At 45.4% G+C, this 72,089-nt stretch overlaps 1 long non-coding RNA gene across 1 annotated transcript; it reads right to left on the reverse strand.

Moving 5' to 3' along the window:
* Nucleotides 1-12,856: 12,856 nt before the first annotated feature.
* On the reverse strand, nt 12,857-24,527 carry LOC116449620. Its single transcript, XR_004242467.1, has 2 exons — nt 24,142-24,527; nt 12,857-15,473 (listed from the first exon to the last, which is right to left on the reverse strand). It is a non-coding gene; the product is annotated as an uncharacterized LOC116449620 (long non-coding RNA).
* Between the last annotated feature and the right edge of the window lie 47,562 nt (nt 24,528-72,089).

A 72,089-nucleotide genomic window follows, 5' to 3' on the forward strand; every position in this document is an offset into this window, starting at 1 on the left:
TTCTTTTTTTTTTTTTGTGCTATGAAAAGCTAACTAATAATGATACTGAAAACCACTTTCAATAGGAACTATACCTTCACTTTGCACCAGTGGAGAACAACCATTAGCACACTTTGTCAAGGAAAGGGATGCATTTGTCATCACCTGGAGTCTTTTCATAGAGGCTGGATATGCTCTAAAAGATATGCTCTTAGTCAACAAGACGTTATTGAACTCAATAACACTCACCTGTGTGGCGGGAAAAATTCATTCCTGTCACTGCAAGAACTTCTGGGAAGGCATAAAATGGTCTGTTTTACACATATTTTATACAAATAGTCTCTTCTGGCTTTAAAATATGCTACATGTGAGACTGGACACTAAATTTATTCTCTCAAATGTTTATTCATGTAAACAATCAAATCTTCATTAAAGTCAAAATTATACACACAAATCAGAGTGAGGCAGACAGCTGATTAGCATGTGAAATGAAGGTGACATTAAATATTTGGAGATTTGCATAGCAAATAATTATAAATCCAAAGTTAGTGGTGAGTTATGAAATGGACTGTTAAGATCTAATGAAGTCCACTTAAATAAGAAAAATTCACAGAAGCAGCCTGGTATCTTAGATCCCTGAAACATTATTCAAGATCCTATCTGAACCTTAATTAACTGATCCTCAGAATTCCCATGAGGCAACAGCAAGCACTGGAATGGAGAATATAATTAATAAGTAATCATTTATTCAATGAATTTTTCTTCTTGTTTGTGATTGTCTACAGAGATCATTAAATCTATTTATAATACACGACTCACAATTTTGTCAATAATGCTTGCTTGCAAATAGTTAAAAATTTGCAACTAGAAGGAAGAACAGAGGAATCCTGCATGTTTACTGCTGTTTCCTGACTAATTACAAAAGCCATGAGATCAGCAAGGGATGATGGTGAATTCGGAATCAAATATTTAACAACCAAATATGTAATTTTAAATTCTCTTCAGTAAAAAAAATTAAGACCTGCTATCTAAGGAAGAAGGTGCTTTATCCTAATGTGAGAGGAAATGACAAAATGTAGTTCAGGCAGTACCAGTGTGTGGTCACACACCCCTCAGAGTGCCCAGGGTGGGTGACATGTGGAGTGGCTGCAGCCATATGGGAGAAGGGGATAAGGCTGGAGTCTTCCCGAACCTTTACATCTTAGGGAGCCTAAAACTTAAAGCCTCTCCTGCTACATCAATCCTACCTTGTTCAAAGAGATCTGATCAAACCTCACTCTGATGTAATCTGCTGTTTCCTTCCTCCAAGCACTCATGCTGCTGAAGTCTGAGAAATGAATTGTGCCAGGAGAGTAAAGGGAAATAGATCAAGAACATGTCCAATTGCTGCTCCCTATCAAAATGGAATGAGTTTTTGGGAGCCAAAAATATAATGTGGAAAATGCAGTTTAGGTAACCAAATTTTTGATGACTGGGGAGATGGAGGCACAGGCCAGCAATGAGAAGCCAGGAATAGCAACCAGGACTTTCCTGTCAAAAGATCCAAAGTTTGTAAGACTTCATCCCCTGCGAGGAGGTCAAGGCTATGCCCTTCTCTGCACAACAAAGCCTCAGCAGTATCACTGGTATTTTCCCAGGATACTCTTCACAGATAGCAGACCCCTTTCTACTGCAGAAGTGCATTTCTGCATTGACTTTTGCAGCACATTAACACAGCAGAATGGCTGTAAGCACATACAGAGCCTGTGATACTGGATATTGGAGTTTGGATAACATCTCTCTCCCCCTCTTTGCTGTAGCATTCAGCCTCATTTCTCCTCTCTCCACATCTGCAGCCCCAACTGCAAGGAATAATTTCAGTCTGGGTGAGTGGTCTTGTCTCAGACTGCCAGAACTGTGAGCAGGGCTGTGTGTACTTGTGTAAGGATAGCAACCCCTATCCCTAATTTGTGCCTTGCCGTTCTTAAAAGGTTTTCTCATGACAGTAGAGGGAATGAGGCTAGAACAGCTGTTCTGAAGCATTTCTTTTCAGTATATCATTTTTCTTCTGCTGCTTTTTCTTTTGCCCCTGAGCTGATGTCAAAGGTCTCATCTGTAAGTGCAGTCAAAAAGTCTACATCAGTCCCAACCAGGCTCAGGGGCAAGTGGACACCCACATGAGAGGATGTGCATGAGTAAAACCTGGGGTGAATCCTCCAAGCCCATGGGTCCTGGTGCCTTAATCTTATTTCCCTGGTTTTTTTAGTACTGTCAAGGCACTGCCTCAATCACACTTGGGGTTTTTCACCCAGTTTCTTTAGCTAATTAAGTGTTGTAAGATGCCACAATGAAAATTATATAGACACAAGCAATTTTTATGAATCAGTGACATTAATTTAAACTTGATTCCAGCAGAGCATGCTGTGATGTTTCAGGCTATTAGCCCATCACTAATACAGACTATAGAATAGTTAATATCAGTCCATTCAAATCCAAGACATATTTTGATTTGCTGAATAGCTTTAATTCTCCCAAAGCTGATCAAATAATAATAACAACAGTAACAATAACAATAAAGGCAATTCCAGTGTGATTGGCTAATCTGATGGTTTTGCTCCCAGTTTATTTTTAATTTCTGGCAGCAGTGATATTGGAAATTAAAAAGCTCTCTTGACACTCGAGTGACTCGAATCTCAGACCAGATGAAATGAGGTGACTGAAGCAGCTCTGGGCCTTTTATTCTCTCCCATCATTATCACGGCTAATAAGATGAAACTGTGAGGCTGCCCAGCAGTGAAGGCTGAGGACTTCCTCCCCCCACCCTTTCTTTCCTTTTTGTGCCATCCAAGATAAAGTACTAATTATCAGGACAGCTCAAGCTCATTTGTAGGAGGAAGGGAATGAATGCTGCTTCAGTGAAAAGGCTTAGCTCCTGTGTGCCCTCGGGCAGGAATTGTGGTACTTTGGTGATTTAAGCAATCCAAATTAAAACACCTTGAAGTGACAGGCAGACATCCCAATGGGCCTGCTCCTAGGACCTCTGTTCTAGCTCTTGTTGCAAGGTGCAACAGAAAAAAAAAAAACAAAACTATTTCACCCAGACCACTGTGTAGGGACAGGTCTTCCAGATGTGATAAAAACTCAGGCCCTTCTCTGATTTGGACAGCCAAGGTGGGAACCTCTGAAGCATAAGTTTACCCTAGGACACAGGGAGGTGTGGACTGGAAATTCACACACTATTTGATAGCAAGTGAATTGTGTGGAAGAGCACTTGGATGAAAGTCTGGGGACGAATAAGACTTTGGCCTGGTTCTGTCTGGAAAGGGCACACTTTTGCTCGTGCACAGTGTGACGGCACCATCACTGCTGTTACAACGCAGGAAGCACAAAGTGGTGCAGGCTGACTCAGTCTACATCACTCTTAATGGATGTTCATCACACCTTTTAGAAGACCCCCAGCGATGGGGACTCTGCAGAGTGCCTGGCATTTTCTTCCTTTTCTAAGTCACCTACACTGTGATAGGGAGGGCAATGCCAGAAGGAGGACTGTGGTTTTGCAATGGGCTCAGCATCGAGCAATGATTACCCCCAGATCACTGATGCGCTCCCTCTGGAGCTGCTGAGGGAGGCCACAGGGGGAAAATAGGAGGAGGGGTTATGAGAGGGGTCCCAAAGCCCTCCCTGGTGCAAGGATGATCCAACACCCCCTCTGCTTTAGGGATGAAGGTCCTGCTGTGTTCTGCTTATCCAGGCAGCAGGCACTGAGTGTACAGGAGTGTTTGGGCCACAGGTCTGTCAAATCCAGGAACCAATTATTTTGAAATAAAACACAGTGTTTTCATTGCTGGTGTTAAAGTGCTTTATCAGCAGGAATCTGTGTCTGCCATGCTCCAGATAAATGCTGGGAGAGGAGCAGAGCACTGTGCTCACAGGCTGCCCCATCATCTGTTTTGTTAATGGCTCCATCGCTTGCCTGCCTGGAGAAGATGATTCTCACCATGCATCATGAGGATGGCTGAACGTGCCTTAAAGGCTTGGGTGCCAGAGGAGAGCCATTCCTCCTTCCCACTCCTGCACCAGTGCCCCAGGAGATAAAAAATTCAGCTCTGCCACTTCTACCCATGGGTGGAAAAAGGAAGGAGGGATACTTTTGCAGAGCATCCTCCCCACCGGGTTGCCTGGGAATCTCCAGGACAGTGGCACATTTTTTCTTGTCTTCTAGGCATTTAACACTTCCTTTTCCATTAGATGTCCATTAGCATGCTTCACCCTCGCTAATCCCACGAGTGTTTTGAAGTAGTGGTTCACACTGGCAGACATTTGCTGTCTTTTATCCCAAGCAAAACTAAAGCAGGAGATGAGGAGAGCGTTTCCCTTGCCAGGGCTGTCTGGGAGCCCTCTCGTGTCTGAGGGGTTGGAAATCCCAGGCAAGGCTTGCTGGCTGTGGCAGTAGCTCCCGTGTCTGCCAGAGGACAAGGTGGTAAATAAATTTCAGGCTAATGGAGGTGGGTGTTAAATATTTGCTGTACTTGAGCAGGAGGGCCTTTGTCACTAATTAGTGGGAGATGTTAAAGGAGATGGGATGTATTTAAACCTCATTGTTTGCCATTAAAGCACAGATTCTTTTACCTCTCTTCTGGGCTTAGCAGCTAATACCTTTCAAGCAATAGCAGAAGGGCTTGGTGGATTAATCGCTGTCCTTGGAAATAAAAAATGATTTAATTTAATGCACGCGAATGTTAGGCAAGAGATAGAAGCAAGCGGTCACTGGCTTGTGAGGCAGATCAGAGTTTGGGGTTGGGTCTCTGCGTACAGACAGGCTCTTCAGGCTCAGCTCTGACCTGAGGGAGAGCAGAGGCTGGAGGACGTGCCAGGCAGGGGTGTTTTGGGCACCTTCACTGGTGCCTTCCTGGCAGCTGCAAGTCCTCCCAGCGCCTGCCATCCATCCTCGGGGTGTCCAGCACCGGGAAAAACATCAGGTCCTTCAGGCTTAAAGAAAAGCTTGGTGGCTGCAGTGATTTCTCCACCCATTTCTCACCACCTCAATCCTTTCAACACGTGTGATTTGTATGGCCCATGGCAGCTGAGTAGATGGGTGAGCAGACAATACTAACTGTACTATTAACTACAGCTCAGTGACTATAAGGATTCCTTGGCCCTTTCCCTGCTGCTAAAAGTACAGCACAGAAAGGCACAAAGCACTGCAGAGGATTTCTTCCCAGCTCGGATGCCTATGGTGCCATCCAGCCTGGCACCCGGAGCAGCACAGGGCACCCGTCTACATCAAACCCCATCTGCAAGAGCCTTGTGGCTGTGACTCAACGAGCCCCTTGCCCAGGGAATGGGGCAGGCTCTGGGAATGCAGACAGGCTGTCAGCCTTCCCTGTGCCACACTCCTCTCTTCAGGCTCCACAAGGAAACATTGTGCAGTGACACCCTTATTTGCCCTGGATGAATCAGATTAATTACTCCAATGAGAAATTTCCCCTAGCAAGTCATTTTCCCGTTCAGTGCACTTTGTAAATATGAAGTGCCTCTTCCAAAATCTTCCTGTGAATGAATGGAAAATCTTGTTTTTCCAGAAAGGAAAGTGAGGCATAGGAGAAGGTAAATGACATGCCCAGAGCACGGGAAAGTATGTATAAATGAAACAAGTACAATTTCATCAACACTTTTATGGGAATTTGAAAATTATAATTACAGTAGGTGGTGGGGCATATTTTTCCAATGCAGTGTGTGAAAGAGCAATTTTAAACTTTCTCTACCTCAAGTGTTTTCTGGCAGGGGAGGGAAGCCCTGAACAGCACATCTAACTGTCTGCACAACAAACCTGTTTTTCTCAGTTGTGTTTTGCAGATCCATTAGAAATAGTCCATGAACTCCCATAGATTCCTGCTGCAGAAATTAGGAAACACTGTAGATAGTACATTTACATCATAGTGAAAAAGATGTTAGAAAAATTGGTTTTAATCCAATGCAGAACCGGAAAACATCTGATTTCCTAGCTGTCCACCAAGCAGAATGCCTAGCCAACTTTTTTTTAATTTAAATTTTATATTACAATATTAAGAGGAAACATTGTGCCAAAAAAGTAAAGGCATATTTCTGTTAGTGCTAAGCAGCAACTACTCCTGGGATTTTACTGATGGGATGCAAAAAAGAATGGCAGAACATTTCCAGCAGCACATCTGTGGGAACAGGGTCTGTTGGCATAGGTTATTAGTCTAGTTTTTCTTTATGCATTTCTATATGGGAATATAGAAGGCATGCAGATATGAAATTTACAGGAAAACAAAATTAAAAACCAATAGAAATAAAAACTTCCACGTCTGTTACAAGGACCAAAAACTTCAAAACTTAAAAATTTCCCAAACAGAAGTTTTTCTTTCACCACAATTCAGATTTTGCCTGGAAGAAGATTCTGAATTTTCATGGAAACCAAGAAATTTTGGTTTTGACTGAATAGTAGTTTTTGATAGAAAACAATTTTGGTTTTGACTGAATAGTGGTTTTTGATAGAAAACAATACTGGTATAGAGGTTCTAAGCAGCTCCAATACCAAATCAATATTTGCAGCCCATAGTGACAGGCAGCCTACAATGGCTCAAATAAAGACATGAATTTTCTAGAAGTTTAACTATAGAAAGGTTGGAGAAGGCATCACAAATCCTGGTATGGCCTTGTTTGCCTACGAGAAGCACAGATGGGTTAGAAGAAAGCACCAGGTCAGGGATTCAGGAGGGTCAGCTCCGCAGTGCCAGCATCCCACCAGGGTTTGATATTCAACCAGGCTCAAACTGTGAAAAACAGACGGTGTGAAGGTCAAGGCAGTCAGGATCAGCAGGACCAGGATCAGCATGAGTAAACCACCTTCTTGCAGGCAACCTTACCCCAGGACAAGCCTGCCCTGCCCTCAGGGCTAATTCCCAATGTCCCTGCAACAGCAGATATCAGGGCTCTGAGTGTTCACAGAGGATCGGCTGGGAGGGGATGGGGTGGGATGAAGAGCCGGTCCAGCACTCACACATGTCAGGGGAGGTAAAATCCTGGGCTGTAATCCCCAGTGGATGGCAAAAGTGTAACTGGGGAGTAGACTGAGTTGCTAAAGATACCTGGGTTTTGTATTGCAAACCCAAGGAAGGACTAGGAGGAACACATCTCCTCAGTTTTATGGTTTCATAGAATCATAGACTCATTTAGACTGGAAAAGACCATTTAAGGTCATGGAGTCCAAACATTAACCCAGCACTGCCCAGTCCAGCACTAACCCATGACCCTCAGTGCCACATCTACATGGCTTTTAAATCTCTCCAGAGATGGTGACTCCACCACTTCCCTGGGCAGGCTTTTCCAACATTTGACAACCTTTTTTTCCTAATATCCAGTGTAAACCTCCCCTCCCATCAGTATTTATTTCTCCTTTCCAAGGACTTTGATCTTGCCTCTTATCCCTAAGATAAACACAGGAAATTTTATATCAGGCTTGTACCCACTATTTTCCCTGGATTTAGGAGTCATTGCTGTGCTCTTCACCCTTGGGAGCCCTCCATTTTCAGGAGAGCTGGGAGAACTTGTTTCCCAAGGCAGTGCTGAAATGAGGATCTTCTGTATGAGCCACAAAGCAGCTTACTGCCGATGAGCCAGGAGGAGCTGAGCAGAAGCGTCTCCCAGCTGGAAATCTCTCTTAGCAACTATTACAACAGCAGGGTTATCTTTTCTGCTGAAAGGAGATGTTACTGTGAGCTATGACAAACTCATTGAGTTTTGCAACAACACTGGCAAACTAATGGCAATGAATTTAGAAAGGATGCTTGGGGAATGCTAAGCCAGTCCCTTCCTCTGCCTTTGGCTTTGGACCACTCATTAAGCCTTGCTCTAAGGCATGAAGCAGGAGCTGGGATTGAGGACCTATGCACACACAAGCACATCTTTTATCTTTGTAGGGTTGCTCACAAGGGTATGGCCATGGGGAGGTTCTTTATTTTAGTGAAGAATACGGAATACTGAGTTGATTGGAATTGAAAGATGGGACAAGAGGCTCCACTAGCATTTTCCTGAATTCATCAGAGAACAATATCAACAGACATGTGAAATCCTCAGCATTTTGCAGCAAATCAGCCCACTAACAAGAAAACACACACGTGGCCAAAGGAGTGATTGTAGCTCAGGTTTCTTGGCTTTAAAACTGCCTTTCAAGCTACGTGAAGAAAGAATTGTGGTTAGCAGAAATTCTACAGCTACTTCACCAACACTCTCCCAAAGCTCCAAGCCAGAGACAAGCCCTTTACCTGACCAAAAGTCACTAGAGTGGTGTCACCACCTGTTTAGGGCAGTTAAAGAGTAAATTTATGCTCAGAGATTTTAGAGGAGACCTGGCATGGGCACTGCCAGGCTCAAGAGCTATTCAGGTGCCTATACACAGATATCATGGACAACAGATGGGGTCCGAGATGCCTGGCAGGGGTGGGTAGAAGTGATGTTGAGAGCCCTTGGCAGCTGGAGGCAAGGTGGGATGCCTGAAGGTCTTTGAAATGTGGCTGTGTTTCACAACCTACCTTGTTCACCAGATAACTCAAAAATTCTGTGTGGAGCTCTATGCCCTCAGCAGGCAGTGCTGTGGGTTGCTGGAAAGCACCCACAAGGTACATGTTTTGCTCCTGGCACATCCCCTTCAACAGGACTCCCAAGAGGAGAAGGCAGGCCAAAGCCTAGCTGTAACTGGTACCATCCAGAAAAATAACAAAAAAAAATTTAAAATAAAAGCAAATCCACAATGGCAAAGTGAACAGTAGGGGCTGGAGAATCAACTGAGCATCTCCATTGCTGTAAATCTTGCAATAGCTGCAACTGCCCCAGAAATTTATTTCGTTCCTTTCACGATGACTTTTTCAGAGGAAAATTGAGGACCTTATTGTTATTTATTATGATCACAGCTAGTTCTTCAGAGATTTCCTTAATTAGTATCATTAGACACACAGCTTAATCTTAAAATCCTGGGCTTGTCAGCATGGCAAATTAAAACTTCGGGTTTTTGCTCCCTTCTATACGCCAGGTTGGAGAGTGTGTGAAGGAGAACTGGGGGTCTCCTGACAGTTTCAGAGAGTGTGGGAATCTGTCTTTAATCTTTGATGACTAAAGCAGCATATGCAGAGTGGACGAGTGAGAGGAGTCAGTTCTGTGGCAGAATGGGAAACCGAGGGTCATTGCATTTAAAAGTAGACCTCTCCTTTTTCACACCAGATGAGCTGAGCCTACAGCCTGCTGGCTCCCCCCCAGCAAGAGATTTCTCAAACCCTGCAGGAATAATGGGGAAAAAAACCTGCTGCAGCTAATGAACACCGAATCCTAGCAGAAAGAAACCCTACAGAAGTATCTGTGACATCCACATTAATAGCAAAGGAGTTAGTTGTGATTGATGCTATTCCAGTGAACACTAAAGGAATTAATAATGATTAGGGCCATTATTTTAAAGCATTACCCCCCCCAAAAAACCCAAAGGGAAAACAATTAGATGTCTTCAGTGGTTATCTTTCACAGTATACTTACTGCAGTGATCAGACACGATATTATGCCTATTAATCAGCAAAATGATGGAAAAGGATGTAACTCGTGTATATCCATGAGACAGTCCTTTGCAGCACATACCTTATTTGCTAGTCTGCTTATGAGTCTGCTGCTGGCACAGAGAAATATGTTTTTTGTTTTCATAGCAGTAGAAGGTGTCTCATGAGCTTGGAAATAGGTGGAAGTGTTGTTCATTAAAATGAAGAAAACAAATAAAACCGCCCACTCTTAGGGATTTTGCATTCATAGATCGATCATATGACCCTGCTTATCCCCACTGGGTCTGAGGGAGGGTTTTGGCTTGTGTGTTCCAAGCCCTGTAAGATCAGTTCTTTTTCAGCAGTGAAAAGTTGTGATGAGCCTTATCACTACATTGCAGGTGAGGAAACTGAGGCTCCGAGACATCACGAGATTTTCCTGAGGTCACACGCTAATCAGTACAGAGACAGAGGGAAATCCTGATTTTTGGCACTCTGCATCAAGCACTGAGTTAATCATCTCTCTTTTGTCCATCTGTGGTGCATTGATTCACTTCTATCATCAATGGGTCATGACCCAGCGTCATTGCTCATCTGTGTCATGGTCTTGCAATGCAAAGTGAGCTTTTAGTAATTCATCTGAGCCTAATGGGTGGGTTGAAACACAGATGCCAGCTGGGAGAGGGCTATGGGGTGCAATCCCTGTCCCAGACTCCCCACCCCTGCAGAAGATTCCTGCACTGAGAGCAGGCCAGCCCCCAGCTGCTGTGGAAGGCAGGCAGTGCCTTCTCATGCCTGGCAGCACCAGCGGGTGTGGGATCATGCCCAGCTCAGGCCTGGCTGAAGCTAATGGTTCATATGGTTTATATTCCTTCTGTGGGTTGACCAGGGCAGTTTGGGAGGAAAGATGGTGGAAAAGTGGGGTTAGCTAGTAATGTGATGTATCTGCATTTTCTCAGGTGGGGCAGATGAGATTTTGCTATATCTAAAGCCACAACATGCCAGAAGCTGAATAATCACACCAGCATCTCTATTCTCTTCCAGGGGCCAGTTATGGCCACTGCACCCGTATCATAGCTGAAGAGAGGAGAGGAGGCAAGCTTGAACACAAGTCAATGACAAAACAGCATCAACCCTTGGGATAATTTTCCTTTCCAAGTTAAATTTCAGCTGCTATTAAACTCTACCAGACCACATAGACTTGGCTTCCATTTTCCTTTTGAAAAGTGATCTAAATTTTCCAGCCAATTCTCTGTACCCCTCAGTCCCAACTTTGATGATTAACGTCCCCAAGAGGGGCTGAGAATCCAAATAGGAGCCTGTAATCAAATTCCTCATTGATTCCTGTGATACAGGATCAGAAGCACAATGATGAAGCAATCCTAATTTTGCAGCCAGAGCCAAACGCCAATTAGATCCTCAGTGGGTGTAAACTGAGCTGGCATTGTTCTCCCTGGAAGAGATAAAGCTGATTTACACCCGGGTGAAGATCTGCCTTGCCAGCCCTTCCTGTCCTGTAACACTGAGCTCCTGCTCCCACAGTGGCCCAGAGGCCCAGAGGGATGTGGGCAAAAGTGTTTTTCCATGACTATGGACGTCCATGTGTCTGGAGTAATGGGAAATAATCCACTTTCCCTGTGCCTGTCAGTGGGAGTGAGCATAGTGCTTGTTTTAAAGGTCATTTTAGGCTGCCTGGAAGCACTAAAATTCAGCAGTGGAAATAATCTGTCCATACCTACCCTTATTTCCAGGCTGGCAACCCCCCCGGCCTGGAGCTCTTTAGGAGATGGAAAGAGTCAGGCGTCCACACCCTTCTCCCTTGGGGAACTCTCTCCTGGCTCATGGCAGCAACTCTGGCTCTTCACAGCTTCCAGAGCATCACAGCACAGCCCTGCGATGCAGGACATCCCCCCTGCCTTTCCCAGCCGCTCATCAGTTGTCACCTAGCCCTTTCTTTCCATATCTGGGCTTAGCATTGCTTTCAGAGAAAAATCCTTGTGATTCAACTACCAGAGAAATCGAAGTGGGCAAGAAAAATAAAACCTTAAAATCTGTCTTCAGAAAAGGATCTGTGGCTGCACCAAGCTGTGCAGAGCCACCCACCCATCCTGAGCATCCTCACTGAGCTCCTCCACGGTGGTGGGTGCCTGGATCTGGAGTGTTGCTCCAAGAGGGGTTATCCTGCACTCGTAGAGGAACAACGCATGCTAAAAATTGCAGAAGCAAAACAGAATATATTCAAGGAATTAATTGTATGGAAAATTATCCAGGCTATTAAAAGCCACATGAACAGGCTGAATATCATGCATTTTGAGCGTACACAGAAAAACATCATTTTGAAGGGGATTATTGTTTAAATAGGCAATAGGGGTTCTAGCAGATAAGCTTCCCGTTCCTGTCTTCTCTTATTGTCTGGAGTACATTATCTCCACCATAATATTCTCAGCTCTCTCCAGGAGTATCGTCAGAGTGAAATGCTATTTTAAAAGTATATGTTTATGTTTCAATAGACTTTATAATAGCAAAGGCATCCACCCAAGACACGTAAGTGAGAGTGAAAAAAAGGAGAAGGAAAATCAAGAGACAGAGGTGGTAGCTTTCCTGGCGTTGAGTGCAAGAGGAATAAATGTACTAAAGGTACTCTCGGGCTTTTCCTCCCTGCTGAACGCAGGCATCCAGAGGAGGCTTAGCTAATGTGCATTTGTCCATGGGGCAAGGAGCCAGCAGCACACACCACCTGGACAAGGACAGGTCTGCACAGAACCCCGGCCCCTCTGTGGGGCTCCCCATCAACAATCACTTCATTGCATTTTCAAGCCTAAGTTTAAAAGGTGGAAAACCAGGCCAGGTTGGATGGAGCTCTGAGCAACCTGGTCTAGAGTAAGGTGCCCCTGCCCTGGGCAGGGGGTTGGAACTGGATAATCTTTAGGGTTCCTTCCAACCCAAACTGACCTATGATTCAATAGAAACGGCCCGATGCAAGGCTGAGCTACCAAAGGCTCCCAGCAATCTGCTCTGAATCAGGGAAAAGCTTGAGTGACCCTGATCCTGCATCTTGCATTTGCCCAGAGGCCTGGAGGCACCCTGTTGGAATGCCTCTGAGCATGTCTGTGCACACGTGTGGGTGGACCTGGCTGAGTTGTGGGATTTGTACATGGGAGGAGGTAGAAGTAACCCCCGAGTCTGTAATTCATTTTTGAAGCTGTCAGACATCATTACAATGTATTTCTGAAAGATATACTGTATAGAGTGAATTTCTAACAAGCTTCCATGTGATTTTAATCTCTCGAGTGAGAGAAACCTGATAAAGATATAGATCCATTCTCACATCTTGGCATAAAATCATATCTTATTGGTTTAGATCATTCTGTGTTTTATTTTTTTATGGTACTAGTGTTTTCTAGTTGCAGCAGAAAATACAAACACTCAAGAGATCTCATTTTTCTGCTAAATGGATTTTCATTCCACATGAGTTATCTCTCTCTAGATATAAACATACACACACAGATATACCACGTACACCCCCTCACATTAAATGCCAAAGACACCATTAAATGTAATGTTAAAATAAAAAATCCCCAGGCTTGCGCTCAAAAATCCCCTCTTTTAAACATTCACAATTTAAAAGATACTTAAATAGACATTCTTCAAACTTGAGTCAATTTTAGCCTCTGTAGCGTAGCCCATAAAACAAGCTGAGAGTAGTAATTATTGGGGGGAGCTATTCTGGGAACAGTGCACATGGAACATCTCCATTGTTATACAGGGGGTGAACGTGGTCTCCAATCAAGCTCACCTACCTTAAATAGGTCAGCTGAATGACACCTAACCCCCAGTAACCATAAGAAAATATTACAGAAAGGAACTGAATCTGAAAAGTGAGAATCGCTTGCTTCCTCCCTGAGAAAAGGGAGAAACTACAAAGGATAGTCTGAATACTGAATTTATGGCAAGCTTTTTCTTACAGACTCAGAGCCAAAAATCTGCTGTCAGTTACATTAGTATAAATCTGGAGCAGCTCCACTATCATCATTAGAGTTACAGGCCAATTATGTAATGAAAAGAAGTATTTTGGGCTTGCCAAAAATCTTAAATGTAGGTCCTGCTTCAGGCCGTGCTGAAAGCCTAGATAAGTGGCCTGAATTTCAGTGCACCCTTCACCAGCATTTCCTGTCACCTACCAATTATTATTATGCCTATCAAGAACGTGTGTATAGATTTATATTGTTATCAAGCATGATTTGACCTCTAATTCTGGGAATATAAAGGAAGTCAACCCATTGACTTTCCATGTCTTTGATGTTAAACTCTGCAGACAAAATACTATTCAGGGGATCCTGATAGATGGCTGGATAAAATATCCAGGGAGATCTTAATGCATTCATTTGCCTTTCCTTTAGGATGTGGCTGTCAAAGGAGATCGGATCACCAACAGTGCTGGCAAGATTCAGGTTGACCTGGGATGTTTCAGGTGGCACAGTCCAGAGGAGGATTTTCTCTGACTTTGGGAAAGTACATTGTGCTACTGAACTCTTGCTTCTCACTCTTTTCCATGGCAACCCAAGAAGAGGTTTGGGGTATCAGCCACTGCTCAATTTACTGGGCATTGGCACTTTCTGGTTTAGCTAAAAAACCCAATATTGGACTAGAAATGCATTTCCCTTCGAAAGCCTTACCACCTCTTACCAACTCTTCCTCTTTCCCTGTCTTACAAATTCCCAGTACCAAAGCTGGTGAACTTCCACAAAAAAAGAGGAAAAAGGTAATTTTTCTGAACTGGAATTTACCCAAGAAAAATATCCTCCAACCATTTCTGCCAAACTCTGAGCCCCTGCAGAGCTGCCACACGGGCACACACATGTTCACACATGCATACAGTGCACGCAGATGGGTAGATATCCATGCAGGATTCACAAAAAGCTGGTATTAATCTCCAGCCGTGGCTGCAGAGCAGGAACACTGATCCATTCGTATTCACAGCATTGTTGAAAGGTAGAGTTCACAGAGTGCCCGGTGTGATCTCTTCCTCCTTTTCCTGAAGATGCAGAGTATGTAGAAATGTGAAGGGAAAAAAAGGCAGGCTATTCCCGGTGGTGTAATTGGCCAGCAGTGCCTGGATGGGAGCCAGAAGATCAGAGGAAGAGAGGAGAGCACTGAGTAATGAACTGCATGCTTTTAATTTCACTTAAGAACTCAAAGCAGGAAAACCTGAGCTGTATCCATGGGGATTGGAATCAACAGTCAAGCAGATAACAAAGAATTGGTGCTCAGGATAGAAAACTGCCTGGGCCCATTAGTTTATTGCCCAGCCTTTCTTTGGGAATTTGGTCTTTCTTGCCTGAGTTTTTGGCTCCAGCTCTGAATCCTGCAAACACTAGGGAGCAGCAGCTTCCTTTGAAAGCGTCCTGGCTGCACGATGGGGCTGGTGCTGTCAACTTTTGCCGTGTGCCAGCCCTTAAAATAAAGAGAGAGAAGCGGGGGAAAGGGAGGGGTGGCTGGTGGGAAAGCATTCTTGATGATAATTTGATTGCATGCATTAATGATCAAAGTGTTGCAGACTAATTACCAACACTTACCTCTCAAATATTAAATTATCATTTATTCCCCACCACCACCCCAGCTTTAGCTTTGCATCTACCCCCTGCATTCAGGGTGATCTCCTGCTCACTGACACCTCACAGTATCAGTGCCCTGACACCCGACAGCCTCACAAGCTCCAACCCAGGCATGCAGAGAGCATCCCCTCCCCAGCACCACCACCACGTGTTCCCTTTGGTGGATACCCTCCCATTCCAGGGGTCTTGGGGAAACAGGTCAGCCTGAAAGAGGGAAGCAGAGCATGTTTTTCCATGATCTAGAGGGGTTCTTGGAAAATCAGCCTTCTCCTCTTCTTCATCTCATATCTAAAGACTGATCCCTCCATGTGGGTACCTCAGTGCAAGGTGCCTGTGTCAGATTGGTCCAACTGGGTACCTGCCAAGCCAGAAATGCAAATAATGACAGTATCAAACAATGTGTTTTTCGATGCTGCTTCCAGCATCCATTTTAACTAGACAAATGCCAGCCTGCTGCCATCTGGTAACAAGAGGTACTAAAAGCCTCAGTGAGGAGCAGAGGGAATCTGGGGATATTACCAGTTGCAAACAGGTTGCAGAGGAGGAGATTTCTTTTTAACCTGGGCTTTTCATACTCAAAAATGAACACAAAGGACTCTGGTAGTGATGGGGACTGAGGAAATACTCATTCAAATGTCCCCTCTGCCTCTATCCACAGAGACAGCAGGAAAAGCATCCTTGCCTCTTTCAGTGCCTCCTTTCTCTGGGGGAAGAGCAGGCAAGAGCAAATGCTGGGTTGGATTTTATGTTATGTTTTTAATTAGGTTATCTTTAATTGACTAACACCTTCCTGTGAGCCATCTTGCTCTGCTCAGAGACAAAATATCATGGAATTGGCCCATTTTCCATGAGCACTGTGGTATTTCCTCTCTTCGTGCTGCTAAATAGCCTCCATACGGACTTGGCTACCTCCTTGCAACTACTAGAAATAACCAAAATACAAGGACTAGGTTCAGAACCAGTGGCAATCAGCTCAACCTGAGCACAGTCAGAAGAGTTGCATCTCTTCTGACTGCTGCTAAAGAGCACTCTCAATGCTTGCAAGGGATTGGCTATTCCTGGGGGGTCTTTGGGTTTTTTCACCCCACTCCTTTCACAGGATGAGACTGGAATTACTGCTAAATAAAATCTCAAAAGCTGCTCATTCTGATGTGGTGCCTGGGATACAAGTGAGTGCACAGGACCTGACAGTTCCTTCATCCAGAGCCTGGCAGTATCTGGGCAGGTTCCCAGGTGGGTAGGTCGATGCTCCACATGCCAGTGACTTTTTTCGGCAGCGGCAGCAGTGGCCAAAAGCTCCGAGAGCCCAGCGAGGCTTTGCTGGAGCGCACACACAGCAGATGAGATGTCACTCTGTTTACTCACACGTACTGTGCACAAACCGCCCATTACTGCCACTGCAAAGTTCCTGGCTGCAGGAGGCACAGCAGCGTCTTTTAAAGGACTGTAATGAAAGTGGGTCAGACGTTTTCCCTTCCCGGGGCAATCCTTTAGCATAAGCAGGGATTTAAGTGTGCACAATTCCCATTATCTGTGATTGTTATACTCTTTCTCACAAAGAAAGGGCTTCATAATTCGACCAGATCTGTCAAATGCACACAGTGATGAAAATGGCCTGTTAGATGATAGGGGGTTGCCCTTTCAGTGTTGAGGAAGGGCATAGCCCTCCTGGGAGAGGATGATTCCAATGCTGAACCAATAAACTGTGCTTGATCTTAGAAGAAATGTTTGCAGAGGAGTCTTTTCATGCAGCTGTGGTGCTTATTTTGCCACAGGGTCTAGAGCCCTGTGTCTTCTCTACAGCCGAGAGGGTGGGTTCAGGCATGATTTAGCTGTTCCTAAGCTTCACAGAAGAGTGAGGCCAGCCACAAACAGGCCCTCCACCCATCGAGAAGCTGATGCCAGTGTGGTGCATCTTCCATGCAGAGCAGAGCGGCAGGTCCAGTGCATGCAGGCAGGACCTGCACAACCAGGGAATATCTGAACCCTCTCCAGGCCACTGGCATTGGACCTGCAGACATTCAGAAGCTGGTATAACATGACCCAAAGCACGGAGGGGGGAGCTCCAAGTAGCAAAATGTCTCTTTAAGCTCCTGAAAAGCTGAGCTCCAAGCCATTTTAGAGAGGCGTGAAAGGCTCCTCTGAGTGGCCAGTCTGAGATCAATTCCCCATCTCAGGCATTATCATTTGGCGTCAGCTTTACCCTCACTACAAACTTAAGAATAAAAAGTGGAAAATGGGAATAGAACAGACCAGGTTGTAAAAAATCCTATCTCTATAATGGCCTTAAAAATTACTTCTGTTGTTCTCCTTGAAAGAGAGTATTTCAAAAGCTTTTGTTGAGCTGACCTTTGCTTCAAGATTCTCTTCCTCTTTGGAGGATGTAAGGTCAGTAGAGAGAAAGAGAAATTAATAGGAAGAGAACAAGGAAGATGAAGAGAAGTCCTGTATTGCACAGGAAGGGAAGGGAAGACAAGACTGAGAAACAAAATTTAAAAAATCATCGTCATCATCATTGTCATCATCATCCAGGTAAGTATGGGTGAAAATGCTGCTTCCTTTTGGGTCTGAAGGCAAATTTGAGATCTGTTCTCACAGGAAGATAAGGCATTGCAAATAGCTTCTGATTTCTTATCCTACTCATTTCCTAGGAATTCCTTGGTGGTGTTTCTCAGGTAGCAAGGCTGTCTGGCAGCCCTTGGAAATAAAACCTCTTCCAGAGATTCAGAGGTAGACCCAAAGGAGAAAGTCCTCTTTTTCTCCTGTTTTGCTGTTTCTTTTAGAACAGCTGAAGAAATTATATAAATTGACTCTCAGGTGCCACATACTAATGGTCATTTGAGAGCTTCCATGTTTTTGGATGGCAAGATGGAAGCAAACCAGCACACAAACTAAAAAAAGAAACATGAAGCTGTTCCTCTCTACAAGATTAAAGCACAGCAGCAGTCAGGAAGGCAGATTTCCAGTGGTGGCCTCCAATGGATCCAATAATTTTTCCACTTCCACGGGTCTCTGCTCACCACTCAGAAAGATGATCTCTCTAAATGCCAACTCATCCAACTCTACCCTGATTGGAGGAGAATTCAGTCTGGCTCTTGCCTCCTCACTGGCAATAACGATTCTTCAAATGGAAATTAGCCGACAGATTTGATGATGATGCACAAGCCAGAAGAGAACACAGCTCACTCTGCCATAGCTCTGCAATCTCCTCAGGGAAAACAGGAGTAAAAATCCATTTGTGTTTGCAAACAAGATATGTCTTGAATGTTCACTGGGGACCTCTTGAGCAAGGAGGTGCCAATTTTACTGTCGTCTTTTCTAGACATCACATAAAACCTGCAGCCCAAGTGCATGAGGTATTTTCTTCTCCAATAAAGACCTTTTGCCCTTGTGTCCTATACTGAAAGTGTTTCAATTCCTAGAGGAATTTTTGTCCTTCCTAATGTGATTACTAGTCTGGGGATCTCTCATGCAGAGAAAGAGAGTCCACAGTTTGTGTATTTTCTTTCTCTTTCCTTCAAGGCTGCAGAGAAGCATAACTGTTTGTTAGTGCACACCTGCCACTACTGGGTCTCCATCAAATCTGCTGGGACCACGTTTAGGTCAACAGGATTTTCTCAAAAAGACAGGAAGGCTCAGGCCTCTGGAAACCTTACCTTACAGTACAGCCAGTGGAATTCAGGACTTAGGCAGCTCCAAGAGGGTACTCCCAGCTACTTGGAGTAAAGTTACCTCTTCCTGAGGATGCCCCCAATGCAAATTTTACCCAGAATTTACCTATTTGCCCAGAAACTGGGTTTTACTGATAACCTGAAGAGTTTCTGACAGTGTATTGTCCTTTTCCCATGCCACAAGCTTGTAATTCTGAAAATGTACCTAGTGGCTAGGACAGACATTTAAGATTAGAGGCAGAAAGCTATTAGCACTCTGAATTTCTAATTAAGAAGTAAACATCTATAGCAAAGTAGCCACCTAAATAGAAGATAGCACCATAAATACCTTTGTAAAGCTTGGGCTAAATCCTTTTGCTCCCACCATAAATGATTGTTACCCTGTGTGCCACGTTTATTTCCTCAAGTGGGTCAAACGTGAAAAGGTTTCATCAAACTTAAACAATGAGTATTTCACAGAGAAAATTAATGAGAAGTCTGATGCAAGGCTATGGACACTAACTCGGAGGAAAATTTAGCCTGAGTATCTGAAAACACAATGTACCAATTCTGTGAGACTGGAGATGTCTCTCCACAGAAAGAAGGAGAAAGGAAATTGAAACCTAGGCTGGAGAAAACATCGTGGCACTGAGGGAGAAGCCTGTGGTGAGAGAGGAGGACAGGATGAGTAAATAAAGCTTTTTGTCCTGAATTTTTTGTCCTCGGTGAAGGGACAAAGCCTTCCTGAGTTTACAGTGACAAAGAGAATGTTGCTGCAATCCCTTTTCATTTAAATTAGCAGGTCATCCTGGGAAATGTGGGGAGGAGGAGGAGGGAGAGGAGGGGACCTGCTTCAAATGACTAAAAGAAAAACAAGGACATCTCAAAGGATGAAGCGAATCGCTCAGAAAATGGAGTTCACTTACATATGCCAGCTTAGCATAAAAAGGCACTAAAACGCAAAAGTCCCTGAACAAAATCCAGTGAATACAGCAAGTTGGAGACATGGTCACAGGGAGTTTGTATCCAGGTGCTGGCTTAGTAATTGGGTCAATGTCTGCAGATTCATGAGTACAGGTGTCCCACAGGGAAGCAAAAGAGCATGCTCGTAACCTACCCTGTATCTCCTGAATCCATCATCCATCCCCAGATAGCTTAATTCATTTAGAAAAAAATAAAAAAATCATTTGTTTTTAAACCCCAAATGAGGCAACAAATTTGACAGTGAAAGAGAGAGAGAGAGGCTGGCTGTATGTCCTTGATAGGTTCTTTGCTTTCCCTTGGTAAGCCATGAAAGGTAAATTAAAAAAAGAAACTGCTGTTTCTGACTTGCATCCCCAAATTTTCTGTTGTCGTATCTGTTCTACTCTGTTCTCCAAGGGTTCCTGCGGGCTGTCTGTTGCTCTCTGAAAGAGCAGCCTTTACAAAGGCTGAAAGCAGAGTGCATTTTGCCTCCTGCCAGCATCCTGTTCACAGAGCCATCTTGCTGGCAGCATGCGGGCAGCAGATCTGAATGTGCCCCAGGGCATACTAATACAAGCCAGGGTGATTTGAGGAGGGCTCTGGACAGGCCTGGGGTGCCCACAGGCTCACAGGGGGGTAGGTGGGCCTACCTGTCTTCAAAACGGCCCAAGAAAAACTGCACAACCCCGTTGTCCTCCTCACCTTCTCCCACTAGCACCTTCCATGCCAGGACTAGCATCTGCCACAGGTTCCTCTCTCCAAGGAGAGAAACCCCTGTAGAGCCAGCACTTTTATTAGGGAGTCCTTTTTTAGTGTTCGAGTGCCTTCATGGTAATAGGGCAGGAAGTGGGTAGAAGGGACCCATCTGGCACTTGGAGAGGTTCTCAGCAAGCTTTGCAGTGGGCTTAATTGCTGTGGGATTTGCTGGCAGCTGCAAACTGAACTCTAATACAGAGAGGCTTCCTCCTGTGGTTAAAGAGATCAAAAAGGACAGGTGTAGAGAAAGGAGTCTGTAATCCTGCTGAGTCTCTGGGTAGTGTGAGGACCCATAGGGAAGACCTTGCAGCCTAGAGCAGGCAGCGTGGTGGTCTAAATTAGAAGAGGAACATAGCCAGTAAATTAATACCTCAGAAGTGCAAGGCACAATTGATACCTCTAACTGTACTCGACATGAGCAGAGTTTTCACCAAAATATCAGCCCAGACTAATGTAGTTGTCTGATGCTATTTGCACACACATTGATAGCACACAGCGCAGCCTAAGGATTATAAGACAATGACTATTGTAAATGTAAGATCATGAACAGGGTCCACTATTTGTCTTCAAAGCAATTTTGCTATTAGAGAGGGAGAAGAAAACAAATCAAGCAAATTATATTTGTTTTAAAATGATCGATCTCTTTATCTGATTCGTTTGGCCAGTGTCCATGCTTGTCAGGTGTGACTGCCTGTACAATCCTCCATTGTTTCTAATGACCTGCTCAGGCTTGGGTTAATTGACCCACTCAGACATCTTTCATTAGCCTTCTTATTTTAATAAAAAGCACTTGTGAAATTTATAAAGGCTCAGATGAATCAAGATTAAAAAAATACAGTTAAAGAAGGTTCTTATTTAGCTGCTTCCCTCTTTGCTTTTCTCTGGGTAATGGCTACAAGCAGGCAACCAGAAGGAAAGATACAGTGCCACAGGAGGATTCCTAATTGCTCCTTCTGGTTACAAAGAACAGGAGCAGCCAATTGCTGCACCTTCATCAGAAGGGCATTCATTCAAAGCCCGTTGTGTTTATGGCTATCTTGGATCAAGCCTTGAGATCATTTTAAATCTGTCGTAAATACCTGAAAAATGTGTAATTAACAGTCCTTTATGAAGGTAATTCTTTGATGACCTGAAGCCATAAGTGGAGCATTGGAAAGCATGGGAGAGGTGTTCAATATTTAACTCTCTTGCAAGCTGGGAGAACAACATTTTAATTAGTAATAAACTCACAGGCACCTCCAAGAAAGGCCAGTGGCTATAAAGGCAAAACTCCCATCAACTTTCCTTGAAATACCTGCTGGAGAAACTCAGCATTCAATAGAAATTCCTCCCAAAGTTCACTGAAACTTTTCACTCCACGAAATTCCTGCAGGGAGAGGATTTGTGATGTGTGTAACTTGTCTGTGTGTATAATATTGGTTATATGCACACACTACATCAGCTCAGTGAGTACTGTTTGGAATTTCACCCAGGGAGCAAGCCATGAATCCAGAAAGTTTCTGCAGGTGCTCGAGAGCTGATGAAGGAGCCATTCCTTTTGATGTCTACACCAGCTGGTCAGATGCTGGACCCAGCAACAGCTACAGCCAGAGGTGGTTTTTGTCTGAAAAGAGCATCAGAGTGAGGGTGAGGTAAAAGGATGTCCAAGAAAGACAGACCAAACCCAAGGACAGCACCTCAAGGGTAGCTCAGCACATCCAAGTAACTGATGGGAATGGCCACAGTCTAGACTTGATAGACACATATTTAAAACTTCTTATTCATTCCACCTTCTTTTCTTCTCATTCAAAGGCTCCCTCCTATGCTAAAACAAACTGTGAATGGGCAAGTGTGACAAAATTAGAATGCACTGTAGGAGTGAGAGACTGAGAGCCAGGTAGTGGCACCTCGGGGAGAGAGAGAAACATCCAGGGTTTGCTGGGAGAGATCTGCTCAGAAAGACCCTGGGGAAATCTGCAGCCAGCTCTGTAATTGTGACAGTCTTATTAATAAAGCAGGAGCCCTATAGAGGACAGACAATCCAGAAGAGGCTCAGGGATTAAGGAGAAAGCTTTGCAGAATTTTTCAGATACCATCAGATGTGCTTTAATATCAGCCAATGCTTACTGGAAAAGAGTGAACAAATATTCTGCTGTAAAACAATTCTTCCCATTTTGCCACATTTTTCTACTTAGCTTTTAGTAGTTTGGGAAATTTTTGATCTTTCAAACACAATTAAAGGGACTGGTGGGGGAACTCTTCTTTCCCTCTCCACAGGTTTCAGGTTGAATTAGCTCAGTTCCCAAGTCTGTTTCATTATTTTAATAAGATTGCAGACATATGTTTAAGGGTTTTATACTAACATAATTATATATATAGATCAATAGAAATGCATATTAACAAGTAGGTACACAAGTATACATTATAAAGGATATGTTTTTCATATGGAAATCATTACATACATCTTAGCATTTTGGTGATTGACACAACATTATTATAACTAAATTGGAAAACGTCTTTTTCTGTAACACCTGCCTCACTCTTTGTTGCAGAGAACATGGATGGAAGTTGTGAGATTCCCCTTACAACCCGTTTCCCCTTTATTTTGCATTAATACTCTGCCAGGAGAGGACACCCCAGAAAAGAGGGCAAATCCTTAATTTGGAGATGGGTTTGAGAGGTCTTTTAGCCCAGGCATGTGTGCACCAAGGCATTCCAGGCTGCACAGCCTTTACTTCTTCCTTGCACTAAGAGGCTGCACATACTGGTAGAAATCCGAGGACACCAGGACACCCTCCTGAAGGGGAGGACACTGCAGCTCCCATCGAGTTGTGCCCGGAATGCTGGCAGGTACAGCTTGTGACTCACACCCACCTGGGGACAGCAGTGCTTATTTTAGGACTGGCATCAGGGCGTTCCTTGCAGCCAGCTCTCTCTGCTCACTGCAACTCCTCTCCAACCTATCTGTTTCCAGCCAGGAGTATGGATGGCCATTTTGCCAAGGTTATCATTCTCTGTGGTACCCTGGAGCCCAGGATACATTTAGATCCTATAATAATACTGATAATGATAATAATAAATAAAGTTAGAATCTTGGGAGGACATTTATTTTAATGATTACAGCTCTGCCTGCTACATTCAGGGGTAATATCAGCTATCAGTCTATGTCTTCTTTAATCTGGCCAAGTAATTTGAGGTAATATTTATCACATAAAGGCTCTGGGTATTTGCAAATACCTCTTCTGTCCATTCATAAGTCTCAAAACTCAGATTTCATGAAGCAAAAGATTCCCATGGCTAACTAGCCCAGGCTTGAGGCATTTTCCATTTTGAGCTCAATCCTGACCATGCTGAGCATTTCTCTGTAGTACTGGGCTTGTTCACCGCTCCCAACCTTCAAGGAGAATGCAGAGGTACATAAAGGAGTTGGGCAGGGATACAGTGATACATATCCAAAGAATCTCCCATCCTCCATCTCTTCACAATTCAGGGTGGGATTGAGCCAGAGACGTAGTGTCTTCCTAGTTAGTAACACAGGTGGACTCCTGTGTAGTGAAAATGCTTGTTTACTCCCTGAACCTACACAAACTATAAGTATTCAGAATTTCCCATGGAAAGGATTTCCATAATCCACACACTGGGCTGAGAACAACACCCTTGTGCTCTGTGTCTGCTCACCTCATTTGGTGCTTCCTTGCTCCTTTTGGGAAAGACGGGGATCACTTGGTCCGCCTGGTTTGCAGAGCTCACTGGGAAAAGATCTCAGTCTGCAGCAGAATCTGGGAAACCCACCGAGCCCTCATGCATCTTGCAGCAGCCTGAGACACATGTCGAGGGAAATTACTGGGCAGCATCTCATCTGTAGTAGATCTCCCAGGAAAGGTCTTGGTGAGCAGTAGAGACACAAGCCCCATTCCGAGGGCTCAGGCGTCTGTTTTTGCCCGACAGATTGTCCCCTCACACTCCTTTTCTCTCACCTTGTCATCCAGTGAGATGACTCATGCAAATGAAGAGCAGCTGAACTTAAATCAGAGAAGACCTTAGGGACAATCAAAGGGCACAGAACCTGGGGAGAGGGAGGGGGAAGACGTGTTTGCATAGTCATCGTGACAGTCACCAGAGCAACAAACAATTAGATTCTTCCCTGCTGATGAATTAACAACGCTTCAGCTGCAGTGTCTGTTGTGCAGTCTCTATGCAGGAGTCAGCCAGGCCTTCAGGTGTTTAACTAGCACTTGCAAAAATCCTCCAAAAGAGGGGAAGTTCACTTTAGAGAGAGCCTGTCCTCCCTCAGGGTGTCCCTGGAGAGAGAACTCCTTGACTCACCCACTCGGCTAATGAGTGTCAGCGCTGCTTTGTGCAAAAACTCCTCAAGGTGAATGAATCTCGTTGGAACATACACAGATATGAAGCCACACTGAGGAAATCTTTGTTTCCTAAGAAGAAAAAAAAAAAAAAGGGTGAAGGTATCTGTGTATAAGAAAGTACCATTCCTTGTCCTTCATTCCCCCATCTTCCTCACAAGCTTGAATTCCTTGAATAAAAAGGGGCAGTGTTGGAACAGTGTCTCTAGGTCAACAAATGGAGGCTTGTTTATCAACACGTAGCTAAGCCACTACTGAAACACCATCTTAATTAATAACATGACCTTGTTAAATATGGCATCTAACTGCACATGCAAATTCCTGCTTTTTCTCAGTTGTATTTGCTTTCTATTGCCAGTAAAAACAAGTGTTTACTCATCACCTAAGCTGCACAGAATGCAAAGGCGAGGGATCCTGCTACCCTCCCAGCTGCACAACCTCTACTGATGGTGCAAGGCATGGAAAAAGCAGAGCTTGATTTTCTCCAGTCCCAAGCAGAGTTTCCAATGACTGCTTTTGGGAGATGCTCTGCCAGCCCAGGGCTTGACTCCTTTAGTTCTGCAAGTGGCTGGAATGAGGCTGAGGATGGAATCCCTGCTGGAGGGTTTTCCTTGGTGTTGTTTGCAGGACCCCCAGTCTCAGAGCAGCAGGTCTCCTCCTGCACCTGAGCTGGGGCCATGAATGGCAGTGGGAAATGCTGGGTTCCCTCCTTAGGACTCAGCAGTCCCAGACTGAATCCTAATGCACAATACTCTCTGCCGAAAGGAACTCTTTCTAGAGAAGCTGCTGCTCTGGGAGGCTTCATGGACATGCAATATTCTTCCATTTTAAGGGGTGAGTGGCAGAATCAAAAAAGCAAAACAAAACAGGGAAATCCTTTCTGTCTCCTGGCATCTTTGCTACTTCATTGCTTTATAATAAATGCACATCCCCAGCTGGCCTGAGGGCCCTTCTTTCCTGCCTGGGCAGAGGTGCTATTCATTCACGGTTCACAGGGGAGGGAAGGAGTCACACACTTTCCTTTCACAGTCGTGTAGTCCCAAATCAAGAACCTCCACAAGACACTATCTAATCAAAACCAGACACTCCCTGAGGGCACCATATACATTTAGGAAACAAGGGCAGTTAGCCCTCCATGACCAAACTTCTCAGTGAAGGAGGAAATAGTCCTTTTCTCACTACACCCCCCAAGCTTGCTTGAAAAATAGAACAATACTCTCATCTCCTCCTCCCAGTTCCCCACCCCCAAGTCCCCCCACAAAAGCAGACAGAGAAATAGCATACACACTGCTCAGGGATGCTCCTGTCTCTAATCTGCTGCTCAAGACAAAGGAACTCTTAACATAGCAAATATATTTCTTCCTGACTTCCCCATGGTGGGGCTGAGGAAAGATCCACAAACAAGGCAGAAATGCTACTAATAAAATGAGAGACATGAGGAGGGAGCAGGATTCCTGGGCTTTGTTTCGGGTCCTCCCACTGCTCACTGTAGGGAGTGCAGATAAGTCATGATTAACCTCCCTCCACAGTTTATCTAATGCCATCTGGGTTCGTTTTTCTGAAGTCTCAAAAAACTCGTGCTCACATTCACTTTGTTATTGCACATGTGCAAGATCACACATGCAACAAAAGTTACAGCCTGCCTGTCTCTGGGAATGCATGACCCCTGCACATGACAAAAGAAGCCTCCTGGGACTGCTTGTGGCCTTGGGAAGTGGGCTGAGCGAGGTCTGGAGATCCCAAGGAGAGAGGTGATAGCTGCAGTGTAATTCCTGAGGAAGGGAAGCATGTCTGCCATCCAGTTTTGCTGAAGGGTTGACATATACAAGGGTTCCTTGGGAGGAAAAAATACTGGTCTTCTCCTTTCACTCACCCCAGACATCTCTCCAGCACCTGAATGATGGAGAATGGTTTCCCATGGGGTAATGCTGGTAGGGCAGCTGGAGTTCCCCACTGCCAGCCGTAATTCAGCTCCAAGTGCTAAAATCCCTGGGGCAGAGGCAGTTATCTTTGCTCTACCTGTTCTGTCTTAAGACTATGGGGGCCTTAAATCCTGCTTCCAGCCTCAGAGTACACCCACAGGACAAACGTCAAGAGAAGCAGCAGCTCTGCAAGGAGCAAAGCCAGTCAGACTGCGAGAAGGAGGAGCCGCTGAGAATAGGGAGTTAAAACTGGTGTGTTATTCCCAAGATTGTTTCTCCTGCTAAAGCAAAAGGACACTTAAGGATGGGCCTTAACTCCTTCAGTGTAAAGGACCGTGAAGTGGAGCATGCCAGCCCTGCCTCCCCACTCTCCTGCTCCTAAATGGGAACACAGGACTTTCACCCTTCCCTCTCCATTACTCGTGGCTTCTGCTGCTTTGGGAGGCAAGAAAGGGGACAGCTCAAAACGGAAAAGAAAGCACTGAAAGGGATGATTACATGTGGGAGAAAAAGAAAAAGCCCACTTTTCCCCACACAAAGGGAAGCTGCTGGCTGATTGCTTTAGGCAATACACGAGGTTGCTTTGTAACACACAGTTTTCTATCCAGGGTCCTCTTTTAAGTGCTGCAAAAGAAGAGGAGAGAGATAGAAAGAAAGAATGGAAGTGGATTCAAGTCCTCTTCACAGAGAAATGCCCAGCCCACCTTATAAGGCTTTTATCCACTCTTGTCAAAAATAACTAGATATGGTTGAGGCTTACAGAGATCCCAGTTCTCCTTGCTCCCAGCTACCAAGCCCAGATGGTCATCCTGCTTCCTTCTGAAGTTGGCAGACCATCTCTTACTCCTTCTCTCCCTCTCAGGGACTGGGTTTTCCATAGCTTTTCAGCACAATGTCACTGTGTCAGGTCAGACCTACATGGCTGGCTGGTGTCTCCCCACACTGGGAGAAAACAGTCATATTTCTAACACTACCATCAGCTCATCTAGCTAAGAAAAAAAAGGCTGGAGGTGGAGAAATAAGAGCAGGAGTGTAAAAAGCAGTAGTAAAGATGATGAGAAAGATATGACCAAATCTGGGAGATGTACTACTCATGGTGATGGGCAAAGCTTTTTTCAAAACTGTGAAACCCCCAATGACTCATGACAATGATGGTTACACACTCACTAGTCCGTGTGCTAAACTTAGCACAACGGAAACAGATGTTCATGCCAGTTCTCCATCAAGAGAGATGTGTCTCTTTCTGTGTCTCTCCAAAGCCATGTCCCTTCCAAACCTCTCATTCCTCACCTCCCACTGAATCCTGTCTCTTATGCCATCTCTCTTCTCACTGGCCACACATACATTTTCAGTAAAGATTTTGGCTGTTGGGAGTGGAAAAGGCAGAAGAGTGTTGCTGTTCCCTTGTGCATGAACTTCTCTGTGTTGCCTCCTTTAGGAACCAATCCAGAGTTTCCAAATCCCCCAGCCTGATTTCCAATGCACAATGATTTATCACTGTCCCCGTTGTCTTACCCACTCTTTACATCCAGCTATATATTCCCGGGAAGGAGATTTTCTTTTTGAATGATGTGAAAGCATTTGCTTGACATGATGGAAATTTATGAGTTGTGACTCCCGGCTCCTCCCCCAGGGCCCAAGAAAGCAACTCTTGGCAGGGGATGAGGAGAGGAGAGCAGAGTCTGCAGACAGAACCAAATGGACATGGCTTCCTGCTGACAGGAGATATTTATGGATTTGCCAACATTTTAGTATAAAAATAAGGAGAGTTACTGAGGTGTGGGGGGGGGGGAGAGGGCAGAAACAGCAAACTCAAACACAGCCATCAATCTCTTGCCTGCCTGGGGTGACAAGTGGAGGAGAGACCTTCGTTACCCATCATTGCAAGCAACCATTACATAAGGATGCAGATGATGGACAATTTTCACACACTTCTGCTTTCTTTTTCCAAAGGTCTCCTGCTCCAAGACCTTTATATGGAAAAATGGCTCAAAGTAGACAAGACCTGCGTGTGCCAACACATTATCCAAGCGAGGCAGGAACTTGGAGGGATGGCTGGTGTTTTCCCGTGCAGCAGCTGCACAGAGAGAGCAGTTCAGGCGTGGTGGTACCGCTGCTCCTTGGTATCTGGGGACTCAGCACCAGGGCTGGTGGGAATATTTGTCAGTTCCTTCATGGACAGTGACTATAGACTTGTGTGATTGTCAGCTGGCAGCCTTTCAACAGCCAGAGTGTTCAGTATTATCAGTGATCAGACCCACTAAGCAAGTCCTAGGTTGCTTCCCTTCCATTTCTCCCCTTTTGCCTGTCCATACTCCCTTGCTTCTCTCTTTCTCTCCCAGTGGTTTCTTTCTTCCCGAGTGCTGCTGCAGATAAGGGCTGAAATTTCTGCCTTTTGGTTACATTCCACACTGAAGGTCTCACCCATGAGATGACACTGAGAGCACTTCCGGTTTTATGGGCCTGGAGAACATTGTTCTTGACTCAAAAATCACTGTTTATGTGCTCTGGTGTAGAATCCAGCAGCCCCTCAGGTGTGCAATGTGTTCCTCCAGCCCCAGGTTTTTCACCGAGTTTTGCAGGCAGTAGTTTGGGACCCCACACAAACACAACAGCTTTACAGAACCCCTGAGAGATAGAGGTGGTGGCACAAAAGGATCAGCCAGCATTCCTGGGAGCTCAGCATAGAAGAGGGAGGGTGCTATAAAGGGGAAATCATTCTGTCAAGAAAACCTGAAACTGAACAAAGGAAAACTTGAAACTGAGCAAAAAATGTTGATTTTGGCTTTTTCTGGGGGGCTTGCTCGCTTTTTCTGTTTTTCACTTGTTTCAGCAATAAATCATTAAGCATTTGTGCATATGTGTTCACAAATTGCTTGTGGATAGTCATTTGGCTTGTACTATTTTGTGCTTTAATTGTAAAGGATGAGCACTTTATGGAAGCATATTTCAGCTTATGGGCTATCCTGAGGATACAGCTGTCTTGTAATTCATGGTGTGTTACTGGTCAATGAAGTCTCATGATATTTATTTTATCTGTAGAAACAAAACTTCATTTTACAAAAGCTGAACACATCCCAGCATGAGAGAGGATTCTGGGTACTCACATTTGGATGCAAGTACCATTCTGCGGCACCCTTCATGCAAGCCTTCTCAAGGAGGTGGATGAGAGAGGCATGGACATGGGTGAGTCAACCCACTGTTGCAAATCCAAAACACCCCGCCCAGCATGTGTTGTTACTTGCCTGACAAAAGCTCCAGTCAATTCTTGAAGTTGCACAACTTGTCCTTAGGGATCTGAAATCCAGTGGCATTCATCCCAACACACGTGGCCTTGTCATGCTGGCATGGCTGAAGAATAAAACTTCTGGGCTGCAGGATTTGTGCTATGAGCTCCCCACGAGCGGCTGAGGAGAAGATGCTTCCTGTGACAAACAATGCCCACATAAAAAGGAGCAGATCTCCACACTGTCTGTCTATTTAACTTTGCTGTTTTCACTCAGGCAGTGCATTCTGGAGGAGTGATGGACTGCCTGCTCTGCGGCTACACTGCCCTTTCCATCCTCCCCTCCCACCCCTCTGCTCAAACTCGACCAGCTGTGCGCTGAAGACACAAACACCAGCTCGAGCGTGGGTCAGCAGCAGAGATGCCAGGAAGGAAGTGGCTGGTGGCACGTGGGGACTTGGGGCGTGCAGTTGGCACGGGAGATCTGAAGCTCGCCAGCTGCCGGGACCCACCCCTGCAATCTGCTGGTGCACACAGTGCCGCAGACAAGGGCTTTGCAAAGGGAGCAAATAAACCCACGGTAGCAGCAAAAATTATTTACCCAAAGTTCATGAGCTTGTTATTAATGATTTCTCCAAGCCTCGATGCCAGCACAGTTCTGAGTGCCCACCCTTTACTTGCTGCAAGGCAAGAGCGAATATGAAGCGCGGCAGCACATCACAAGCAGTTCTGAGCACCACAGAAATTGCCTGCCCCTACTGCCCTCCCAAGCAGGGGACTGGAAACCTGCATGCCTTATTGCTCCTTGAACACTTTCTGATGTGAAGCATCTCCCCACAGACCCCCAGCTGATGTACAAGCCTGTGGATAAAGTGTGTTTTTTCCGCAGAGCCACAGCCCATGGTTGAAAAGCAGTTTCAGATAACAGCAGCTCTGGGGCACAGCAAAGGACTGTCCCACAGAACATTTGCTGCTGCTGCACTGCAGTTTGGTGGTAGCTGTGGTCAGCCCATGCTTGTGGGTACAACAGTGGGCAAGCTGGAGGTTAATTCCCTGACAAGGCACGCTCCAGTGGGACTGTGGGGCATCTGCAGCAGATACGCTCAGACAACCTGGCACTGATGGACTCCCTCAGTGTATTTATCCTCTAACTCCTCATTAGATAAGGAACATTATAGATGATGAATTGGAGAGGAGAGTCTAAGCAGGGAAAGAGCTGCCTACTGTAAGATTAAACTGAGGAGTTGGCCACCCAACAAGCCCAGCATCATCTTCACTATGGGGCAGGTCTTCTGAGGGTAAAAAATCTTACATTCAAGGCACATGGCAAAGCTATCCAGCCAGCAGTATGCCAATATTTCTACAAGGAATAAAAAAAAGACTTTTTTGGAATAATCTTTCCTTGGCTGAGACTGTCACCCAGGACTTGTCCTTATCATCGTGTTTGTAGTTCCTGCCTGCCAAACAGGAACTGGATTTTAATCAACAATTTGTTTCCCTTCAGGGCACCAAGCAGTTCTGCTTAGACTTTGGGATATGACCAACACTCCCCTACCCTTCATTAATACAAATGAGCAGTGCTGTTGCTTAGTAGTGATTTTTAAGTAGTTATAAGGCTAAAACTGGCCTTTTACACAATTTCCTCTGAGGAGACAGGAGACAGGAGGGGAAAGCAATGCCAGTACTAGGGAAGGAAAGGACTGAAGTTGTGTATCTCTGTGCCAGCTGTTGGGACATGGGGTGTTTGAATTATCAGCACTCACTGAAGAATATGGAGGGGAAAGTGACAATATTTCCATTTCAGTTGGGAGCTGACCTCTCTTGCTCCTAACCTTCTTTAGGCCCACTCCAGTTGGGGCACATTTCCCTGAAAGTGGGTCTGGGTAGGAAAACACCATGGGACATATCACAGGGGATTACATCTATGCAGGTCACAAGAAAATGCAAACCAGGATCTTGCACGGAGCAGTTCCTATGTAGAGCAATTCTCTCAAAAATGCCTGTCTTCCAGGAACAAAATTTGAGCTGATTATTGCTCTTGTTCTGGAGGGACAGAAGGTTTTGATTCTTTTCTGCAGCGTCTTTCACAGTTGATGGTTGGTTTCTTTGCAGGGGACCTTTTCCTCCCTCCTGTCCTGGCAAATGGCCTAAGATTTTACCTGCTGATCACACACACACACACACACACTTGTTTGGGGGAATGTAGATAACATTTCTGCTTCTTTCAAAGACATGGCCACCCTTGCCCACATGGATTGTTCTTGTGCAAAGGGACTGGAGCCCTCACCACAGCAGTGTGCTAATTCTTAGTCTTACTTTCAGCTTCCTGAATTTAATCTGAACTTTTCTGTGTAACACTAATGTTATGGAAAATCAGTTGTAATAGACGAGGACCATTATTGTTCTTCAGGTCAAGCAATCAATGCAGTAATTTCCTTCCACTTTAATGCTATTATTTAGCTGTAATCATTTCCAGTTGAGTTTGCATGAGAATGAAGTTGAAATTGTTCCTGGTCACATTTATCTGGAAAATTTTCAAGACTCTGCTCTAGAAAATCAAGACTTTGTTCCATTGAGCTTTAATTAATGATGATCATGATTCTGCTGCTCTCTAAGGTTTTCATATCTTCTGGAGATGACACCAAAGACACTCAAAAGATATTGTAATTCACTGTGTATTTCTGTCTGAGAGAGAGCTCACTATGGCCTTGGATTGCAGCCTGAAGACATTTTTTGTTAGCTTTTTAGCAGGAAAGCTGAACCAGAAAAAAATCCCAAACCCTCTTTTTTATGGACAGTCAGACCAGCCCTCAGCGATTAAGGAAACCAGAACATTGCCTGGAAAGCAAGGCTCAAAACACCAGCAGTTTTCTGCCATAAATCCTGTTCCTTAAACAACACATCCATATATAATAGTTTAAATAAAGCAGGGCCAGATGCAGTTCAGAAAAGAAAGTAGCTAAAAAGAATGCCATTATTTAGGGCTTTCCATAATACAACTACCATGGCTTATATATTGGTGCTGGGGTCTACAGCCCTTTAATTTTCCTGACAGGTTTATGCACAGTTATCCCTTCGGAGGCTGCCTCTGATGCCTCTTCTGCACTGTGTGATATTGCAAGTCATGAAGAACGTCAACACAGATCCCAGTCGTTTTTGTCTAGGACGTGTCTTTCCCCAACATGTTGTTGTGTGGTCTGGGAGAAGGGGAGGAGACCTCACATGCAACATATCCAGGGTTCCTTAGTCAGCGGGGGCTGATTCAGACCATGCATCAGATGAGATTCCATTGTCCAGTATTTCCCTGGGTCTCCAGCTAGTTGACAGGGAAAAAGGAGAAACTTTGACCCAGTTTCTTAAAATCCTCGCAGAGACGTGCTCCAACAGCATACAAAAGCAGCAGCACTTCATAAAGGCCATTGTTTGCTAAGATAGACTTGGCCTGGCATCCTTGTGCCTGTTAGAAAGAGCCTTCTGCACTGTAAGGCCAGTGTCCAAAAGCAGAGGGACTGGTGGAGCAGAAAATTTGAGGCACACTCGGAAAAGGATGGAGTTGACTTTGCTAACCAGGTTTCCCTTGTGCTTAGCAACAGCTCCAGTGGGCCCCTGGGAGTTTTCAGTAGTCGGGAGCCTTGTTCCTTGGCAGAAACATAATGTTGGCTGTTTAGCATGCTGCTGAACCTGTAATCTACAGCCAAGCAATAGCAAATGCCGGAGCCAAGTGAACAGCAGGCTTGGAAGGGGGTTGTTTGCGAGGGCTGATATCCTTTGCCATTTGCAAAAGGGCATCCTGCAGCCAGGCCGTATGATTCTGGACTCTGCCCCACCGTGGATGTGCTGCCTCAGTGCTCTGCTTGTAGCAAATCCAGTGCCACTCCTGACAGATTCAGGTGACATCGGGTGACTGTTCAGTAGGTAGGTAAGAGGCTCATTAAAATCAAAGAATGCGCAACCCCGGAACATGCACAGCAAAGCCAGATGCTGCAAATGCTTTTTTCCCAAGGTTCTGGCCAAAGTGCAGCTCTCTCATACACCTGGCATCTTCTGCAACACTATTTTGTTCTTCTAGCATCATTTTTACCAAACCTCCACCCTGTTTTGACCAGCTTGCCTTTTTCATTGAGTCACTTGTGGCTCTGTCCCACTTCAAGAGCATGTGTAGGTATCTCAGCCCACCCAAGACCCTCAGAATTATGATCCACAATATCCCTTGCTGCTTCTCTCCTGAGTAGTTTCAAAGCAATGAATAGCATTCAAAATAAATTGCTCCAAATGGCCCAGCAGTTTGCTGGTATGGAGAAATGATGAGCAGGACAACTGTAGATTCATTTTCACTTGTACTCACAGCCAGAATTGGCATGGACTAATGACTATGGCAAGTTGAGCAAATTTATTTTTTTGCCTCTGACCTCTGCCAGGATTTTAATGCAAGGTCTAGTACACTAAATAATTATCAAAGGACTGTCTGTGTGTGTGTCTGTCTAACACATCAGTGCACTCATTTCTAGGGAAGTGTGATGTGTACTTCCAGCGCAATCCAAACTTGGGAGAAATGTTTCATTTTCCTCTCGCCAAAAGTGAGTTGTGTATTTGCATAGTGAAAACAGGCACATCCTCTGCTTGTGGAGCAGAGTTCCCCTCCTCCCCTGTCCCCACAGTGAAAGGTGAAATTTCTCACTCAGCACCATGCTCTGCTCCATTATGTTCATATCTCTGTGTGTTTCCACACCCCTTTCCCTTCCTGTCGTTTCCAGCAGGCAATTGGGATCATTTGTACCAGGCTTGGTTGACAGAGGCAAAACAAAAATAAAATTGACTACAGCGTAACTCATTCAAAACAAAAACCTGGGCTTCCTTTTTAGCTTGTTAAACAAAAAGCCAGGATACAAACACTTTTGGGAAATTCTAGGCCATGTCCCAAATGTCCTTCTTTCAGTTCCAGCAACAAATGAGAGATTTCATAATGGGTTATTTTAAGACATAGAGAGTCAACCCTCTGTGTCATGTCCCAAGTGTCCAGATAGCACAGGCATGCAAGACAGACACCATGCACACTGAAAAGGCAAGGAAAAGAGAGTCTGATACATGGTTCATATCTAGGAGATGAAAACACATCCATAATGCTCCCTGTTGTGGAGAGGGGTCCAAGCTGGACTGAGCTTTGCAGACTTCCTGGGCACACTGGTGACACTGGTACCATCAGGCTGTGCTGGGCCACTGACTTACGGAGTTGTCACTGAGGTTACCACACGCACTGCCTCTATACCAGCAATTGTCCACTGCTTTGGGGGTCCTGGGGCAACCCTGACATCCATGTCCCCTTCTCCTCACTTCTAGAGGAGTTAAGTGGAGTCTGCAGATGGGAAGAGCTGACCCTTGCACTGCCAAAGTCATCCTGAGGTTTAGACAGCACTATCTCCCATCCCAAGCTGCCACGTGAAGTTTGGCTCAGCACTGTTTGGTTGTGTTGGAGTCTGAACCATCCAGCATGAGCCCCACACTAAAGCAAGTACATGACAGGCAAAATAAAACACAGAACACCTTGGTCCTGGCATGGTAAAATCTCACTGCCTTGAGCTTGTGTCCTCCCTCTGCATGCCAGACTGGTCACTATCCCTGGAGTAAACTCCATCTGACAGCTTCCTTGTAGGCTGACAGCTTCCCAGGGGACTCCAAGGGACCCATGGGTTGCCCTTTTGCCCTTGTTAACATCTGTATTATGAGCAACGCTAATGGCAACATGACACGCTGGAGATAGATGGATGTAAACACACTCCCGGCAACAGTCACAGGAGAATTATTTGCATCATTATCTCTTTCTTCATTACCTGCAAAGGATCAGGACATTTATATTTTTGACATGTGCTGCTGGTCAGTTTAGCAGATGCAGGTTTATCCTTTGTTGAAGAGGGGAAGAAGAAGAGGGATTGGAAAGTCTTTGCCCTTGTTTATGGGAAGGCTCTAAAAGGTTGAAGGAAAGCTGAAGATCATCCCCAGCCAGTGTATTTATAAGCTATGGGCAGAAGAAGCAGAAGCTCTCAGGTTAGAAATCAATCTTCCTCAAAAAGAGAGACCTTGGAGAAAACAGGTATTGGGGCAGCACATGGTAGAGAAGATCACATGGGAAGGTCAATGGATGAACAGAAGAGCAAATGGTACAATTAAATGTGGACTTCCTGTCAATGTCCCAAGGTATTGAAGGGAGAGATATTTATAGTGCCTAGATGTGGGAGATGGTTAGGAAATATTCATTTTTCCAGGGTGAGCAAGGGACTGTTCAGTCGCTGTCAAGACCATGTCTTGGAGAGACCCATGGAGGAACATGCAGCTTGGAATTTCTCTGAGCTGGAAAGAAGGATGTGCCATATCTCTTTCTATAAAAATCAGAGAGATGTTTGGGTTATCCCTATGTACACTGAGTCACCACCATCTTTGAGGTCTGTGTCACCTGGAGGCCTTTAAATCAGAGGTGAATGAAGAATATTCTCCTCAGGACCCTCACTGCTGGAAGGGTATTCTGCTGCTTGTAAGGATGGGATGTGGGGTGAGGAAATGCTGTGAAGCACAAGCAGTACATGAATGTAGGCTAGAGCTGCTGGACAATCCAGTGGAGGCAGGAGTTGGCTTGCAGGGCAGTAACTTGATATCAAACTCTATGGGACCAGAAGCAAGGGGAACATTGTTTAAATCTCCAGCCAGGTCTCCTCCAAACACACAAGTGTTCAGCTGGAAGTCCAGAAGTAGAGCCATCTATGAAAGAAAGGTGCAGGGGTGAGGTGAGGTTCCTGCCTTGCTGCTCAATAGCACATTTCAGTTGTGAGAAGAGTTCACCTTTTGCATCCCATGCAGTCCTTGGCCTCTGCAGGCTTCCAGCTGTGCAGCCAGCCAGAGTGAGTGCTGGCTTTGATGGAACGGGCAGCTCCATGCTGGAAGCTCGACAAAGGCCAGCAGTTCATCATTCCCAGGCCAAAGAGCATCTGCAAAGGGACATATGCTGGAGTTCTGCTTAGCCTCTACGCAACAGCCACTGCTGGTGGATGTAATAAGACGCATAGAGGGTAAAAGCCCCACAGTCCCACCAAATTCTTGTCCTGTGAAGCCACACCATTCCTAGTGCCCCAATGCCCTTATTTCTTCACATAAGAAGCTGCAGACTTTTAATCCTGTAGTATATATTAACAGAGTCTCTTATAGTTTTCTTGATCCTAAAGGCACCACTGTATTTTTCAGGTGACATGTCTAATACAGGTGGTGCTACCTTCCAGCAGGATCCCAACGTGACTCCAACGATCTCTCCAGAAATATAAAACCCACTTAAAAACAAACTTGCCCAACTCTGTCACCAGTAAGAAAATCCCATGGAATCAGACCCAGCAAGGAATTAATACAATATGCCATGTGATACAATTACTTGTTTTTATGGAGTCAAGCCATCTGGTTGTTTGGTTTTTTCAGACATTTCCCTAGAACAGATCTCATCCCTTCATATGTTTTTGTTATTAAAAAAAGAAAATTAAAAATAAAATAAAATAAAAAGAAATCACCAAACTTCAAAATCCAAAGTACTGAGATTACACTCAGGAAGGACTGGTAAAGTTTCACAGAGAAAACTCTATGTGAGCCATTCTGTGCTATTCCAAAGGACCCCCAGGATTCTCTTCATTTAGATTTATGAAAGGACCAGCATATTGATTATGTAACTGCCATCTGAAGTTTAATAATATATAGAAGAAGTAAATGGAGCTGCTGAGGAATTTAACTCGCCTATAAATAGAGAGTGGCATCCCCATTAATTCATTAAAAGTATATGGGAAGTGTAACGTATTCCAATTAACATTTCATAAGATGGTTGTAGCTTGTTAGTTATGAACCAACATTTGTCATTTTCTTTTTAGAGCAATTAAATTATATCCAATTCCCTTGGCAGGCTGGAGCTGTCTCCTTTGATAGCTTTCAAAGTTTCTAGAGAGAACACATACAAAAGGTAAAGAGGTTCCTGTTTTGCTGCTTTTTCTTTTTCTCCTTTTTTTTTCTTTTTTTCCTTTTCTTTTTCTTCCCTCCCCTTCCTTTTTTCCCTCTCACTCTTCCTCTCTGCCAATTAGAAAGTATTTTGCATACTGAATGGGCTTATTCACCCATCATTCAGTTAAATAACCACTAGTTAGATATATCTTGCTTAAGCACAACAACTGGCCTGGTACCAGATGAGCTTGATATTTATTTAACAAACAGTGCTGTCTTCGTAGATCTAAATTAGAGCCTTATTTGAAATACTTAAAGTTTACCCATTACTGTTTGCCCTCAGTGAAAATCCAAGTTCTGGTTACGTCCCTGCTCACTAGGATTAGAACTGTCACAATATTTATTTAACAGGAGGAGGCATGCTAAGCCATGCTGCAAACATTGCTGTGCCAAAATGAAGAGGAACTTACTGCTTTTTACAGTGTTTCTTTCTCTGCATGTGCTCTCTCTCCATCCCTCCCTCTTTCCTCTTCTTCCTGCTGTCCCCATGCTCTCCTGCCCCACCAGCCCCTCCACATGCCCTCTCCCACAGATGGCATTTCTATTGCCCACAGAATGATTCTGGTGGAAAAATATGTTTGAAAAAGGGCTGTGGAAATTGGGGTTGGTGCTGATGGAGGGAAGGAGGGCAATGCATGGCCTGTCCCCTCCGCTCCTGGTGTCCCTTGTGCTCCAAACTACACTGATCAATGCAATGGACACGTGGTAGGGCACAGAGTCCTGGCCTCTCAGTTCCTCATCCTCCTTGGTGAAACTCATGCTGCACCACAAACTGCCTCCAGCTGGGAGACACGTGTCCCTTAGTCAATAGCTCAGATTATTTCCCACAGCAGCAAGGCCAGGTGCACTTTGGGTCTTTTCCCATCTCATTGTGAAAATGTAAGCTGGGAGAGGGGAGGGATATTGTTCTTCTGTTTCACTGGGTGATGCAAATTCCCATTCCCCGCAAGGAATGGATGAACAAATACCCTTGGTACAAGTGCTAGGATAGCCTGGTAATTTACCCTTCTTTCTGAGATACAAAACACAGATCCCTCCCTCCAGTCTGCAAAGCCTGCTGAATTTCTGGAGCTTAGCAAAGAGAGGGAAGGTTTCCTATCTCCAGCCCTCCAGAAAGACAGCAACACAAGGGAAGGAAAAGCAGCAGTGAAAAGGCAGGAGGAAGACTGTGCTAAGCAGTATACTTGTATTTTATGCTGATAATTATGAAAGAACAAAGTTGCTATCTCAGGAAGTTAACGTTTTCAGCCTGATTTCCTCAGCAGTCATTCTGTCTGTCAGTTCCCCTTTAATAACTTTTGAACCAGTTGGCTGATTTCAACCAGACTTGACAGACAAGTGGAATTCTGAGTGGTACCAAGTTCTTGGTGGATTTACAGTGTTGGTGCCATGCTGACCATAGAGAGCACAGCCTCTCAATGAAGGCAGCAGTCCATGAGGGCTGCACAGGGGTCCTCTGTGCAGGGCAGGATCACCCTGTATGATGTCAGCACCTGGGACCACCTCGGGTATGGATGCTGCATAGAAACATTTCTGAACCCCAGGTGAAATCTGGACCTCCAGGAGGTCTACCCAGGAGAGGGTAGGGCGGGGGAATGGGAGGGAGAGGGTTTGCCAGGCGTCCTTTGGGACAGATACATTGGTGTGCAGAGTAAAGAAGAACTCCAGGAAACACCCATGGCTCTTCAGAAAGGGGTGAACAAGCAGTGGAAAGTAAACCTTACAGGTACAGCATCACAAAAGCAGGAACGAAGGAAACACTGCCATTCAGTCTACTAAAAGTGTAATGAGGAAAGCAAATCCAACTGCTTTCAGCTAACCCATCCCAGTCTCTGGGTGAGGAACACTCCATTCAAGGACTGAGTTCCAGAGCCAACAGACTCATAATAGTCAGTTATCGTTTCAGCTACAGATGGGAAAACCTGATAAAATGAGTCCTGTATGGACAGGGGATTGAAATAGAGCTTGGGCAGGGATTGCAGACAGAGATTGGTGGCCATAAATACATCAGAAGCAAAGGACTTTAAGACACATGCATAGTACCACCATTTATAAACTGCCATGTGTCCCAATTCATACCTCACCATTCATGGGCATGCTGGGAAGGCTGCACGACTCAGGCCCAGACTCTTCACGAAGAAAAACCCTTTTCCTTTAATATTACTGCAGCTTTCAGAAACTGCAGTGGTTTTTTGGTTTGGGTTTTTTTTTTACCCTAGGCCAACCAAAAAAAAAAAAAACCAAAAAAACAGCTGTGCCTATTAAGATGTTTCTCATCTGGTGTGCTAAGTCTGTGCTCGAGTTAACTCTGCGTCTGCATCTTCATCAACAATGCGACATCACTTACACAATTTGATTTTACCTTGTCTGGGAGATGAAAGCAATTTATAAGTTTCAAAGAGCACTCTCTGGCTGGGATCCAAACACAGGAGTGTAGTGCTGAAAAGAGAATTGCTGGAGACTTTTATGTCTGGCATATGGTGTGCTAGCTTCCTTTCTAATCTGGGTAATGAAGGTCAGTATGAAGTGCTGAGTTGGTTGTGTTGGCCAAGGCGTTTGACGACCTGCTCACACAGGTGGGGATTTCAAACCCTGACCAATGTGAACTAGCAAAAGGAAATCTAATCACTCACTTCACTGAAAACCTGGAAATATGTATTTTCCTCCTCATTTCTGAATACGCTTTTCTGAAGAAGACAAAAGTCATGACTGGGCTGCAGCAATGGAAGATTTCTACAGGCTATGCCACATGGGGCTGTTCAGTAGTGCACCTGGTGGATCCCACTAGCATCTGTGACTAATTGAGAAGATAAATCCATTTTGCTGGAGTGGTTTAGATTTCCAAAAGTCCTTCAGTCTATTCCAGCTGAGCTGATTAGAGTCCAGCTCACTGGGAGTCATTACTGTCAATCCCACCAGCTGGCCTGAATTTTGCAAAGAGAAAAAAGCAAGAAAAATGCATTAAAAATGAATAAATCTGTATTTCATGACTTATGCAAACTGATTTTCCCCAAAGGGGGTCCTACTCCTAACATCATCACATCTTTGTGATGTTCCTGCATGGCTTGGCTTGTTTGTGGATCTCCTTCATAAAGAGAAGTATTTCAAGAGTTAAGTGTCAGCATCAATGAAATTAAGAGTGTTTTGGATATAGATGAGATAAGGGCATATACAGCCTCTGGATATAGACACATATAGAGGCAATGAATTCAATATCTAATGCAAGATCTAAATTCTTGCATTCAGCCAAGTTATATTTATCACAGGCTCTGCTTCTTAGAGTACAGTCACAGCTGGAGCTCGATTAGAAGTGCAGTTCATTTCAGTTACCTCAGACTACTTAACAGTTGTATTTGGTGTAGATTTTGCTCATCTGCCAGTTCCAGGATTTTTCAGCATCTCTGTCACTTGTTTTGAAAATGGGAGGACAGAGTCACCGCCTTTGGAGGTGATCATACTGGCCTGGGAGCCTGTATTTGGATAAAACCCCATGTCTCCCTCCACCTCAGATTTCTTGCTAGTCCATCTGAGGGACCTGTCACCATTCCCACTGCAGACAGATGAGCCTCCATCAAGCCATAGAAAGGGTCAGGATTTTTTGTCACTCAATTTTCCTTTTTTCTTGTTCCCTTTTCCCTCTAGTAGTTTATTCAAGCCCAGAGAAAGAGCTTTGTCCCTAGCTCATGTAGAGCTCTGATGTATGCAAATCCTCCTTGTGCTCCCATGGCCCTTTTTTCCCCCCCTTCTTTCCTTTTAATTCTAGATTTGAAAATAAAATGCGAGCTGGCTGCACAGAGATCTCTCATGTGTGCAACTTCCAATTGTGGCAAATTGGAACTGTCGATGCAAGCAGCTCAGATTTATTTATATATTTAAGAGGAAGGAGGGAGGAGAGGGAAAGGGAGGGGGAGATGCTCGTGGTGGAAAGGAAAAAGAAAAATAACAGATCCAAGCAAAAAGGGATTTGAATTTCAAGTAGTCCCAAACTCAAATACTCAATATCTCCCTGGCCCATGTTAGCCAAATCCCTCCAGCCTTGTCCATGGTTGCCTCTTACCTAGTTAAAAACAACAGGCAAAAGACCAAAAGCATTTTTTTCCCCCCACAACACTAAGAGTTGTTGAGTTTTGCAGATGCCATTAGGCAAGCGAAGTCTAACACCGAGACTGATGCAATTAATACTTGGTGCTTCAAAACATTAACATAGCTATTTATATAAATTAGTAACCTTAAGCCCAGGCGGTAGCATTATTACAGCATTACTAATTAAATCACAATAAGCTTAGTTTGCAGTACTATTAATTATGAAGCTGACATAGTGATATTGGAGATCTGATTGGCCTATTGTCAGTCATTACCCAATCAGTAATGAACCAGACAGGCAATGAAAATCAAAGCTGACGCTCCAGCAGTGCTGTTCCCAGTTCCCGGGAAGAAGGGCCACCATTCCAGCAGAGGAAGTATCAGCATCCTCCATCAAAGCAGGCAGGCAGCATGAACAGAGCTTGGGGATGTGGGGAGGCATGTGGGGGAGGTTCTCTCCTGCCTCAACTGCACTCCTCAGACCCAGGAGCAAAAGTTATGGCTAACAAAAAGGTTGTGGGCATCTTTTGTGAGAGCGAGCAAAGCATTGTCACCTCTAGCGGAGTCTCTGGTTGGAGTGGATTAGAGAATACCCTTCAGGCTAGGTTAGTGTAGAGAAGAACACTGATGTGAACAGTGTGTTGTGGGCACCTCTGTGATAATTTATAAAGGACTTTTCATGAAGAGCTGTCCAAATGTCTTTTTTAATGGAAAGGGCAGCGGGACAAAGCTACCATCTTAGGGAAGTGTCCCTTCACAGACAAATGGTGCTGTGCCCATGGGCAGGGGAAAGGAGGGGGTGTCCACATAAACCCAGGGATGAAAATGCGGAACAGAGGCTGTAGGGCTTTACACTGGTTGTGTTCCCCATTGAACACAACAGTCTACCAGTGCTGGGGCTGAGGAAAGGCAGAGGTTGGTGATAGGAGGCTAAGAGAAGGAGTCCAAGGTCAGGAACCCATCAACATCACAGGCTGGACCTACCTAGTCCAACCTAGTTAATTCTTTGATTCTGTGAACGCACGATAGTCTGAATTTGCCCATCTTTAGCATGGCAGTAGGAGACAGAACAAGGACATCTGCACAGAAGTCTTGGCCTCTGTTTTAGGTAGGAGATGATGTGTTTACCCAGAACAAGAGGTTTGGCCTGGGGAACCCTAAAAAGTGCTTCTTTCAGAGTTGTTTGGTGTTTCATTGTTCCAGCAAGACACCTAGCCATGCTACTCTCTCCTGCAGTTCTCCTGCACAGCCAGAGATTCTTGGAGCAAAGGACCCATAAAACAGCAAGAATACACTCGGTGACAGCCTGTGCATGTTTCATTAAAGTAAGAGCAAGTGACTGACAGGTGTCAGTTTAGTCTGCACCTGCCTCTCCTTTCCTGATGGACCTAAAATGATGAGCATGCCACAGAAATGGAAGTAAGCCAGCTGCCTTCTACTCCTGTTATCCACAACGGTGATTCAAAGCAATAAAACACTCAGAGTTCGGGAGCAGGAGCGCAGATCCTTCTCCCTGACTCAGAGTTATCATCTCAACTTCTTCCCACAAAAGGAAACCTCTTCCAAAAAACAAGGCAAAACAATCGTTCAAGCAGGGAGAAAATTATCATGGAAAGATCTGGTAGCATGGAAAGATCTGCTTATCTGATGGAACTGAAGAGAGAGCAAAGGTCTTGCTCAGTTTTTGCACCAGTTAAAGGATTTGCAAGGTCCTGAGAAACTGGGGATCACCGCTGGCCATTGGAGAGGTGACAGATATCATCTCTCACTGCCAGCTGACAAATGTCTCATCCATCTCCAGCCCGAGGGAGGCTTTTTTGCCTCCTTTGAAGATGGGCAGAGGGATGCTGCAGGTTGTATTTCTACCCCACACTGCTTAATGTGTGATGGCCGGTGTCAGAAGCTGCTCTGTGCTCGCAAGCCAGATCTTGCTGGCACCTCCTCTCAGCATCAGTCTTAAAACACTGACCTGCAGCAACAACAAAGAAAGAAAACCTTGGTCTATCCAAAGAAAAACACAAAGAAAATGCAATCTCTAAATTAAACAGCGCAAGACTCCCAGGACAGGTCTCAGGGTGTAAGTCCCTCCACTTTTTAAGATCACAGAGCTGATGGATTTTTTTGCAGCATGTACGGCTACAGCTACATGTTCAGGGGAGCACAGCATAGTCTGCCATAAATTATGTGCTCCTCCAAAGAGAGCCCTGGATTCTCCACCTGCTGAGGTTTTGACCCTTCTTATGCCCTGATGAGAGAGCTCCTGGAGCCACAACCCCAAATCCATGGGTATTTTGCAAGGATTAGGCTCTGCACACTAGGTACAAAGGAAGGGGTGGATACACTCCTTCCCTAGGTACTGACTTGTCGAGGCTTGTGTTCCTGCTGTTGCATAGGTCAGCAGATGGCACTGCTACATTTAGACTTACAGGGTTTTTTTTCTTTTTAATGCACAAATGTGTCTTTTTCTAGGAGAAATGCTGCATTGCTGTACTGCCTTCTCATTGCTCTTTGACTGCTCAAAGTCCAGTGCTCCCCGGGCTGCTCACAGCTCCCTGATCACAAGCTGCTGTTGGAAACTGGGTGATGATGGGACAGGTTGGAACTCTCTGCAGGTTGGATTTGGACAAGTCTGTTCCAGGGCAAGTAGAAAGACTATTATGCTTAGATTATACTGAGTTTCTACAGTGCAGGTTGCTCTTTCAGAATTACCACTTAATAAAGGTGTGCTGTAACAGTGGCAGTATCGTCAGCATTTCAGGGTGCTGAGGTGTGCCTAGGAATGGCTGTGGTGGCTCAGTTCCCCCTAGACCAACATCTGGTCCCTAGCAGTGGCAATAAGGGGATGCTTAAAAACCAACAAGTACAGGTGACCTGTCCCCTTAAGAGCGCCCCAGCCATTTTCACCCTGGGGTTATCCTGAGCTGGATGCAGTATTTCTGTTGTGCCCTTATTCTCCTGAAGTCCACCTTGCTGATAGCATCCACAACATCCCTTAACAAGGAGCTTTGCTGTCAAACAACCTGTTGTATGAAGAATACACCCTTTTTTTCGTGGCTTTGAGCCTAGCTCCTGTTAGCTCCATTTGATGGTCTTGAGGATATTTAGTGTTCAAGGGAGGGACAGATCCCTCCCACTCTCTTCATGCCACTGACAGCTTCGTAGCCCCTTGTCACTCCCCATCAGCTGCTGAAAAGCCAAAACACATGGAGGAGAGAGGGCTGAGAAGCAAAGACAAGCTCAGACAGCAAGATAAGCAGCACGAAACAGGGACCACAAGATGGTCACAGCTCTCTACAGCCACACCTTTAAGCAGGTTCTGTCCTATCCCAACAATGATGGGATGGACAGGGAGGCAGAACAGGCAGGGGATGGGCCTGGGCAAGACGGGGCTGCTCATCAGAATCCATAAGGGAGGATAAGAAGCCACTTTGCTGGAAGGATTGCCAGGCTAGCCTACAGCATGGCTCAGAGCCAGAGCTCCTCGGAACATGAAGAGATGCCTGAAGACGTTGGCAGGCATTCTAAGAAGGTAAAGACTGAGAGCAAAGAAGAACAGGAATACCAGGGGAGAGACTTAAGCACATTTAGGCTTAATTTGGATGGGAAGATCCTGGAGGAATACCTGCTCTGGCAATCCCCAGACTGGGGCCAGAAGAAGCAGCTGCTTATCTAAGGCTGAGCTGGGAGCTGTTGGAGCCCAAGGAAGTTGGTAAGTAGCTATCAGTGAGCAGCGAGAGCCCTTGAGGAGCAGGAACACTGCAAAGCATCAAAGACAGTGCATTTGGAAGGAAGCCTCAGTCTCTCAATAAAATTTGTGTTCTTTCCACTTTATGGTCAAGGAGTTGCTTTTTGCCCCAGAGAGCAGGGAAAGCCAGCTGCTCTCCAAGAGCTAGTGCAGGTGGTTAGGGGGAGTCAGGTGGCTGCAGACACAGCACACAGAGCTTTTCAGCGAGGCTGTTGCAGCACTGTGATGTGATATGTGGGTTCACAGTACCCAGCCTAACAGTAGGGTCCTTGTGGCTAAAGCAAAATTCTAATAGAGCCCATCTCCCACATGCTGTGGAGTCCCGAGGGATAAGGCTACTAACCAATCGCTTGTCTCCCAAGGGGAATTGCTCTGGAAGAAGCGATTCGAGGGCCTTTGCTGTGCACTTCTGACAAGGTGAGTGAAAGCTGGGTGTTGCCCTAAGCCTCCTGGATGTCTGCTCAAGGGCCGTGGGAGCAGCACCCCAGGGAGATGTTGCTGTGCTCAGGAATCTAGAAAGCAGAAGCAGGGGTTTAACAAAAGAGAGAGAGGCCTCGGGAAGAGTGTGAGAAAACACAGCTCCAGACACCAGAGGGGTGAATATAAAGGATGGTTTGGTCCAAGGCTGGGCAAAGGTAGCCTGCTGGGTGTGTGGGAAGAGACAAGACTGCATTTAAACAGCCCTACTGTGTCACCGTCACACACCCAGGGAGACCCAGCAGCCCCACAGAACAAATAGCCAGCACTGCCTTGAAGCTTCTGTAGCTCTTAAAAAACATCAAACACCATGACAGGCATGAAGTGCCAACAGCAAAGGGACACCCTTCAGCTCCTTGGATGGGGACAAAGCACTCTGTATAGCCAAGCACATCCAAAGCTCCCTTGATTTCTTTGAAGGTCCTTGCTCACCACTTTCCTGTTTTAATTTGCAGATTACAGGAGGAGGAGGGAGAGTACAGGAGCCAAAGGATTCTGTCAGGCTGCGTTGAAAGCAGCAGCAGCCGCTGTATCAGCAGGCAGAAACCAATCAGAAATGACCTCACCAAGCTGCTCATCTTCTTTGTGCGTTTTCATTCCTGGCAAAAGCCCTGCCAAGCCAGACAGTTCTCTGAACAGGCCAGGCAAGAGCATCCAGCCCACAGGAGGAACCCACCATCACTGCAGCTGCTCATTAGGACTGGGACAGGAGGCTGAGCACAGGAGTCAGGGCTGGTTTTAAGCACCCTGGGCAGATCTTAGAAAACACGAGGTGGGCACAAAAACATGCACTGTGCTTTCATAGATGATTACAGTTCTGTATCAGGCTGGTGAAGGAAGGAAGGCAGGAGCTGTGATATTAAATGAAAGGCTGCACAGAAAAGCATTGCTGAGCAGAAATAGTTTTAGGGTACCTGGAAGGCATCACTGTTTTTAATCCTTGCAAGGGATTTTTACAAGAAACAAGATGTTGCTTTGCTTTGTTTTGTTCTCCCTTGAGATGGGATTCAGATGTAATGCTGGAATACAGATTTCAGCCAACCTGGCATTTGGGGCAATCTCTTCTGGAAACTCTACAGATTTGAGATCCTGATTTCGACCTCATTGCTCAGATATGAACTCAGAGTGGGTTTGGAAGGAGGTTTGGTTTGGTGCCAGCCCCTACACACAGGGAAGCATGGAGGTTGGCAAATACAGTCAAAAAAACCCCAAAAAGACACCAGCTTAATACAGCTACAGATTTAAGCTCCTCTTGGACTCCAAGACACTGAAAATAGTGTGTAAAACAACTCTAGTCTGGCTTTGACAGAAGATGGAAATGGTGAAGAAAATGTCAAAAGCAAGTTGGAACTGGAAGCCAGTTCTCTAGAAAGCAGACAAAAAGAGAATTTGGAGGACAAAGAGCTGAATATTTGAGTCTTCTAACAGCAAGCAGTGTCTGTGCTTATGCCATGGGGATGGGCACTGAGCTCTGTGTCCCCCCAGTTCTGACTTCCCACTCATCCAGAACAGGGACTGTTCAGGGCACACAGTGCTGGGTCCCATAACTCTTATGTTATGTCCTGGGTCCCGTAGTTTAAATAATTCCAATGTAAGAACACCAATCCTCAGCAAAGACCTGTGCACAGACAAGCTGTGATGCCCTAGAGCACATTACTTGATCAAAAGATTACTAAAATAGTACTGGATGTGAGACAGGCACTGGCAAGGGAGCATTCAGCTTTTGAAAAAACCATGGAGAAGCTGATGTTGACTAAAGTTTCCCAAACCTCCACATAAACTTCAAGCTTCAACTCAAAATGCTGATTCCAAGGCATCTGGTTATGGCATAAATTCCTCCTCACTGCCCTGTCTCCATGCAGCTGTTCTGCATTTTGTGTAACTCTCCATCTCCCAGCTGGGCTTGCAACAGGGATAATGTCTTGTTAATATGAGGTCTTCTCATCTAGAGGGATTAGCACTTGTAGAAGTGAGGAACCTGGGCAGCATAAATGGGTCAAAGTTCAGGAAAATTATGACACCGCCCTAGAAGTAAAGCCCGGGTGTGGGGAATGAGATGACAGGGGAGAAGAACAAGTTAGGAGCGAGTGGATAAAAAAGGAGGGGGTCCACTGGGTAAAGGGGAAAAATGACACATATCTTTGGTCAGTAGAAAAAGCAGGTTAGTGAAAAAGAGGGAAGGAAAACCAGCTTCAGGGTCTGGGATCTTCTTCCACCAAATTGTAAAATTCCTGTATGGCATTAACTGGCATATGATACTAAGCTATCATTCCAGCCACCGGATGCTTTTATCATTCTCTTAGTTCCCTCCAGTAGCCTACTGCCTCTTTAGGCACCCGGCAGTGTCACCCCAGCAGCTCTGTGCCACCTGCCCCAACCTCCAGCTGCCTTCCAGCAAATCAGTCCCTGCGGCTGCCCAGAGGCAAGAGGCAGGAAAGGAAGAGCAAGGGAAGAGGGATTATTTTGGCCTTTTTTCAAAGCAGGACAAGTGCTTAGTGTTAATATGCAGAATGCCTGTATATCTCAATTATACACCTCCCACAGGGCCCTATTACAGCTACCCTGGGCAGCCAACATGTGTCAGCAGAGCAAACATCGAAGGCTAGCCCAATGTACTTCGAAAATAAAAAGCAGAGAAAGCAGGCCATGAGCCTGTCGACAGCTGCTTCTTTTCTCCCCTGCCCCTTCCCCATGTGGTTTTCAGGTCTAGCTGCCAGGCCTATGCCTTAGCATTTTAACGTGTGCGTGAAATTGCAATCCCCCCCATCTCTCCCTATGTGCTGGAAATTGGGAAATTAGCATTGCCCCATCACAGCTTGTACAAGTTCATGCTACAATTCAATGTTGTTCTTTTAAATGGTTGGTTGGAGATTGGAAGATGGAGAAAAAAATGGAGATTGGGAGGGAAGAAAAATGTTTTTCCAGTACAAGAATGATTTTTGGTGTACTGATTCCTCCCTGGCACACATATTATTCCCACAGCCTGGGTACCTGAAAGGCAGAAAAAAATTAAATACATCCTTAAAAACATATAAACCTTACTCTCAACAGAGATTTGTGCTCTGGAAGAAGCAAAAAATCCATGCAGTCTAAACGCTTCTGTACTTTTGTTATTAAGTTCCACTAAGAAGCAGCCACGGTGGAGAACAACACAAACCCAAAGATGGATCAATTCGGAAAAGTGGGTCCTGGAACTGAGGACCCACTTCACTCTTAGTAACTCCTTTTAACTCCTACATCTTCCCCTGTCTATTGCTTCCTCACCCCATAGAGGTTTGCATGGTACCACCACAACAATCACTGAGCTGAAGTTCCTCATTGAGTTTCACACATATGCAAAAACTGAAGAGAAATACCTTGAATGAGCAAACCACATGTGGCAAAAAGGAAAAGCCAATTCTAGTAAATCCTTGACTGTGAATTTACTGGGAGCTGCCCAGTGGAGCTCACAGCTTCTGCTGGTTTTTTGGCCAGCACTGCCCTCACACTGCACTGCCAAGTTTGGAGCTCTGCTGAAACCTAAATGTAGAGCCACAGCTGACACCCTTCCAGTGGCAAGAGGGTTGATGTGACAGGGATGCTGTGGCACAGAAGCCAGGCAATTATGTGTCTCTTCTGTTTTCAACTTGATTTCCTGTGACTGAGCAAGGGAGAAAAAATTTTCTGAATTACTACAAATAAGTGCAAAACATTTTGAAATGCCCAAAGACAATCCTGGTTACAGAGCAGCCTGTTGACTTTTATGTGGCCCAGAAATAGCTCCTGTCTTCACAGATGTTTTCCTGACATATATCCCTGTATATTCCTGCACTTTCTCCGAACTATCTTGCTCATCCTTTCACTGTTTGCTGTCATATCTTTCTATTATCTGAGAACATTGTATTGTTATCATTAGACTGATGCTTATCCACTCTTTGCCTTCCTTTTTATCTCACCTAGCCTGACTACATTTCCGATCATGCAGGAAAGTGTTTGTTGGTCTGAAGAAATTCTTTCTGGCTATTATATTTTGCACTTTCAGGTTTCTGGTTCTGTTGGACAGAAAGTGTCTTTTTTTGTCACTTGCCACATATGGAGCTCAGGCAGCAAAAAAAAGTGAGCTCCACTTTAGGGTAAAACCCAAGGGTCAGATTTAGGCTGTTCAGTAGCTGGCACTTCTGAGATGGTTTCATATCTCCCTCCTCTTGCAATTCCTAAATCAAAGCATTGAACTCTTTTGAAAACCTGATTTATTCAAAGCATCTGATGGAGAAGCAGAAAAAAGAGTTCTTAGTGTGGCAGTCTCCGTAAGAAGAAGCAACCAGGTGATTTTACATCGCCATATTGCCTCAGTGGGGTTCCCTTCACCTCACGTGGAAGAGGAAAGCAGCAGGCTACTGCCAGACTTGGCACTGGATGCTTATTGAACACCACAAAAGAAGCTGTATTATCCCACCTGTAGGCATCCACAGCTCCTAGAGGGATGTGAAGGTGTTCCCAGAAGTGTATGTCCATGAGATGCCACCTCCTGTAGCCCGGCTTGGCTGCCACCAGTTTGGTTCATCACCAGCATCTGTGTCTATAAGCACTAACAACCCCCTGTGTGATGGACACAAACACCACTGTGTCTTCAGCCTTGTGTCAGCCAGGGGCAACTCAGCTTCAGAAAACAGTTTCCAGCCTGAAGATGTTACAATAGTCTTTCATGAGGCTGCTGACAGTGCTTACATTACCCCAAACCTCATTATTTCCTCCATCAATTTCCCCTTTCTTGTATAAATTAGAGTGAATTACAGTATTCATTCGGAATAGTGTATAGCCACAAATGGATTCACATCAGTCAGAAAGGATACGTTTATTCATGAACACTCGAGTGTTTATTTCAAGAATATTAGTGGGGATAAATGAGCTTCAGAGATACTGGTGCTGTTAAGTAGCTGGGAGTATTCCTCCTGGAAGTGTGCTTCAAGATTTTTCCAGCGGTTCCTATTTATTACTCACACAATGGATTAGCTGAGCACTTCCACATGCTTCCAGAAAATTTTTGAATACAGGGGTTCCTCTCCTTTTAATATGACCCTCCCATCAATCCCAGCAGTAGAAACAACTCTGTACAACATTGATGGCCACTTGTATGAGCAGTAAATCAGAACCAGGTCTTACTCATTGCAAGTAAGAGCCATTCATAGATGGAGCAGCATTTGAATTTGGCTGCGCCGACTATAGTTTGAACAGTTGTGAAACTGCAAGTAATCAACGCTTTAATAAAACTCATAATCTGCTTGCAGATAGTCTGGCAAGGAGAAAACTGCTAAAGGAGCTAAATCATTTGCAGAAATCATTTTCAGTGGATAATTTGACCAACTCCAACATGATGGTATTCATGAGCAAAAGCTCTGAAAATCTTTTCTCAATGGCTTGCAGAAAATAACTACAGATTTCTTATGGCTATGGATCAGAGCTGCTTTCGATGTTCATAAAGTAGAGACAGTATCTGTAGAAGACACCTGCCCAAAGACACAATCTGTCTGTGCAAACCACTGGGCTTTTTCAGTTCCATGAAAGCTCCTGGCTTTGCAGTGCTGCAGCAGTGCTTTGCACAGGGTCTCCAAATTCCAGGCATGCACTTAAAGTTTAGATATGTCACACGAGTATAACAATTTATTGCTGTACTGAGTTAGATTCTGCCCGAAATCTGTAGTTACATGGAGCTACACACAGCAGAGACTCTTGTTCAAAATACTTAGCTAATAGTTTACAGAGTGACTCAATAATTTAAGAGGATTAGTCGCTGGAAATGAAGCCTTGCAGCTATGCACCACTTATTTAGTTCCACTCCAAATTTACAATTATCTGATGGTTGTTTGGTGGCCGAAGTGAACAGAATTGCCACCTCCAGACTGTTTTGTAGGAGACTGCTGTGTACTTATCACAGACATCACATCACCATCACAAATGGCTTGGCAGTGTAGCAGCTGAAAAAATCCTGTGAGGAGTGGCAGCTCAAGCGTGATCTCTCTGCTAAGGCTCCATGTGCAAAAGGCATGTGGGAGACAATTCTGTGGTGGGGGCCTAATGTGAGGGACCCTGATAGGGTCCCACAGGCCATCTTAAACACCCTTCAGTGTTGGTGGATGGCAGTTACTGTATATTTGAAAACTATTTAGGGAGCTGAATGGGAAAAGATCTTTATCCAATTTGAATTGCTGGGGCAATTGAGTCTCCCACTGTGGTATTTCCAACCTCCCTTGCAGCCTCTCTTCCGTGCATCAGAATGATTAGAATGCCCCATTTCAGCATGTAAATTTTATTTACATGCATTACTATCACCTTGACCTTTACTACTCTTTCACTTGATTGGCTTACTGTCCCAGAGCTGCATCCAGGTGGGATGGCAGGGATGGATGGAAAGAGCAGGCAGCTCATCACAGCATCACCTCTGAGAAAGATCAGCAGGTTCTGCATCAGGAGAGAAACACTTCCTGTCCCATAGGTTATTCCTATTTGGAGCTGCCACGTAAGCAGGGAGCTGGCAGGAAGCAATGGATCCCTGTGATGGATACAGGGAGGATCAGGAAGAATGGAAAGAGAACTGATCTAATGTTTTTGCCTTAAGGAAATAAAAGTCCGTGTTTCAGGCAAACAGCCAAGCTGGAGTTGAATGAACAGGCAAAATATGAACAAGGGTGCTCACCTGTTTCTGCGGAGATCATTCTCTCTTCTCAGGGAACAGAGCAGAAAACTTGGAAAACATTGTTTTAGCACTTGGAAACGGGTCCTCAAGGGCATCAGCAGAGAGTGTCCTGGCCTAAGCTTGGGACGGCTTTGGGCAGTAAAATTGTGATGTCATCTGGAAAGATGGTCTGGGATAGCAAAGGACTTGAATGCAGGGTTAGGGAGTAAACAGAGGGCAGCAGCAGCAAGTTGACAATTCTGGCACATCAGATGAGCCCAAAGTAGCTGTGTAGACACCCCCACTGGGATTCTCTATTTTTATTTCTTCTGCTGAAAAGGCACTGGATCTTTTGATTTTCCTTTCCCCTGAAGAAGAGGAAAAATAAATCGAAATGGCTTCCTTTGAGGCATTTACACCCACTGACTTTAGCAAAGTTGTATTAAAAAGACAAGGAAAGGAAAACTCAATAAAGTAAAAATAAAAATCCATTAAAACTCCATTGCTTTTTACACATGGAGCTTATTTGCAGAAGGTGAGCACTTAGAGCCAAAGTCTATAATCCTATGGCATGCACAGCTCTATTACAAGAGGACACTGGTGCAGCCCTGCAGCAGCTTGGTAAATAACACCTGGCTTCAAGACAGAGACTCTCCCTTCTGGGAGGTGACAGCCCTCTGCCCATGCTGACTTCACAGGGCAGCCTCCTCCAGGTGCTAGCTGGAGAAACAGGTCCTTCTTATTTTTTGGATGCTGACTGCCCTCAAAATTCAGTTACTCTAAAATATCTCTCCCAGAATCCGTGCTGCTCACTCCAGAGTGGTAGAAAGTGCCTGTGCCCCAGCTCAGGCAATCAGGGATCCTTCAGCCCTGGTCCCTCCCTACCTCCATTCTACGAGTGCCTGCAGACACAGAACTGATCAAGGAGGGGTTTTATGGCAAAAGAGGTTAAACGTAGATGATATCAAGGAATAAGAGCTGATGTGACTGCAAGCTGCTGGGTTTAGTCCAGTTTGCTCCAGAAATGCGCCCCATGCACAGCTCCATTGGGGCCCACACCAGGGGGTACCAGTAAAACTGTGATGCCTTCTTCCCCTCTCCCAGCTGATGCCAGGTTCTGACTTGTCCAGATCCAAGGTCTCCCCATGTGCAGATTCAGGAGTTTGGATCACCCTGGCATAGGAGGAACATTCTGATTTGAAACCAGCATGTTTTGGACACTGGGGTGATGACACTGCTTCCTGCCCCCATCACCAGGTTTCTGCCCCTCTGACCCTGCCCAGTCTTCAACCAGGATTTCCAAAGGATCTTCTGCCACAAGGCCTGGGCTTTGGGGGCCACCTGCCCAAACAAGGCTCCTAACCTGGCTGCAGATTGGACCTGGCCCTACCTTCCTATCTTTTCACCAGCTTAGGATGCCTCTGGGTCTTCTTCGCCTGCCTCCCTTTCTCATTCACTGCTCCCCAGAGGACAATAAGCACTTTAGAAACCGCTTTAGGGATTCTCCACAAGGATAAAACAAGGAAACCCAGAGACAACAACCTAATCAGCAAACAGCTGAGCCAGGGATAAATTCACATGGAAAGTCTGTGTTTGTTTATTACTAATGGGTAACAGAGATGATAACCTTTTAATCCAAAACCATAATGAAATATGCATATTTGTTAATGTGCAACTATAAAATGCAAATCTTGCAAACACAATGGAGAAGGGCAAAGAAAGTGCTCAGCACCAATACTAATTTATTCCTTTGGCTTCAGACATTTATTCAAATTGAGTTGTGTATGTAATATAAAGTCAAATGAATATGTAATTGTAATGTATATGTATAAACATTTTCATCTCAAATATGCAAACTGTTTATCATAATAGGAAGTAATACATATTTTGCCGAATAAAAGGTTACCTATTAAAATATTTTTACACTCTTCCCACCCCAAGATTTTGTGCTCTCTGTAAAAGCTCTATCAACACAGAGACAGTTTCTGATTTTCCCTTTTGAGTCACACTACCCAAATTCAAAAGATTTAAAGTATTAACAAAGTAGAATCAGAAAGACTTCTACATGAAGATTTTCTCTCTCACTCTCCTCTTTCCCAAGCTACACAGAAACTGCTCTCCTAAATATCAATTTAAAACATTGGCTAAAAAGCTGAGCAATTTTCCCCTTCTGTTTCCAGCCCCTAAAGAAACAGCTTTCCCCTGTTGGTGTCGGAGTAAACTACATATTCATCTACATATTCATGCAGTAGCAACTAAGCTTTATTGCTAGTCCTGGTCACCACTGCTTTTCTAAACCATCTCTCTGGCAGTTTGGCAGCCTGAGAGCTAGAACCAGCTTCACATACTGTATGTGAGAAGATCTGAATCGATTTGTGAATATCTGATTTGCAAAGAAACCAGGAAAATAAAGTTTCGAGACAAATCCTCTTTTCCTAAACTCACCTGAAATCAAGTCTCTTCCTGAAAAGGAAAACTTGAGGTAATTTTCCTTGTTTTTTTCTTGGTGGGACAATCATGCTCATGATTCATGAGCTATTGAGCCATGAGGAGTATTTCTGCCTGAAATTTAGCATGGATTAATTGTCTGAAATTTGAATGCACTGACAGGAAGTCAACAATAATATTTCCATTGGCTTCACTGAGCAGTGGACCAGTGGAGTCAAGGCAGAGCACAAAGAATTTCGTAAATCAACCTCCACCCATTGCTTCTTCCGTCTCTCCTGACTCTGCTATTCACTTTCCCACTGCTGCCATAACTCTGTGCTGCTTTTATTCAGTCCTGCCTGGTGCATTCAGCATTTTCTTCTCTTGTCTTCCAAACAAAACATTTCCCACCTCTTTGTGTTTTCTGACTCTCCCGAGGACCAGAGCCATGTAGCAATAACCAGAAGAGAAGAGGAAATCCCATCACTATTTATAGCCTCAAATTCTATGAATTCAGGAGTTCTAGAGAAGCAAAAAAAGTGCTGGTGGATAACTAAAGCTGAGTAATTTTCCATTCTCTTTTACATATACTCCTGAAAGTGGAAGGAGAGATAATTTTGATGCAGGGCTATAGCATAGTCCCATGAAATCAGTACAAGGAGTGCACAGATTTTCTCTTTCCCCACTGCCCCAAGCCAGACTAACACAGCCCTACAGCAACATGCCCAGGTCCAGTGGTTCATCCACCCCTGGCATGAAGGTCCAGCTCCCTGCCCATCCAGGAGTCACCATCCTTCTTGCTAATGTGGTTGATCCCTGCAGGGTGGTTTACAGTTTCCTTGCTGAAAGCTCTCCAAACTCCAAAAAGACTTTGGCAGCGCTCCCCAGGGCTGCAAAAGCCACCACACACTCACAGACTTGGAGAGCAGCTACTGAAGTTCTTCAGAAAAGCAAAGTGGGTCCCTTTTCTCCCTAGCATTTGTTTGCTCAAATCATTTACAAGGAAAGCAGCCAGAAAGCAGCATGCTTAACCTGGTTCTTCCCACTTGCACCATCCACAGAGACAATGCTCTGCAGACAGCTTGTGTAGGAGAAGAAGTCTATTTGCTTTTGAAGAAGGAGGGTGAAGGAGCAAGGGAGAAAAGCCAGCAGGCCAAATGAGAAGCACTCCTATAGAAGTCTTCCATCATTTAAGACTCATAAATCATGATGCAGATTAATGAGAAATTAATGCAGTGCAGAAATTGCTGGGGATGAGGAGCTGTCGGTCTGCAGCAGGAGTGCCTGTACGTGAGAAAAAGCAGTGAAAATCTCCAAAAAGAGAGAGGGCTCAGCAGCCTGGACCAGCTCTTTAATGAGGAAAGACAGAGGTCAGCATGGGAACAAGATAGCATGTGGCTGCATCAGAGAGACAAGGGGCACTATTTAAAAATCCTGTCGAAAGACTCTCTGGACTGATTTGTATTAAAGTCTTATTCATATCTTCTAATGAAAAATCCTCCTGCATCAAATCATAATGTATAAGCCTTAAAAGAGAGAGAGAGAGAGAGAGAGAGTGTGTGTGTGTGTGTGTGTGCACAAGAGCAGAGGGGAGGAAATCAAAGGAGTAGAGGTTAATTTCACTATGCACTTCTTCTGTTTGGGGGAAAAAATAACACAGACAAGGAAAATAGCCTACTTTACCTCCTGTCCTTTCTCTGCGATCCTCCAGTGACATTATTTTAAGCATTTAACTTTCTGATAGCAGTCAGGCTGGTCACATTTTCCCTCCATTTAGTGGCAGGTTTTGAGCGCATCATTTAGTGCTGCAGTGGAAGTGATGGAGCACGGGTTTGATAGATGACTCACTTCCCCACTGCCTGGGCTTTGGGGGCTAGCAAGTATCTTACCACATTGCTGGTTCAAGCACTCTGAGGCTCTCTGCAAAGCAGGGCATGCAAAGGTGGGGAGAGGGTAAAACTGATCTTCCTTCTTATTATTTCACATTTAAGGGAGCTGAGTACTGTCATCTTCTAAGATAAATTTTCCGTCCTCCTCCATGGAAAGTGATCTCACTATGAGTCCAAGCCAAGAAAGTGTAAATTGAGTCCCAATGTCCCATCCATGCAGATTTGCAAAGGCAGTGACAGAAACTCGTGGGAGTGATTTTGGAGAACGTGGCTGTTCCACCGCAGGTAGGGAGTCTTTATGCAAATTCTGCAGCAGTACCTTCATTTACAGCTCCTGTTGGTCCCACTGCCCGCAGGATGCCTGTAACCATAGCAATGGCTCTGATGGAGGGTTCTCTGTTGTGCAGAGACCAGACAGTGGCAGCTGATGGTATCAGCACAGAGGAGCATCCAGACAGGACCACTGTGGATGACGAGTGGATAATGGGAGAGCACACTCACAGCCCAGGCAATCCATAACATTGTTGTAAATCAGGTGGGCAGCAGTACTCAGACACCATGGGATGGGCATGGGAAAGGAATGGAATGGAAAGGGAACAGAGGAGAAATGAGGATGAATGTTCAGCTGACTCAAACCTGAATACACCCAGATGTCACTATATACCATAGCTAAAAGAACCATATACCCTCAGTTTAACTCCTGCCTGGTCCATCCAGGTTTTGCAGCTCTGGGACAGGGCTGGAGGAAGGATGGGATGTGGCTGCATCAGTTGAAACATTTTGGGAGCACACTGAGGAGAACACAGAGCACTGCATTTGTATGAGTTGTGTCCGGGCTGGAGATGGTGCCTTTATGTGAACATCTGAGAACAAACCAGGCACCAAAGCATGCAGATTTTGTTATAGGCAGCTCTTGATGCAGTATGACATCCCTGCTGACCAGTGGGTATGGGCATCTCATGTACTCCAGCTCTTACACACTCCCATTTTTCACTCAGGGGCGTGGGGACCCAGGTAGAATGGAGTTTCTTTGAGCCTGGGGGCACCACAAGTCCCTCAGACACCAGGCAAGCCCTACATTTGTGTAGATATCCCCTCTGACAGCTTCTTCTCTTTTTAAGAGATGTAGTCTTTAATATTGCACCATGGGGCGGAACATCTTTTTTTAAAATCTGCTCACACGCACACGTGCACAGAGGATAAAATACAAGTGGAGAAAAAGAAATCACAAAAAGGACTCTATTTATCAAAAAAAACAATGGCTCAGTAGTGGCAGTGAAATAGAGATATTGTTACTTAGCGATAATAAGGGAAAAAAGCCATTGTCAAAATGATAAGGCCATTTCTGTTGTCTCCCCAAGTGATAATATCTCTGCTACTACTAGTGCCTGAGTATTGTTAGGATATTTCATAGCAAGTGTTAGACAGAATAAGTTATTCACTGAGCCCACAGCAAACTCCGAAGCCTCCAACTTCACCTCCCCCCATATCCCTGTTCACACAACAGCATCTTCTTTAATACCTTGCAGCAGTGGTTTCTACTCCCCACGGCTTTTCATCTGCTTCTGTTTAAATATAACACTGCTACCGAGTCAGTTGACAAGGTACCTTTCACTGATAAGTAGCCCAACTTTGTCTTGCGATAGGTCATCGGAAAGCCAGACTATCACATTTTGAAAAATGTAGGAAATGCTGGTAAAAGTGCCAGTGAAATGAGTTAGGGTAAAGAAAGAAAAGAAAAAAAAAGAAGGAAAAAAAAGTAATAACAGGAATACAGAGACCAGCTGAAAATCTCTGGCAGACGCCCTGATGATCTTGTAGGGTCTAGAGATAAAATTTACCCGTCCGCTCAGGAGCAGAGGTTGTCTTCTTGTAGGGCTTTGACACAAAGGCACCTTCAGAGGAGCTTTCATTACCTCATTGCAGGGGGAGAAGAGCCAGCCCCAGAGCAGCTCCAACCCCAGGGCAGCTCCAACCCCAGGGCAGCTCCAACCCCAGGGCAGCTCCAGCCCCAGGGCAGCTCCAACCCCAGGGCAGCTCCAACCCCATGGCAGCTCCAGCCCCATGGCAGCTCCGGCCCCAGGGCAGCTCCAACCCCATGGCAGCTCCGGCCCCATGGCAGCTCCGGCCCCAGGGCAGCTCCAACCCCAGGGCAGCTCCAACCCCATGGCAGCTCCAGCCCCAGGGCAGCTCCAACCCCAGGGCAGCTCCAACCCCATGGCAGCTCCAGCCCCATGGCAGCTCCAACCCCAGGGCAGCTCCAACCCCAGGGCAGCTCCAACCCCAGGGCAACTCCAACCCCAGGGCAGCTCCAACCCCAGGGCAGCTCCAACCCCAGGGCAGCTCCGGCCCCATGGCAGCTCCAACCCCAGGGCAGCTCCAACCCCATGGCAGCTCCAACCCCATGGCAGCTCCAACCCCAGGGCAGCTCCAACCCCAGGGCAGCTCCAGCCCCAGGGCAGCTCCAACCCCAGGGCAGCTCCAGCCCCAGGGCAGCTCCAACCCCATGGCAGCTCCAACCCCATGGCAGCTCCAACCCCAGGGCAGCTCCAACCCCATGGCAGCTCCAGCCCCAGGGCAGCTCCAGCCCCAGGGCAGCTCCAACCCCAGGGCAGCTCCAGCCCCAGGGCAGCTCCAACCCCAGGGCAGCTCCAACCCCAGGGCAGCTCCAACCCCATGGCAGCTCCAGCCCCATGGCAGCTCCAGCCCCAGGGCAGCTCCAGCCCCAGGGCAGCTCCAACCCCACAGCAGCTCCGGCCCCACAGCAGCTCCGGCCCCACAGCAGCTCCGGCCCCATGGAAGCTTCAGCCGCTCCAGTCCCAAGCAGGAGCCGGACAGCAGAGGGAAGCTCAGCACTGCCCAGCCAGCCACTGCCTCCCTGCAGCAGTAAACAGAAAGGGAGTGAAGAGAGGGAGAAAGTCTCATGCAGAGGACAAATATTGCTCTTTTGTTAAATATAATTTCCTTTTCTATATATATCATCAACATCACCACCAGCTGATGGAAACCACAGGGTCCCTGTTGCCCGCAGCAGTGGTTCTGTAGAGGCTTTTTTATCTTGCAGACCATCAAGAAAAAGCAATGAGGGTTGGCAGAACAGTGCAAGGAGGGTTTAAACCACCACAGAGCAGCCTCTCTGAGCAGAGGTTGTGTGCTGCCCATGCCAGCCATGAGAAGCTCTGCAGGTCTAGGAGTCAATGCTTTCCAACAGCTCATGCAGGAGGGAGAGCAAGCAAACCTAGCCAGGAAAAAATATCCAGGCTAATAAATCTAAAAGCAGCCTCATCCCCTCCAGGGAACAAGGATCATGATTTTATACTGGGTCACACATCAATGTCCACACTGTTTGGGGCTAGCAGCCTGTTTTCTGCCCGTATTCTGAGAGCCAGCATTCTACCAGGGGCTGTGTCTTAGAAGGGATGGGACAGGGAAAATACAGTGTCCTGGGCAAGAGGCACACAGTTCCTTGTCTCACATGCCATTCCTAAAATCTGGGATGGCATTATGTCCTGGAGACTTCCTTCCAGTTCTGGAGAAAGCTCTGTGTTTCCAGAATTGTCCTGGCCACTGAAGGCACATGGTATTATGTCTAATTTTTAAGCACACCTTACATCCAGTCAATAAGGAAAAGTCCAGATCTCAGAAGAGAAAATTGCTCAAATTATAAACTTTTGGTGCTCAATATTTAGTAATTCATGGGGGGGGGAAAAAAAAAAGGAAAAAAATCACAAAAAAGCAGCAATTCAAACACAGAGCCATCTTCCTCACTTTTCTCTTCCTTGGTTGAATTTAAGGAAACTGAGTTCCTGGCACACTTTTATGAGTCTCACTTTAAAAAGCCTGTGTTGAAGGTGGATCTTTGCCCTGTCCGCTGCAAAAACATGAGCAGCCCCAGGCAAGTAAAATGCAGATTGTAGCTGGATGGCCAGCGTGCAGCCAGCTCTGGGGCTGGGACATGGCACTTCATCACCCACACAGCACACGTGGCTCCAGAGTGAGGACTGTGCCTGCCCACCTGGGCAGAGCCATGATAAATGTTTACAAATTATCTCCTCAAATGCCTTCACCCCCTTCTTTGGAGGCAGCTAGTGATGCTGCCAAAAATAAATGAATAAACAAAAAGATCAGCATCCCACCAGCTCCCTGTGGAAGGTGACTTGGGAAGCTTCAGCAGCAAAGGCTGTGGAGGAAACAGCCTGCAGAAGATTCGGGGGTTTTTTTACTTTTTTTTTTTTAAATAAATATTTGAGGCACAGCATGGGAGTTGAGCAGCAGTGTGGTAAGTATATCAAACATAGAGAATCCCCAGATTATCCGCTCTGAAGGTATTAGCTGGCTGTGGAAAACAGCCATCTTGAACCCTTGGAGTTAGGAAGGGTGCAAAAATATGGAAAAGTAATAAATAAGGTGTGAAACAGCATCAGGAATAAAAAATCCCTAACAAGCCATCTGAATAAACAGGATGAGAAAAATCAGCATTGGTGCTGCTGCTGCTGGCTGGCTCCCTTCTCCAGTCATTCTCTCTACCCCTCTCCTGCACCCTTACCTGCTTTTGAAATCAAGCTGGCAGAATGCTGTGCAGCTAATCAGGGTGGGGGGCAGCTGCTCTCTTCAAACAATTCCTGAAATGCCTCTCTGAAGTCATCCATCTCTTCTTTGTCTCCAGTTTGCCTCTTCCTGAGGCCTTTAAAAACCAGGGTGTAACGTGGAGCTTAACAGTTGGCAAAAAGTGAGCTTGTACATCTGCAGATTGATCCCAGAATGATCAAAGACAAATAATCTCCCCAGTGTTCCTTTGTAAAAACTAATGAAACCTGGGGGGGAGAGGGAAGGAGACAGTGCGAAGCAGGGTTCCGGTTTCCTGAGTTTTTTTATCACTTCATTGCAATTACTGAAAGAATTTTTCCCACCCATCCCCCTCTTCCTGGCACCCTCATTCCCCTCATCTCCAATAAATATATTTAGATAATTAGACCCACTGCATATAACCTGGTGATAACAACTCCCCATTAGCACAGCACCCTCTGGTTTGGCTGTCTGTGCCCACCTTTCACGTACTGCATGGGCAAGTGCACACTGGTCACTGTGTCACTGTGGGTGACCTCAAGGAATGGAAAAGGTTCACTTCCCTCCCTGGAAAACTCCTGTCCCAGCTGAGGCTTCCCCTCCCTCTCCTGGTGCTGTGGGCAGGAGTGAGCTCTGCTACAGCTCAGGCACTGCCAGGGCCCGGAACTCTGCTCCTCCCAGAGTGGAAAGGGGAAAACTCCTGACCCAGCCTTTGTTCCCATTTGACATTCTTGGGCATCTTGATGGATCTTGGAGCAGGCTGATACTGTTTTCACAGAAAACTCTGATTTGGCACAATCCCTGGAAATTAAATAAAACTACAAAATTAATGGTGCTACTAATGCCATCCCTGGGAGGAATAAAATGTCTCAAAGGAATCTTTGGTTAGCTTTTTAGCCTGCAGCCCTTCCTGCCATCTTCGGGTTACCTATCCTGCTCACACAGTGCTATAATGAGTATCATTTCCAGATCAGCCATAAGGGGCACTGAAGGATATCTTCTGAAAGTTCATGCTACTCTCTTAGCTTTGCTAATTCATTAAGCAGAAGGCAGATGGAAATATTGCTTGGAGAACAACCACGGAAGATTACAAATCCCTGAGTTTAAAGCCTTTCCTTTCCAAACCTCTAACAATTTTTCAGTGTTCGTAGGCTGTGCATAGGCAGACAGATTCTGTGTCCATAGATTCAATCTTTCATACACTGAAAAGCTTTAGCTCTGTCTCTCACATGGGGAAGAGACTCATACGGAAACAGAGCACTTTTAATTCATGATCTCCATGAACATCTGAACCAACAACAGGACCAAACCCAGGCAATGGCACAGTATGCTCATTTTCCCTGTGGGCTGCTCCCAACTCCTGGAAACAAATTGCAGTGCCAGCATTTACAGAGCTGGACCCAGTCTGAGCTTCACACGTGAGCTACTGCCACATTCATATGTACTTGGTAAAATAAAGAATTCATAATGGTACCTCTCCCACCAAAGCAGAAGCAGAAATGACCTGAAGACTTTGATCCTGTGGTTCTGATAGCTGTTTAGACTCTACAAATATGCCTGCCAATTTGGTCTCTGCTGGATTTGATAGACTTTATCCAAACTTCAGAAATGATCTCTGAATATTGATAGGAAGGTTTCAGTGGAAGCATCCAGCTAAAAACAAGCCAGCAGAAGTGAGGTAAAGAAGGGAAAGAAAACATTAGAAAGGGTCATGGCTGGATTTGCTGAACAAATTAGTTCTCTGGTGATTATGAAATCTCATCATACTCCTCTCAATTTTGCTGTAGGAAGCAGCATAAGACAATGAGTGACCTTCAAATACGGTGTGGAAATATGCAGGCTGACTCTCAACAAGAAAATCCTCCTAAAAGGGTATAATCAGATTTCCCCAAAGGAGATATTTTTCTATGCTGCTGTTTAATCTCTCCTACCATATAGCTGTGTGTACCTTTAAAATAGATCGATCATGCATTTAAAAAAAAAAAAAAAAAAAAAGGAGGCTATGTGAGGAGGTTGGTGCCTGCAACATCAGCTGGAGTGGAGCAGGGGATTGATCAGAGGGAGACACAGCTGGCCTATCAATTCCTCGAGCTGTGTGGTACAGGCAATGCAGGTACGGATATCCAGGCAGGCAGTACATGAAGATCCACTGCTGAGCATCCCACCAGCTGCATGCAGCCAGCCCACCCCATCCCTTCACATCTCATTAATGTTGTGCTTGCTGTAATCACTCATTGAGGCCACAGGGACTGGAGGCTGCTCGGGAACGAGGGATGAGGAAATCCCCCTTCCCAAAGCTTTTGCTCTCAAAACCAATGGGGCAAATGACACTGGGAAGGTGGGAATCAGCACTGGTTTGGAGGGAGAGGCTTCAGCCTCAGACTGCAAAGGTGGTTTGTAAGAAACTGCTCAGCCTGTTCCCATTCACTTCTGATAGGATTTAACTGCTCAGTTTTAAAATGGGTGCAGACTTTCAAGTCAGAGCAGGGGAGTCATTCCCACTAAAGAGATATACAGAAAATTTTTGAAGCTAAATTTATCCAAGGCCAAAATCATCTGAGAGAGGTAATTTTTCCCCAGGGTTAAGAATGGCCAACCCCTTTAAGCAGTTATAACATCAGGTCCTAACTCTGTGTTCCTTTTCCTCAGCGTGAAGACTTTTACCTGTGTCCCTTAGGGTTTAACTTCTACCCTGACTTTATAAGAGAGGAAGAGTGTGGGCTGGATCTCTCTCAGATCTGTTTTATCCACTGCATCCACCCTGACACAAAGACAGTATATCCCTGAACAGTTAAAGATTGAATCCCAGACTGGTCAGTGCAGGATCAGACACAAACACAGTCTAACTTTACTCACTATGGTTTACTTTTTTTTTCTTGTTTTCCTGCAAACAGGTCCCTGGGCTTTTTGATTTATACTTTACCATCTGAAATGCATAAAAGATGTGGCGCTTTTGCTCCTCCATGAATCTTCCACGATTTTGTTCAAAATTTTACTGAAGATGACATGACAAATTACTGCCCAAGTCAATTTGTGCTGGAGAAGGGCATCATTAAAAAAACAGAAGACTTGTGACATAAAAAAAGAGTAAAGAGAGGGTGGGGGAAACAATGAGCTCACGACCTCTTTGAATATGTCACACTCCAAAGGCAGTGCTACCAGGATGAGACTGGCAGACTAATTACCCACACAGCACATTCACTGATTTAGGGAGAAGTGAGAACTCAAAAGCTCGTTTGACCCATTCAGTAGGACTGCTCTATTTCTTGTTATCAATTTTGGAGAGAGCAGAGGAGCAGAGAGAGGTAGGGCAGTTCACAGCATCACTCAGGCCTCTACAGCTTTTCCATGTCTCCATTGCTGTAACTGTCCCTGGTCCCCTCCTCTGGCAGCCCCTTCTTGTTTCCTCACCTGACTCTGACCCCAAACTCCATGGGCAGGTAAGAGACCATTTTATTATGGCAGTTACTTCCCTGTTTGCACTGTATAAAGGAGGTTTTTGTCTTTGGTGCAGCTAAGAACAGTCAAGTAACAACAGGTAATTTGATATAAAGTGCAAAATAAATGTATATAACACATTCATTTTATTTTCCCAATGCAAAGCACCATAGTAAGCAGTATTACTATGAGTCAGGTTGCCATGTGTTCCTTCTCCCACATCTATCAAAAGTGTTGGAAGGAGAGCCTGTTTCTGTAGTGAGTAGTGTCCCTGGTGTTTGCTTCTGTATCTTGTTTCAACGCTTTCTGCAGACAGAAATCTTGTATCCCTGTTGCAGTCCTGGGGACATTTTTCTTAGTAAACAGCGATTTTCACCGCAAATGCCAAGGTATCAGCCAGGATCAAATTCTGAAATACTTGTGAAAATATCTGATTTCACACATGGCTGCTAGCAAAGTAAATATTAGCTAGGTTACGCACAGTCCTGGATAACACTTGGATCTGGTATGTTTGGTCTCTATTGGTCCTACAGGAATTATACCCTGTTTATTTTCTTTACTAGATCCATAGGCATTCTGAAGTGCCTGATGTCATGTTAATTTAGCGTTTCAATTTCTCACCTAGAACCGAATCATTTCAGGGGTGACTTTGTACTTTACCTTTCACTTCCCGCGAAAGTCTGTCGCAAATGGTACTTTTGCACACAGATTACACATTTCAGCAATTAGAAGATCCTGAGTATTATTTCTGTTTATGCTTGGCTTACTGGGAAAAGAAAATGCAAAAGAACACATGGGGTTTAGCACAAGCAAAATCCAGTGATCTTTTAAAATCACTGCACTAAGCTTAACAGATGCACCCTGCCTAGATGCACCTGGAGTGCTGCTGAATTTACAATACACAGAATGTCTGGCTTAAAAAGTCTTCTATTTTAGGTACAGTGACTGCAGGACACAGCTGCTGTGCTAGCAAACACACCAAGTGTATCTTAATGGGCATGGTCTGCTATGCACCCAACCTGTGTCCAGGTAAAAGCCAGCTTGGCTCACAGCCAGATCTCCTCCAATGATGTTCAATTGCAGCATTTAGCCAGCGGCTGCTTCCAGGGAGGCTCCCTGTGGAAAGCCCTGCAAGGTGTGTTGCATCCTAAGCCCACCTGGAATTCATGTGATCTCAAGATATTCCCATTAAGACTTCCTCAGACCTCTCTAGCACACTGTTAATTTTCAGAGCATTTCAATCGGAAGGGGCTCCCTGAACTATTGAGCCCCAGACCTCGGTTACTGCCAGCACCAGGTCATTCAGCACGACTTTGGCCTCACTGTCCCTTCCAAAGAGGACATGGTGACATATCATGGTGGATCTAATTATGACAACATCTTAATTGCCATCCTAAATTTACCTGTAGGGGACTTGGTACCCTTTTTCCTATCTGAAAGACATTTCTACCACCTGCATATTCCTTTACTCAAGTCTGTTGCTCCCCATTCTGGTGTTCGTATCTCAGATCTCTTTTACCCATCCCACAAGAAAAGAGCAGCCTGGTAAACAAAGTGTAATGGGAAATCTGGGACTAACAGGAAGAGATTTTACCCTTCTTTCTTTCACAGCTGGAGAGAGACAGGCCCTGGAGAGGGAGAAGCTGGCTGGAGAGAGCCTTCCCAGAGCAAGCAGGGATGTCAGATCACCCTGGCTCTGCAATGGCTCCTGCTCTAAGGAGGATGTTTTGGATGCAGGGAAGAGTTGTGCACCTCAAGGCAGTGCCAGGGAATGCTGGGACAGCAGCTGAGAGAGGCAGCAGCTCAAGTGGTCCCAGTTTAAGTGGAAGCCACCAGTGCTACTGGAAATCACTGTCAGCAAAGGCCAAGTCCAGATGCATGAGTCCAAACAGCTGCAGGAAACAGCAGCAATCACAGACCTGAGCAGGGCAGCAAAGCCCAGGGAGAAAGCAGGAAGGAGAAATGGGGTCCTCTTGAAACATGGCCTGAGATGAACTTCTGGATGGCACTTGGGTTAGAGCCTTGTCCCTCCTGCACTTGCATCTAACAGCTGGTCTCCACACATACCTTCACTGGACTTGGTCCTTCCCCTCCCCAATTCCCACCTCTGTGCATTTTTAGCTGTCTCACAGCTGAACACAGCACACAATCCTCCTCCATAATTCCAAACACCCCCTTCTCTTGAATTCCTTTTTTCCATGAGCAGCAGTTGGGGACACAGATTGACTGAAAGCTGTGAGGCAGTATAAACAATACCATAAATAGACTTCAAATGACCCAACAGGAGCCTGGTACCCCTGAAAGATCAAAACCACTTTTCTCACTACACACAGAAAAAAAGCCACCTGCTCTCACATGCCTGCAGCAATCACTGCCTGATAGGGTTCTCTGCAACAACCTCCCCATTCCCTTGCTCCAAAGCTTCCCTTCTACCCACTGTCAAGCCCCTGAGACTCGTACCATGTCTGTGTCTTCTCTGCTAACCTGGTGATGGACAGCACTGCCCTCAGCATCTCGGATATACATTCACTTCCCTTCTCTGCTGTGTCACTGGAAGGGGCTGTAATCTTCCAGGGTTGCTTTGTTTTACTGGAAGTAATACTCTCCATCCTCCAAACTCCTCCTAGCCTGGTTTATCTATTCTATGCACATGCTGCTCTCTAATAACAGTAGTGCAAGCCCAGTAGCAGATTTTGTCATCTTTCAGGAAGTGGCTGATAAATTAGATTGGATGTTCAGTCCCATCACGGAGCAGCAGACCTGCAGAACCTCTGGTGCCTGTGAGTTCACCCTGGGCACACAGGCACAGTCCTCATTTAACCCTGAGACTTTTTACTCCTTCCTCATTATTACTGTATAGCAATGCCTGAGCAGAGTAAGCTGTCCTGTTAAAAGGGCAACCAAACCAGATGTTTGGCATTTTTGGTTACCCTGAGCCTGGCTGAACTCAGAAGAGTCGCCTTTTCCACTGCCCAGTTTCATACATGTGGAAACTGGGCTTCAAGAAAGGACAATCCCTTCAAGGCTTCTCTTAAAACAAGAGATGCCTAACAAGTCATCCACTCCTTTCACCTTTAGTTCCTCTCCTGGAGGGAGGCATGAATTACAAAGTGCCCAGGGGAAAAGGCTGTCCAGGAAGGCTCCTTTTCTTTAGGTTTTTACCTGAAACATCTAAAGAAACTCAACACTACTGGGACCTGTCCAGCCTGCCAGGAAAGAAAAGCAATTGGCAGACACCACTGCACAGTAGAGATGAACCCATATGCCTGGGCTCAAACTCATGCCCTGCTCCAGAAGTTCAAGGGCATTGAGATCAGATGTTTTGATTGACCTCATTATATATAAAGGGACCATCTGCAAAAGCTCAGATCTGGCTCCAAGCTTCTTCCAAGTCCAGGTTTGGGATTTTGGTTTGAACCTCCTCCTAACTCGTTCAAACTCTGCCAGGGCACAATGAAAGCATGGTGCACAATACCAAGAATCCTTTCCATATCCAAGCTGAGCTCAGCTCCTACTCTAAATCCCTAACTCTAAACTGACTTTCAGTTGTGCCTACCATCCTATGGCTCCCCTGCAAACCACAGCCTCTCCCTCCTTGCCTATTTTACACCTTTCTGCCACACTGAGGACCCTCTCTGAATGCCTATTAATAGAGTATATAAACCTGAAAAACAGGGAGTAGTGATGTACATACGAACTGTCTCTACTTGCAAAGGTATGTGGCAAGGGATACCTTCCAAACCAAATGTGGGAGATCAACAGATTCAGCACACTCCCAGATTCCCTGTAGGTCTCACAGAGGCAAAACATTTCATAAACAGTGAGCAGCTGTGACAAGAGACCTTTTCTCTTTCCTTTATTCCTGAAAAAAGAATTGCATCTTTGAGATCCCATTGACAGCCATCCTCCCTTAACAATCTGCTTGACTCAACACAGGCCATGCTCTTGAGACTTGTTAAGGGAGGGGTGGGGAAGACATCTCTACACTGTTCTCTTCTTTCCTCCTTTCTTTAATCAAAGAAAGAAAACGGGGGGAAAAAGAAAAAAAATTAAAAAAGAAAGGAGGAGGAGGGGAACCAGTAACCCCCTCCTCCCCACTCCTTGGCTTTCTCCCCTATCTTCCTGGCTGTCAGATGCTCTGACATTCCCTGCACGTAAGTGTTTTGCTTCAAAAGTTAGAAGAGAGGGAGAAAGAGAGACTGCATTGCACAGTCCCTGTTGATAAGGTTCAAAGCAGACAGAGATGCCTCAGAAGCACATGTGGTCTCTCCCTCTCTCCCTGTTACAAGAGAAGAAAGAAGAGCTAAATTCCATGGCAGACTTTGCTTCCTCCTGCTGCTGTTATCTTTCCTTGCACACAGGCTGGAGGTAGGAGAAAGATAGAAAATGTCCTGTTTACCTTGCAATTTCTCTCCACCCCCAGCCCCCTTTGAAATGTCATCTCTAAGCTGCTTTTTCAGTCCCAATTTTTAATGGCATTTGTAAAAAGAATGAAATATTTTGGACACGTTTATCTGCCAAGCTGTTGTTTCCCCCCATCTCCCCACATTGTTTTACAATTTTCCAGAAGTTGAGATGAGCCCAGCTGAAGTTACTCAAGGAAAAACCCTGTCAAAAATCTTCTTTGCTGTTATTATTTCCCCAACTTTGTCATTATCTGACTTTCGCCTTCCTCTACCCCTTGATAAATCCCTCTTATTTTTCCTCCCTGCTTTGCACTGCAGTAGAGAGGAAACACCACAAAGTTACCACCACATTACTCATTTGGGGAGCCCAGCCACGAGTGCTCTGGCCTAGAAAAATCATCACAGCCATCTGTCTGTCTCTTGTGCTGGAGGAGAAACAAGCACACACACTTACTAAAAAGAAAGAAACCCAAAAACCATGAAAGTCAGAAAGTAGCCACCAGAACCAGCAGCCACAGAGGATATTGAGATAGAGTTTTGGTCACTTCATCGAGATTTCAGATGAGCCTGGTGAGCCAAAAGCCCTCCCCCTATTGCCTTCAAAGGGGAATTAAGATACCTAAGAGGGATAGCAGAGGGGAGTCAGTAAAAGGTAAAGAGCTCAGCAGGCTGCCCTCTCCCTTCCCATCTGTCTAATAGGAGCATCAATCTGCTCAAGGTGGAATATCCCCTTCAAGAGCACCTTAGGACAGACCCAGCAGCCCTCTGAGGTTAGTTTATGCTTTCTGGTTGAGGTGGTTGGGACTCAGGTGTTGGGTGGGTACCTTGGGATCCACAGGTGAACTCTTATCAGCTCCTGCCTCTGTCTGGAGCCTCCTCCCTTACAGGTGAGGTGCATAGAGAATTTAGAGCCATGCATACAAGCTTTGTAACTATGACCAAGAAAAGCCCAGCTTGCACTTGCTTCTCTCTTCCTAAGTAGGAATAAGGCTTTGACTCTCTCATCCCACTAGGACTGCTGAGAGCAAAGGTTTCATCTCTCTTGGAGCTGGTTCTCGGAAGACCTCTACATTCACATCCTGCATGTGTTCTTGCATGCTCTGCAGCTGGGTTTCCTCTGCAGCCATCAGAGAAAAGGTGGCTGGAGGTAAGAACCGGTGTCTGGAGAGGACTGAACATGAGGGGACAAGAAGGGATTTATCTCTGTAGTGACTATCAGTATATTTATCTTTCTCTCCTGTTGTTGCATCAACTGCCAGAGATGAGCTAACAACTCAGCAGTGACATTTGAGGAGCACACAAAATGGTTTTGTCAAAACATGAATGATAACAAAGGCCCTTTGTGTTATCCATGTTTACTAGGGAAGGCTGGCATGGGAGGGAAAAACCCCTGACACTATCCCAGGGTGTTAACTACATCTAGATTGGCATTTAGTTAATAATTTATACCAGACATTAAATACTCTCTTTCCTATGCAGTGAGGAATTTAGGCTGTAGATGGAGAATATTTCCCTGCACAGCCATGCAGTCGTTCCAGGAGGGCGCTGGAGGCTGCAGGCTGTTTTTAGCCTGTTGCATGGACAGCAGAGCAGGGAGGGAGGATTTTTGACTGAAAGTAATTGCATAGTCCCTGTTACTGGTAGCTGGACTTGGTGTCAGTACACTGAAAAACTCTTGTCTCCTTTCCTGAGTGTTTTCCTGCCAAAAGAGAAGAAACTCGAGAAACTCCAAGAAGTGAAGACTCAGTCCAGCTTCTACTTGGCCTGAATGTCCAAAGACAGAAGAGCCTCTACTCCTTTAAAAGATAAGGGGTGTTGATGCTATTGAGTTCTCTTCATCCTTTTCATGAAGAGTGTCACATGTGCTGGATGATATTTAATGCTTCCCTATCCCAAACTGTCCTGGAGATGCTGCTGAGGGACGAATTTACACTGAAAGCAGCTTCATAATTCTTCATGGAAAATCTTTGCAGGGGAAAGCACTGACCACTCTTCCCAACAGGCCAACTGATGCTTCATGAAGATAACTGAGCCCTATCCATGACTATACCTTTGTCTGATTTGGCTGGGAAGATTTATCTGACATCTGAACTATGAATTCCTAGTCTGAGGGTCAATATCCATAGTTGAGGCCTTCAAAAACAGCCCAGGAGTGTGGCAGGAGAGCTGAGTGCTCTGGGGTCTCTTTGTTGCCCCTACCCTGTGAAGAGTCCTTGCTGTGGGTGAATGTTGTTCAGTCCCTGTGCCAGAAAACATCCTGTTTACTTCATCATCCTGTCTTCCCCATCACACACAGCACACCTCGTTTCCCAGTTCACAAACACACACAGTGCTGAGGAATTTCTCTGTGAATTACAGTCATCAAGAAACAGGGTGCAAACGTCATTTGCTCATGAAGGGAAGACACAG

This window comes from Corvus moneduloides, chromosome 11 (assembly GCF_009650955.1).
Source record: "Corvus moneduloides isolate bCorMon1 chromosome 11, bCorMon1.pri, whole genome shotgun sequence".
In the NCBI taxonomy this organism is placed as follows: domain Eukaryota; kingdom Metazoa; phylum Chordata; class Aves; order Passeriformes; family Corvidae; genus Corvus; species Corvus moneduloides.